Source organism: Falco punctatus (assembly GCF_963210335.1).
Source record: "Falco punctatus genome assembly, chromosome: 6".
Classification (NCBI taxonomy): Eukaryota; Metazoa; Chordata; class Aves; order Falconiformes; family Falconidae; genus Falco; species Falco punctatus.
The window spans coordinates 78,395,020-78,467,108 of record NC_137585.1 but is presented as its reverse complement, the minus strand read 5'-3'; the positions used below and the strand labels follow the sequence as shown (position 1 = coordinate 78,467,108).

General features: G+C 39.0%; 1 long non-coding RNA gene across 1 annotated transcript; it reads right to left on the bottom strand.

The window, feature by feature from the left end:
* Positions 1–30,206: 30,206 nt before the first annotated feature.
* On the bottom strand, positions 30,207–60,406 carry LOC308065280. The gene is made up of 2 exons (XR_013928729.1): positions 44,915–60,406; positions 30,207–39,467 (listed from the first exon to the last, which is right to left on the bottom strand). It is a non-coding gene; the product is annotated as an uncharacterized lncRNA (long non-coding RNA).
* Positions 60,407–72,089: the final 11,683 nt, after the last annotated feature.

Sequence of the window (72,089 nt, the reverse complement as noted above, 5' to 3'; positions counted from 1 at the left end):
CTACCCCCAAAAGAAGAAAACAGTAAACGGTGTGTCTTTAGCGACACTGGCTTTTCCTCTCCCTTGAAGAAAATATGGCACCTGGCTGTCACAACAGTTACAGATCTGTCAGGATGTGTAAACTGGAAACAACCAGAGAAAGAAAACAGTGATGAAAGGGATGCCTACAGTTTCTGACCATTGAGCTGCTTCTCTGTCTTCCTGGGCTTTTGAACTCTTGGTGCGCATTAAGGACTTGGGAAGCTCAGAGCTCCAGTTGTAGAGATGGCACATGAGGCTCCTTGGACAGGCAGGAATAATACCATTGCTGTCTACGCAGCCCTTGCAACACTTGGTCTCCTTAGGCAAAAGGCTCACTAGCTACCTCTAGTCCTCAGTGACCTCCAAAATAAACTTCTAGGAAACCAAGTAGATTTTAGATGGAAAACCTGCTGGTGTTTCAGAAGAGGTTTACCCAAATGTACGTGCTCCTATATAACCACTTTTGCTTAAAAGCAGTTTTCCAGGATGAAGAAAATCCTGAAAGTACTAACCAGCTCCCTTCAGACCTATGACAATGCAGTCAGCTGGACTCTGCTGAAACAGTGACTGAGCAGTCAGGGATAAAAATAAAACCCTGGTTCACGTTTCATTCAAGTTCACTGAGAAAGATTCAGGATATGCTGAGTAAGCAGTGTTTGACCACTCAAAAGTGGCTCTTTTATGTGACTTTTTTACAAACTACTCTGCTGATAATTAATATGACTATTAAATGAGAGTCAGAGGCTGCAGTTGTTTAGGTCTAGGCTAATAGTCCTGTTATCAGTGTTTTGTGCCTATCAAGGTTTTTTTTCCTTTAATATCTTGGGAACAGGAAGAACTGTTCCTGTTCCAGTAATATGTGATTTTATCTGATTCCCAGGATCATTTTTAACGAGCTGTTCTACCATACCTAGTGGAGGGACTAAATGCATTTATTTTGTTGATATACTTTGCTGCTGTACTGCGATCAGGTGCTCATGCCAGTTTCATTACTTTTTGTAAGTCATTTATGCAGACAACTATACGCTGCAGCTAATTCGTTTGCAGAATCTAGCAGCAGTGGCAGGAATTGATTTTTAGGGTCTTATTTTACTCCTGATGGTGGGACAGAGTACACAGTTGTACACCATTGCTCACACAGTTCAGGGATGTCCTAACAGGCCCTTTAGGGTTATGTCTTGCTCTTGTCTCCTTCTCAGCATATTTGGCCTGCAGGAAACATTCAGGAATATTGTGAATTGGCAATCACTATGTATAAACATATTATCAGACTAGCATGTGAGTGTCCATGTTAGCAATGATGAAGAGGTACGTTTCTCTCTAGGCAAAGGCTGTTGGCATTTCCAGCTCTGATTAAGCCAGTGATGCAGGGGTTAATGCCCAGAGCTGTGGACGGTGGGTTTGAGGTGCTCCCACCACGATGTGTGCTAGAAAACACAAAGCCTCTCGGTTTGATTACTCCCATTCTCTCTTTTCAGACTCTAGACTCTTCTAGACTGTATTTTCTGACAGACACCTTCCGAGCAGAGAAAGCTCAGGTTTTGCATCCATAACACCTAGTAAGAGCACGGACTAAAGGGTTGGATGATTTGACACTACTAAGTGTGTATTTTAAATACATTCAAGAGCAGTCAGCATTTTTTTCCTGGGTAATACCCAGAGGACATGTAGCTAGGTGGGATTCACATGCTACCAGCCTAAGCATTAGCATGCTTACCATCCCAATGCAGATGACTTTCTGACCCAGAAGGTCAGACTGCCTCCTGGTCAGTTGGTCACCAGTCAGACAAAAGATGTTGGAATAGGCTGTTCTTTGATCTTTCTGAGGTCTCCAGGATTTCTGCTAATTTCTAGCTCTGGTCATGCCTTAAATCATGATGGTATTTTTCTCTGGAGTCCTTGAGTTACTAACTGCTAGTATGTCATCAATTTCATTTCTACCTGTGTTTTTCTTATCTTCCACATATTTCAACAGTTTTGGCTTACATACTATCTCATGGCTCAAAAATGTTTTAGAACAGGTAAACTAATGTCACATAGCTGTGCAGCACAAAAACGGGTGGTGATTCATAGGCAACTGCACCACAGGGTCTTTCACCTCTGTTACTCAGCACACATTTTCACTCCTTTTCAGGCAGCTTCCAGGTGGACCTTTTCTTCATGAAGAAGAACAGTGTTGCTGATGTTCTCCAGGCCCATCCCATTCAGTCCTGAATGCCCATCTGGTGACTTTAAGCAAGAAAAGCTAAACAACGGTTGAAGTGGCCATCTTCAGAGACATAAGATAAGGCAGAGTGGACACTGGTGGCATGGTGGAATGTACTGGAGAGATCCTGTATGTACTGTCCTCAGATGACCATACCATGCTCATGTGTTTCATGCTGTGTTCCTAGGGCAGAACAAGTAACTTTGCCTTCATATCACAAAGGTGGGCAATTGCAACAGTCTGTTCTCTAGATGAATTCTAGAGACCACTGAAAAGATCCAACTTATCTAAAGCAGTTCTTGCCTTTTATGTGGGAATGGCTAGCATGATCACACAGTCTCTGTGCCACACATCTTTGTTTCTGCATAGTATTTGAAATCAAATATCTTATTGACCACTTCTGCCAGCTCTTTTCTTTTGGAGAAGAAATAACCGCATTTCTCATGGAAAGTCCTTGCCATGGGAATTGTCACCTCCTCTGTAGCTCAGATTTGTAGCTCAGATAAAAGTCACATTTACTTACTCTAGGTTTTCCCCAGCCTGGGCAAACAGCCAAACAAGAAAGAAAGATAGCACTAGGATGGTTTGGTTTGTGCCAGTTTCTGATAGTGGTTATTCTAGAGTCTTGATAACTGCAAAAGTCATAAACAGAGCAATGGTCACGGTGATAATAAAAACAAAACAAAACAAAACAAAAAAAACCCAAACAAAATTGCAAGCGAATTTTTAGAGACTACTTGGAGTTCACTTCAGGACAAAAAAGAGCAACAAATGTTACGTGATTGCATGGGTTGCATAAAAGCTTTTAAGTGTAAATCTCTTTAAAGACTTTCCATATGGGGAAAATGTCAGTTGGGAGGACCTAGGTAAGTGTCATGGACTCTGTGGAATGTAGTCATCGACTTCACTTGGTGAGTTGGATGGCTTCCCAGCTATCAGTAATTCCACTGTGGCCTGAGACAAGAAATGAAAGAGAGAAGCTGCTATATTTGGCATAAGCCAAACACAACCTGAGCCATCAGAGCAACAAGGGGGTCTTTATGGGGACAATTTCTGTTGCTTCCAGACAAATAACGGGCTTGAAGTTCACTCGGAAGTTTTACCTCTGAGGTTCCCACCCTCCAGGTTAGCCAAGCTTTTTAAAATTGATCCTACAGATAGGCTTGAATAACTGCCTCTTCCAACAGCAGATGGGCAGTCAAAGGCTCTTGGGCAACCAGTCCTGGCAGCAAAGGATATACAAATTCTGGCTCTGAAATTCTTAGATAAAGTATAGGCTTCAGCAATTATCACTGAAGAAGGTGGAGGAATTAAGAGTAAGAACCGTAATTCAGGCCAATTTTAAAAAGATATCAGATCTCCAAAGAATTAATGATGTGTTTCAATTTTATTCCTTTTCACTGAAATCGTCTGCATATTTTTATCCATTGCACTGTTCCTGTACACTTCTTGACCAGCATTTTGTTATGGTAACCAAGTATAATCCTATCTGATGCTCAAATCTTCTTACCAATGATGTCTAAAGACCTATGGAGAATGAGGTATTAGGATATAATATATGGGACAATTTTCATATTAAACACAGAAATTCTCCACTTCCGAGATGGGAAATAACACAGCCTAAAAAATAATTTTATATGCTGTACACAAAGTTTTGGTTATTATAGATCGGCATACACCCTCGAAGCCAATGGAGCGACTCCAATTAGCAATAGTTAAGGAATGTATTGTTCTTCAATTGAGTATTTATTTTTTGGGGCATTATACGCACTTTATGTCATACTCCAGCAACCTGTGTATCTTCTGCCACTCATATGGCCCCATGTGCCATCTAGTGGAAAAGGTCAACCTTAAAAGACACTGTCAACCTGGGCTAGGAGGGTTTACAGTGGAAAATGAAAATAAAAAAACCAACCCAATCCTTACGAAAAAAAGTCTTTTTATCTGAAGAGCAACACATATGATAAGTAGAGGAGAAGGATAATATTTGACAATTTGGAACTGATAGGAAGATTATTTCCAGTATAAATAAACACCTTGCGGTGTTTAACTGCATAGACAGCAATACGGTCTGAGGGACAGAAGAACTTGTTATTCTAATTCTAGTGATTAGTCTTGATTCCATAATGGTATCTGGAGGACAAGGATGCAAAGATAAAACATAAAAATAGAAAAGTACAGGTGGAATGCAGAATCTGAGTGATCTTGAAGGAAGTAGTAAAAGCAGTTCCGAGAAACGATGACAACTTTACTATTCTCTGAAATGCAAATGTAAAAAAACCCAGTGAAAAATAAATGCAGCAAATTACACTAACAATTATTTCATGCTTTAAAAAAAAATGGGTTTCAGGTTTTTGTTCTTTTTCTTCCATTTCATTTTCTATCTCCAACTAGCCAGCTGCAGAGATCTATTTTCTTTCATTTTTTTTCTCATTGTAGAATACATCTCCTGCATCTTCCTTCTCTCTTCAGAGTCTTTCCTCTGTTTTGGAATGGCTTATGGCTGTTCTTCCTGATCTGCTCTCGCTATCTTAGTCTCACTTTCTTATACTTTAGAGTAAGACTGTGACTGCAGACCTAGTTCACCTGTATCAACTACCAATGATTCCTACGGAATTCTTCTTCACAGACACTTTTCTGAACAAACTTTCTCTTGACATTTAAGTTGTGGCAGCAGCTCCTACTGTACTAGAAACACATGGGATACTAGTAAGTTCAGGCAAGTCAGACAGGTCCTTTCCATGGAGCCAGGACATGGAAGCAGTGCCCTTAGCATCACATGCTGGGAGGAAAGTTTTACCTCCAGCTAAAGCTTTTGTTCTGAGACCAGGCAGGCAAAAATTTGTTGCTGCTTAAAGCAGAGTGAACTGAGATCCCCTGTCAATGAAATTTTGGGCAAGTTCAGTACATTCTCTATGGTTTTGCATGCTTGAGTCTTAGATACAAGCTATTGGCATGGATATTTGTGGAGGTAGTGGAATTAGCGCTATAAACAATAAATATTTTTCCCCTCCTATTTAACAATCTCAAGCCATTTGAATGACTAAAAAAAAAAAAAAAAGGGGAATAAAAAAAAAAAGAGCAACAAGGATCAAGAAACCAAATGTGGGCCCTGACTGTTCCCACTTCTAACACCCGTGTGTATTCACTATATGTGTTGCTGCTGCAATTTCAGTTGCAAGGTCTGTTTCATTACATGCTACAAAAGCTGACCTGGAAAATATAGACAGAGACAGGAAAAAGTGATTGTTAGCAACTTCTGTCTCAGCAAACATATAAAGAATATTGAGATAAAGAGTGTATCCTGCCCAGTCTAACAGCATAGCCCTGTCAAGTAAGTCTCAGCATCACTGACAGCCTCAGAGCTATGGGAACTTCTCAAAGAAAACATTCCCCAAAATCTTCCACAGTGGAAAGTGTCAGTCAGCTGAAATACAGGACTTACTGATTCCCGTCCTCTTGTTTCTCTCTTAATGGATGTCTTCTCTGGCTTATCTATATGACTTCATACACTAGCATCAAAAAGACATTTGCAGAACAACCTAGCATTACATTTCTTAGCCTTCTGATCCAAGACAGGCCTTTCATCAACAAAGAATATCATAACATGAATGGATTTTTCTGGAAGAAAAAACACTCCTGCAAAGTGTAGAATTTAAATTATTCTAATTGTATTGCTAAAGCAGTTCTGTATATTCTCTGGCCCTGCCACTCACTGCTTTAAATAAGGGTACTTCAAGTCTGTGAAATGTGTATAGATACTGCAAAAAAACCCCTGAGCCGTGCAGGTTCAGTGAATACTTGCGTGCTAGTATCCAGTGGAAGAGCTGAATGATGAGGGAGGGGGGCTATGCAGTCAATTTCTTCAAGTGCATGCAGCACATTAGCTGATGCTAATCAGGGATCTAGATCTTCCTTCTTGCTCTCAACAAATTGTTCATGTTTTCTAGCTCTCTGTGTGTGTATATCCATATATCTATATATAGCTCAGTCGCACCTGTAGAGCTTTTCCAGGTTATTCCAAAAGTGTGTTCCCCAAAAGACATGCCCATATAATACAGTGTATTCCTTTCTCCTTATACATCATTGGTACATCATGCTAATTTCTAATCCTAAAATCAGGGAGAACATAATACTACAACTGCCCATGCTCATGAGGATGGGAAAGATGCTAGCCCACCTTGGGACCAAGAAAAAGCATGAAATAAATCAGAAATATAACTAGATTAATTTAGGATAGAGTAATTAAAAGATAAAGTGCATGAATATTAGGTTATAAAATTATTGGCATGAATTTATTAAAACACACTTCAGCAGTCAGAGCAGAATAAAAGCTAATTTGCAACTGGGTGTAATGGGCTTGGAATCAGCTTTAGTATTAGAAGAAAGTTCAAATACAGTAGGAAGGAAATGTAATACAATAAAGCAGTGACTCAAGGGGCTGATTGGGATAATGAAATGCATTTCAATGAATTCTGATGGGCAAAGTATTATTACAGCTGAGCTTATAAACAAGAGAGGAATAGATGAAATTTGCAACAATGGTACTATATTGTCACAGTGACTTTTATTACTATAGAAATTATTTCAAAGTGTGAAAGGTACTGTACTTCGTGTTCCAATAACTAAAGTGACTGTCTGTTGTGCTGAGCTTTGATGTTTACCAGCATCCAAAGTACAGACTTTGTGTTTACTCCTCCACAGAACTGCTAATGCTCTATTCACCTCATCAGCTGTGAGTCTCCTCTGCGTGCTAAGACCACAGAGCAGACGTTCTGCCCATCTTTTAATAAGAAATACAGGAAGGCTGTGGAAGTTTGCTTTTTTGCCTGCTCTGTGGGGGCCTCCTGTGGCCTGAATTAGATGGCTCCTTCTCTTACAGCAAAGCAAAAATAACTCTTGACTTACAGTTTGTGGAAACACCATGGCTACTGCCAAGATCACAGAGCAGTCATTTGCTCCTTGTGCATTTGGAAACATTACGAGTTGCATTTTATTAAATTTTAATTTATGTCTTATTTTCTTTATGCAAATGGATCTTTCTTGTTGAAATGTTCATCATTTTATAAACCAAAAAGTTGACTTGCCTCAAAATAGGAATTAAAACCCCGAGATTTTAAACTTGTACAGCTTTCTTGATAGATTTCTTCTCCTCTCAACCCTGTAATCAAAACTTATTAGGAAGTGAGGAACACGTAGGAGTTATGTAATTTCTTTGTTTTCCCAACTCTGTGTTGATAATGTTACAATATTCCCTTAAACGTAGATGCTTTTAGTTTGAAAGGAAAACTGTGAATCTTTTCATTTTTTGTATATTGTATACATATATTATATATATAGTATATTCATGCTTTTTGTAATATTGGTTAGAATTTCTGTGAATGGGGCTGAAGAAAAGAGGGTAGGTGAGAAGATGTCATGCAATACCTCCTTTAAATATATTTAAGATAGCATTAAAATAATTTTGCACCTAATAAGGCATAAGATTTCATCAATGGCTTGATTAATTGCAAACAGTCTGTTTGTCTACCATCTTCTGTTCTCCTTAGACTGCATGTGCTGGACAGGGTTATGCATGTCTTTTAGAGGTTATGCTTTGGTAGCATACAGTATGTTTCAGGTATTACCAAGTATAAGAATATGTTTCTGTATTACTGTTCTGGTTGCAGCACGTCTGATTTAAGATGTGGCTTTGCCAATTTCCCACTCACTGACAATTATTTCTGGTTCTCCTCCAAGAGGTTACCTTATACACACCTTATTTGTGCCAATTACACTGCTGGTGTTAACTGAACTGAGAAATTGTTTTTCAACAAAATACAGCCTCTTTTTTTTTAAGAAGATGCATAGACAGATCTGACGGATGGTGCAGTCACACCACTGAAGGGGCACAATCAAAGACCAGTGATCTCTTGCAGGAGATGAGGAATGAGGACATCAATGGTGAGGTGGAGACTCTTGAATCATATCTGTTGCTGAAAGTGGACTCTCATGCATTAGTCCTTGTCTGTTTGCAGTTCATAAATGCTTGTCTTTCATAAGTTATTAAATATCTTGGCCCAACAAGATGATTAGTAACACCTAATGACAGCTCATATTTTGCCTGGGCAGACTGTGAAACATGCTGAGTTCATGCCCTCAGTAAGATATTTGCATCATATGTCTCCTTATGCTTTCTCACATCTGTTGAAGGCATATAATAGAAAAATGGAATGTGAGCGCTGGAGAAAGAGCACATGAGCTTCACAGCAGGGACCACTCCAACTGCCAACAAAATAAATCATATTACTGGAGGTAAATGCGAAGCCAATGGAAGTACCGCTTGGGATGCTGCTATCAGTAAGGAATGGTTTGCATGCATCCTGTTTGCAGGCGTGCCCATGTCAGGCAACCACATCAAGGGAAAAACAAGCAGCATAATGACAGAAGTGACAGACCACAACATGCTACACACTATACCAGATTAGACCAGAATCCATAACTGGGGTTAGACAGTAACGGGCGGCACCTTCACCATGTGGAGTGAAGAAGAAGGGGAAAAAAAGCCCCACCTTGTTCCAGCCCAAGAAATATTATTTGTATTGTGTGTGGATGTGTGAGAGCAAGGGTCATCCATTTCTCAGCTACAATCAGCCTTTGGAAAGTAGCAGACTTACACAGCAGGTAGCAGGTTTCAGCAATCACCATGCATCATGTGGGACTGGCTGTCAGTGGAGCACAGGAAAGCAGAAGAAACAAGCATGCAGGAATGTCAGCTTGCTGTATCACTGTCTTTGGTTTCTCCCTCCCACCCCCAAAGCCTTCTCTTCTGCCCGTTCAAACACTACACAGTGAATGTGCCAGAGCAAACCAGGTCAAATGCATTCAAACCACACAACTGGCCTAACAAATGGTAGGTGTTGAGCAATCTAATGCTCCTCTAAGGCAAAGCTTCACAACCAAAATAGGCTTTTGTCTTGATACATGTTCTGAGCAGGTAGGAACTTGCTGTCTATTGAAAGGCAGGGTCTCTAGCACTCAGAAGAGTAGAATTGTCTGAATTCAGTGTTTCATTTGTGATAGAGAAGTCTGCATTAGGTAATGTGCTCTGGGTTAATATGGTTCTTTATTCTAACTGCAGAGGAGTGAGAGTTGTGAACGCAAACTATCAGTAACTCAAATAAAGCAGTTCTTCAAATGTACAGGTGGAGAAGTCACAGCAAGAAGCTTCACTGACATTACCTTAGTGACTACTGGCTCCAACCGCTGGCCGAGGATCCCCTCTGTCAGAAGTCAATCCAACTATAGCATCAGGTAATACCAGTGATGTGACACTGCTGTGCAATTGTTCCTATGCACTCTCCAGAAATGTCACCCCTTTGAACAGGGGTCAAAGGGATTTTGAAGGGGCTAATGTGGGGATCTTCGTAACTCCTCCACAGTGTAGGCTGTCAGGACCTCTCCCTAGCAATCTCCATGGGAGATCTGCTTCTTCACACCTCCCTGCCTATTTTTTTTTTCCTGTGATACTCCATGGTGCCCCTTTACCCCACATCTGATCCAGCATTTACTAAAGAAAGTTTCACCAAGATGGAACCTAATCTTTCTTCCTTCCCACTCTTCTCCCAGTATTAGAGATGTCCTCTAAATCTCACTGCCACACTCTAAGACAAAGCAATAGGGAGCAGGCAGTGTGGTAGCACAAGGGGTTGGGTGAAGAGGGCCAGAGCAATCCTCAGAATGTTGCAGACATGGTGGTGCTATCGGCACCTTTAATTTCTGTACTGTTGGTGTCACTATCACTTAGAGCTGCAGCAATGTATTGCCTGTCATTGGTACAAACAGGGCAAAAAATCAGATTTGCAATAGAGTCACAGGCTAAGTAATGCTCCACAGCCACAGGGACATGAGATATGGCATCTGCTCCTTATAAACGGAGTTGTACTTCATGTAAGATTCACACTTGATTCTTTCCAAAAAAGCACAGACAGAACCTTTCCAATAACAAGGAAAAGTATTCTGTCCAGAGGAAAAGGTGTAAAAGTAGGGGAAGTTTTTTAAATAGTTGAATTACTAAAAACATTTAGCACCAGCTGTTCTGTGGGTGCTTAGGAAAACACTTCCACAACTTTTAAAGCATCCTGTAAGTTCATCTTTCCTTCAATCCGTGAAAAAACCAAACCAAACCAAAACTAAACAGCCACTTGTCCGACCACCGCTAAGTCTTTGCACGCTTACATTGCAGCCCGGGGTTCGTCACTCGGAGAGAGCGCGGAGTTACTGCGAGTTACCAGACCCCGAGGTCCCCCCCTCTCGCGCCCGCGGAGGGGCCCGGCTGCCGCGCCGTGGCTGCGCCTGCGCGCCGCCGCCTGCAGAGGGCGCCGGAAGACAGGAGCAGGGGCCGCCGCCGCCGCCACCACCGGCCGCTCCCCGGCGCTCTCCGCACGGCTCCCCGCACCGCTACCACCGCCGCTCCCCCCACAGCTCCCCAGCCGCTTCCCTCCGCTCCCCGCACTGCTACCACCGCCGCTCCCCGCACCGCTCCCCCCACAGCTCCCCAGCCACTTCCCTCCGCTCCCCGCGCCGCTCCCCCGGCCGCTCCCCCCACCGCTCCCCCCACCGCTTCCCCCACCGCTCCCCCCGTAGCTCCCCCCGTAGCTCCCCAGCCGCTTCCCTCCGCTCCCGGCACCGCTCCCCGCACAGCTCCCCAGTCGCTTCCCTCCGCTCCCCGCACCGCTCCCCCCACCTCTCCCCCCGCAGCCCCCCAGCCGCTCCCCCCCGCCCTCCGCCGCTCCCCCCCGCTGCCCGCCCCCGCTCACGCCGCGGCGCGGCACTGGCAGGCCGGCGCGCCCCGTCGGGCTGTGGCAGCGGCGGCTGCGAACGCCCCGGGTGAAACTCGCCGACGGTCGGACGCGGCCTCCCGGGGCCCTTCCGACTCTTCCAAACGGCGTAAGAACGCGTGAAATGCGCGGTGCGACCCCGCACGCGGGTGAGCTTCCTCCAGCTAAACAGGCGGCGGGCAGCGGTCATGGTGCCGGCCGCGGGGAGTGCTTTTCTTGCAAGCTGAAAGCTGCACGTGAAAGCAAACAAAAGAGTGATGCTCTCGTAGTGATGTGAGAGAATAATGTGGTGTTTTGTTTTGGGATTTTTTTGGTGGTTTGCTTTTTTTTGTTTTGTTTTTTTCTTTAACTTCTGGAAAGGTTCAAAACCAATTACTTTCTGCAAAGGCACAGGGGAACAGTAACTGCATGCACTCAGCAAAGACTTCTTCATATACTTCCATGTCAGAACTATTACAAAAAATAAATAAATACCCAACCCCAAAGAAAAAGGCCACCATGGTGAGCATACATCCCCTTCAACCTCAAATCCTTTTTTTTTTTTTTTTTTTTCCCCTAGTGACATGGACTGTTCTTTCCCAGCTCCTGGTCAAAGAAACCAGGGAGAGGGGGGTTCAGTTCAACATCTCTGCCAAAAGCTGGCACCTGCCCAGCCCTCTGAGTCAGCAAAGCCTTACGGTGAACGCTCCTGCACTTCCCACAAACAGGAGGGGCATAAGCAAATGCTTGAGGTTAAATAACGTCTGTGAGGGATTTGCTGCAAGTGAGACCAGGGATGCACAGAAATGTCAGCTCTGGGCTTGCACCTCCGTTTTGACAGGAGGGGTTTGGTCCTGAGCGGGGTGTTACCAGCTGAGTTTGGTGCTTTACGGACCAGATCTGGCAGGAACGCTGCGCCCCCACATAAATGCACATCCTGTAGGTTTCTTGTCAGGGGTATGACAGTAACACCACAAGAGAAAGAAAAACTTCTTTCCTGATTATTCAAAATGTTAGTGGGACAGCTTTGAATACAAGAAAGGACACCAGGAGAACCTGAGATTCCCTACTTCACCGGAGAGAGTCAAAATGTGTCTTGAGCATGTTTTGGTCGTGCTCTTGATCATGATACAGTTATATAGGTTGGTTATTATAGAGGCAGAGTGAAAAACTGGCAGCTTTCTGAAAGGAATTGGCTATGAAAAATTGTTGTTAGATGCAATTCTGACAGGTTTTCCAGCAGCACCCTGTTTTTTTCTGAAACAAGAAAAAGAATCCTGTTTGTAAAGATGTGCATCAGAACCAGGGGAGGAGAACTAGAGAATGAACCAGACATTCCTTTGGTGCAGGTCAACAGATACGAACTACACAGATAAAAACATTCAGAGGAGTTGCACAAGCTAATGATGGAGCTTGGCATCTTCAGGAAAATGGACCAGAACTGTTAGGTGTACCACAGTCACTATCCTAACCCATCATTCTTCCTCTAAAATTCAAATAACCAACTGCTTTGTGTATGCGAGAGGGATTTGCTGGGGGAGGAAACATTTCTTTCGCTCTAGTAGCAAATGACACCCTTGAAAAACTAGGTAATTAATCAAGCCTGTATAGCTCTGATACTGTGTCATAATAAGATTGATCGATCGCAGGGCGTACTCTGATGGAGACTGGTAGAAGAAATTAATTACTGACCCAGACATATTAGCAAGTTTTGGTGTACTGTGTTTGGCGGTGTATTAGAGAAGCCTGTCACATAACACCTAGTGAAAAATTTAAAAAAATAGTCCCATAGAACAAAAAAATTACATCTATAGACAAAAAAAAATTAATTATAGAGAGGATCAGGTTCTAAAATAAGACTTTTTATTCTTGGCTCTAGAGAGTGATGTAGGATATAGCAATTTGTTTAAATAAGGTGTGACACTTTTTCAGACATAGCTCTTAATGACTGAGAGGCATAAATGATCAATATTTCCTAATCTTCCGGTAACTAATAGCATTCTAGAAAGCAAGTATTGAAGAAACATTTCCTGGAAAAATATAGTGATTTTTTTAAATTAAAAATTTTGTGGGATGAGGAGAGAGATTTGAAAAATTGCTGTGAAGAATGAAAGTGAACAGCAGCAACGTGATGAAAATTTTTAGCACCGTAATTGTCCTAAAATTAATAGAGGCAAGATATAAAGAAAAACAGAAACAATACTGCAGATACAAGATGAATTTCAAGAGGTTCACCATGAAGGAAAAGGAGCTTTTCAGGTAAGAAGCATCAAAAATATACACAGGTTTAGCAATCAGCGTCAACAGTGTGAATTGTACTGTGAGAACATACAGTAAAAATAACACTAGCATAAGGTATTCTCCTACTGCCAGATCTGCTAAGCGAATAGGAACTTCATTTTGCACCAGCTGCAGCTTCCAAGTGGTCTACAAATGTGACATATGGTCTACAATACGTAGATTGGTGCTCTAATACTATGGCTGCCCCCCACTGTATCTAAGTATGTAGGACATATGTTAGATTACATTACTTAATTGTGCATTACCTTGCATCTGTAGGTATTAATTTACAAGCTTCTGATACATTTTTTTAATGTAAAGGATGACATTTTCTGAATTTTCTGTTCAGTTGCATTTGGATTTCAACTTAACATCACAACAAATCAAATTTTAATTGCAGGCATTATGTTGCTTTTAATGCATTGAGCGTGCATATCCATATGCAGGTTTCTTTGCTTTGGCTATTGTATTGTTCTGGGATCTGTTCTGGGATGGGGTGGAATTATTTCACTAGAATAACAGAGGATTTCTAGGGGACTGTACGTACACAAAATGAACTAAGGTCTAGACCTTAGAAAGAGAGAAAGAGAAAGAAAGAAACAATAAAACAGCGAAGAAGCCGTGACAACACGCACCACCATTAGGCAATACTAAGGTTAGGGTGGCTTGTATGTCAGGCTAATCTTTAGTAGGTTGTATAGGTAGTTACACAATAAAGATTCAGTGGAAAGTTCTTAATTCAACAAAATTAGAAAGGAAGAATTGTCTTCTGACTAAACAATTCCACAATTCTGTATATTCCTTATAGTGTTGCTGTTTGGTGAACTCTTGATACTGAGATTTTTTAGGGTAGTAGAATAATTGCAGTCATGCCTGTATTTATTGATTGTATCTTTAAAATGTTAATGGATTATTCATCATTATGTAATTGTTCCTTCTTCTAAAACATGTACCGGCGAAATATTTGATTGTTTTTTCAGTGTGCTTTTGTTCAGAGATTTAGAATTTCATGGGCTATTGGACATGAATTTGTCCCACATACTGAAAAGTTGATTACTGACTTTTTGTAAAGGAATTCTTATTTTACTCCGCAGAGATAGTTTTCAAGGCTACATACTCCTTAATTTTTTATGTTTTGGATACAGGAAAAGTTAGCCTGTGTCCCAGTGTCTTCCATAAGCTCTCACCATCACATTCAGGACAATCACATTCAGCTGAGGCCTCCTCGTATCTCAGTGACTTCATAGTTCTCACTCTGATCACATAGTCTGCTAGTAGGCAAAGGATTGGACTCAACAGAGGAAAACCTCTTGAAAAATAGCTTACCTTTTAAATTCCTTTTTTACAGCAAAGTAATGGCTATATTAGCATCCTCTAACATGTCTTTAAATATGAAATTATCAGTATAATAATGTAAAAACCCTCAGAATAGCTCCATCTGGTTTGGCTATAGCTGCTGCAGAAAATTCTGCCTATGCTGGATGAGCCCTGGAAGAAAAGTCCATCTGTCCTTTCTCTCATGCACTTGTTTACGGGATTCATGAACTTCTCTTCCACTTTTATGCTGAAGCTCATCCGTTATTTGAAGAGAAAAAGGGTAACAGCAAATCCCAAACCACTAAAACAAGAAAGTATATTTCCATTTATTTGGGTTATGTGGTGTTTAGATTAACATAAGGTATTTGGAGAGCCAGGTTATCTGTTCTAAAAAACAAATCAAATCATTGTTATTAAGATTTTAATTGCCATAATAAGATCATTATGTTTTAATAAAGCTTTATATCCATTTTGCATTATAACATGCTGTTGTGCAACATGACAACATTGGAATAATCTAGCACGTAAGAGCTAAAAATGGACAACAGTGTGTATGACTTTGCATCTAAAACTTCTGCCACTTCACATATTAATCTTAATTAATGCAGTCTGATAGGGTATTTTTATCTTCACAGCTAGTTGCCTTTTGTATTGATAGGAAGTAATATCTTAACTCATAGATTTGCAGGAGTCTAGGCGTACTCTGAAGGCAATTTCACTGCCTTCTTTTTATAGTCTGTCCTAAACTGAAGCTGTTGTTTCAGAATGTGCGTGGGGAGGGAGGGCGAACTGCTTCCAGAGACAGAGCATTGGCCTGTGCTTTAATTTGATCCTGTAAACGTGTGCTTAAAAACCTATGAAATTACACTGGGTAATCTAATAGCATGATATGAACAGAAGTAAAGAAAAGGCAAGTTTCCATTTCCGAGTCACACATTATTTTGGCCTACAATAAAGTAATTTGTCTGAGGCTATCTAGACAATGAGGAGCAGAAGGTAGGAGTTCTAGTTTGTTCTTCCGTTATTCACTACTTTTAACCTTGTATAGTTTCCCAAGGTATTCAACAGGACTCTCATTTTCTGGTTGGTTGTTGAAGAAAACGGGGAGCAGCTAAACAGTAATTTAGCAGCATTTTATAATGCATGGAGCCATATGGAGACCACATAATTCACACCTGAGAAAGTATGTACTTTCTGGTCATCAATAAGGGAACTTCAGTTATGACTACTTGCAGGTCATGAGGCTGGACAGTTGGACAATACACTGTCAAAACCCATTTTTATCTTTAATCTCTTCATGTGATTTTTGTCTCTTTCTTAATTAGAGCTTTTGTATTTGTGCATTCATCTGCCTATCTGTCTCAGGCCACAGCTGAGTAAGTGGAAATACAGCTCTTGGACTGGTGTTTTCAGTGGGAAGTTTTACAGGAACAGTGACAAAAAGCTTAGTTCTTGTTAGGAACTACAGTGGCTCAGCAGCACAGGTCATTTGAGGACGCTGATCCAGAAACACGGGATTAAATCAAATTGATATTTCCCTTTAATATCCTATCAGAATAATCTTCTTATCCCATATCATTAAATCACATAAGAACTTAAGATGACAGCTAAACACAATTAGAATTTCCTAGAGGATACAGCAGGGCATTGGAGTATGGTTGTAAATACATGTGCAGGAATCATGTTCTCATTCAAAAGAATTCTTTTCTCCGAGTGTCCTGCAGGGATTAAGCAATTCATACTAGAAAGCCATTGGTTTAACTATCCCCTGTGTGACAAGGAGTCTCACTAGATGGTCTAGGACAAATCAAAGTCACTACAGTTGAGGCTGTGACATTGAAATATTATGGATGTAACATATAAAATTTATAACTGGGAAAGAAAGATAATTTCCTAACACAATTAAAAACTATTTACTCCCTATATAATGTGTAACTAAGGGAAGGGAGAGGAACTGCTTGGCTTTCCCAGCCTTCTCCTTTTTTAGTAAATGTGGACTACTCTTTATTCTATTTGCATTAGCCATTTTTTGAAAGAAGGGACTGAAACTTTCTCCTATCCATTAAAATAAATATGATTATTACCCTGGATAGGGTACAGAGCTCTGTTAAAAAGGAGATCCTCAAGGACATTCATAGGCCCAACACGGTAATTTCTGTGTTTAATTGTAAAGGTTGTTCAATTAGCAGTCAGGAATATGCCTAGGCCACCATCAGCAAAATAAAAGATATTTTAGCATTTTGTTTCTCATTTTTCAAACTGTGACTGTGTTTCTTTATATTAATGGGTTTAGACCAAATATAACAGTGTTGAATTGCTTTCTCAATTTGCTGGGTATATGAACATCCGTCTAATTAAATGAAAAGTATGTATTTGCTGTGTGCATGTTGACGATGATCCCTATTTTGTGTTGTAAAAATTAGGAAAGTATTGATTCTTGTTAATATAATTTAATTTTAATTCTGCTGATGGCTACCTTAATAAAAATGTTCAAAAAATTTTAAACTGTTGAAACAATCTTCAATAATGGGAAATGATTTCTAGAGAAAAGTTAAGGACAAATAGTTGAATTAAAAAGCAAAATTCCTGTATTGATTTTTTACTAGTTTAGGTTTATCACAATCTTAATCCCTTTGGTGTTCTGCTAATTTATTTCTAATCTCTCCTGCCACTTCATTCCTCTCTCAGGATCAGATCCAATAAACCCCCCTGCATCTCTAAAGAAGGATTTAGATAGGGATGAATGTATCCAAGACCAAAACTTCAATCTAAAATCCCTCTTAGCTGCATCCTAATGATGGAGGCACACCATTTCACTCAAGGTCTCAGTGCAAAAGTTTCCAGGAAAACTTTATGGAGTACTTGTGTGACATGTATTTCAGAACCCACCAGCTGATAAGGATTCATTCAGTTGCCTCCTCAATCCCACTTTGCCCAGAAGAGTGCCAAAGCATCAGGAAATATCCTCATGTGAGTGGTGGCGGAGGAGGAGAAAAATGGAGGAAACGTGGAAATGTGGAAAAAGGAGGAATGTGACTTGGTGTGGCAGGGCTCTGAGCTTTCTGCGGGGGTCCTGGGTTCTGTTCAGGGACGACAGCTGCATTTTATGCCATGTTTAAAGGAACTTCTCAGTAAATCCTCTGCTGATTTGAATTTATTCTGCTTACTTCTTTTTCCACATCCTGGGGAAGCAGGAGCTTGGCATTTGGCTAAGCAGAAATTATGGCAGCCTTGGAGCTCATAAAAACATGCACCAAAGTTTTCAAGAGTCTTTAACTGAGAACTGACATAGTTTTTATTTTTACAATCTTCATTTCTATTTTTCCCCCCAAATACATTGTAAAAAGAAAACTGGAAGAAAAGTGTGCTTATTTAGATTTCACGGCTTCTGAGGCCTGATTTGCAGACCTGCTTTTACATTTACTGCCATGGATGTTCCATACATGTGAACACAGAAGATTTAGCTAGCTAACAAGATGGGAGTTGTGTAGGTACCAGAGGGAACCTGTGGGACCACATGAAATTGTGGGGAGCTGGTTGAATAGTCTCACCACAGAAATGTCCCCATCACTGTGATTCGACAGGGACTCAGTGTCACTGTAGAGCTCTGCGGCCGCTGATCCTGGGCCACCCCAGGGTCCACACTTAGCGTCTTTTGATGACAGAGCCTGCCCTTCAACCCTGCTGTTGCAGTGGAAAACTCTCTCCGTAGTATGCAGAGATTGTGCCATTAGGAGATTACTCATCCCCCCAAAGCCAGAAACCGCTTTTCCCTCCCAGCTTCCCGCAGCCCTGAGTCAGGGGAGAGAGGATGACGTTTATTTATAATGAACCTCTCTCCCAGCAGAGCTCTGATGCTCATCTGTCAAACACTCGTGGCAACTCATTAGTGCTCTGTCCTCCCAGAAGGTAATTCATCCTCATCAGCCAGCGTTAAATGCCTGCCTTGGCCTGCTGGGTGTTGCCCAGACACTGTACCAGCCTCTGCTGCCTTTTCCTCGGGTTTATCAAGAGATGGCAGCAAAAAGCCGTTTAACCTTTGATCTCAGCCCTTGGGGCCTCCATCGGTCACAAAATCATGGCAGATTCCACCCACTCACCCACCCCACCACACCAGCACCACCATAATGCAGCCGTCTAGCTCAGTGCTTCGCCTGCTGCATCACTTTGGAGGGCGGCGGGAACGACAGCCGGGCCTGGGCGCCACGGGGCACGGCCCACGGGGCAGGGGCATGGCGAGCGGGGCATGGCGAGCGGGGCATGATGAGCGGGGCCTGGCAAGTGGGGCATGGCTAGTGGGGCCTGGTGAGCGGGGCATGGCGAGCGGGGCATGATGAGCGGGGCCTGGCAAGTGGGGCATGGCTAGTGGGGCCTGGTGAGCGGGGCATGGTGAGCGGGGCACGTCAAGCAGGGCATGGCACCCCAGCACTCCGCCTGCCAGCACCCTGCTGTGGTGAGGCTGCTTGGGCAACACCAGGCAGGCCCAGCCAGGGCCGCATCCAGGAGCAGGAGCGTCAGCTGTGACGGACGTGAAATCCAATGGCAAGAAGGAGCCAGAATTTCCTGGCACCGTGAATGAGGTATCGATGTGGCTTCATCCCCTGTGGCAGAAAAAGAGGTCCTGTAAGGGCAAGGCGTTAGGTGAAGTTGAATATTTCTGAACATGAGAAGAAACAAACCTAATGGACTACAGCACCTCAAAAAGGGTGTGTGAGGAGTAAGTTCCTTTGGGGAATGTAGCCCTTGGCTTTGGGTTCATGGCAGTGAAAAATCCCATTTTAAAAAGGACCACAACATATCCAGACTGTGCATTGTGCTACCATGGTGCTACATCCAAGGTAAGGGATGCAGGAAGGAACTTTCTGATTCACTGTGACAAGCTGACAATTCATTTGCTACAGTGACATTTGTGAGAGGGACAAAATTAGTAACACAACATGTCAATAAATACAGGTAGAAAAAAAAATAAATTTAGACATGATTAGAAATACAGAACCTAGCCCTAGATCAAATATTCTTTAGGTTTCCTGCTAAAGAAAGGAATAATTGTCAAAATAATTGGGCTTAAACTGGATTTTTAGAAAATTTACAGTGGTCATTAGCGAATAGCAAAAGATCTCACTATTATGTGTTGCAGGATGCTTCCAGAAACTAGATTCAGATAAAGAAGTTATCTGCATTTAAAGTCAAGGCAAGCCCTGGGTGGTTAAGTGTCACTACTTACTCTTAAATGTCAGTGAGGTGCTGTCAACAGGTATGAAAAGGCACCCAGCTGCTTAAGCGACCCAGCTCTTCAAGCCTGTTTCAGCTGGAGGCAGAGAAAGAATGAAATATATATGGAGGGAACCTTGGAGTTCTAGAGGATACAAATAGCTATGTTCCAGGTCAGATGTATCCACCTTCCTTTAATCTTTCTGTTGTTCTGCTCCACCGCAATTGCATTTTAACCAAAATGGGCCGAATTCCATTTACATGTTCAGGAACGTGAATGGGGATCCTTCCTGCTGGCAAAATAGACTTCCTCCATAGTGGTTAGTTGCAATTTACGCCAGGTTAGAATTTGGCCTCGGTAGAAACAGCAAGCAACAGTAAAATGAGATCTGTTGTTACTATGAAGGTTTATGTGGAAGCCTTATGTTGTGATTAACAGTTTTATCAAATGTTCATGTTAGTCATTTTCTGTTATGCTATAAAGATTATTCTAGATCAATAAAACTTGATACAATATAATCAAAGTATTTCTAAATGAGTGGATTTGTCATTTGTCAAAAGTAACAAATCATGAAAAGTGATGCAGTTTCCTTGATTGTTTTTAATTTCTTATGTTTGCTCTCACTTTTTAATTGCTTAAATCAGCTCTAATATCAATCAACAAGGGTAGACTGAGAAGATCTAAAAAGACCCAAATCAGATTAGTAACTGGAGTAGTGAATAAACATACCAAAGAAAGGATAGGCTCCATAAAAGGACTGTTTTCTGAGGTATGTCTGACATTTAGTTAAAATTACATTACCCTTTTTATTTAATAAATGACAGAACTTTCTCTTTTCCTTCCTGGCTTCTAGAAATCTAACGGACGTCTGTAGAAGATGTATATGTGAGCTCTGCTGCTTTGGGTCAGACTCTGTTTATCTCAGAACATCCACCAATGACACATTTAACTAGTTGCAGCAGTCTTAAATGCTTTATGTCATGACATCACTAATGAAATCACCTCTGGAGGAAACATAAGCTTGGCATCCTAGAAAATTATTTTCAGATCTCAAATGACTGACCTCATATGGATTTGGACATCAATGGATTTCTGAGGCTTACTGTGACAACAAATACAAGCATTAAAATAAATCATTTTGTGAAAAAGACATCACAGGAAAATTAACTTTCCTTCCTACCCTTTGTCCGTCTGGGTTTATTACAGTACTCACCATGGAAAGGCAACCAGCTGAAAGATGTTAAATCACTGCATTAAAATTCTAGCCACCGTGCCACAATCTCACTATCTGTGTGTGAAGACTGTACAAAATCACTCCCTCATCATCCAAGTGCCCCTCAATTTGAATATAGTGGACAACTATTAATAGGTGAACAACTTCACCTAGTAAAATTATGCACATCGTTGAAGGATATTGGTGCATAGCATTTGGCAGCTTATATATAATTTCATAACTTGCCAAACAAATTAAAAAAAAAATATCAGTAATGCAAGTTATATTGCAGGTAAAATATTACAGAATGAGAAAAATAAGTGTGGAAGATGATTCCTAGGTTGTAGCCCTGACAGTGCAGAACCTCTCTGCTTTTGTACCCTGGACTTCCAGTGAGTTTTCCCAAAAATCAGTTTTCTGTACTCCACATAAGACTTTCCCCACACTTAAATGTTATGGAATAACACAAACCTCTGTGTGAAATACAGGTCGACTTATCCATTGCGAGGTAGCGAAAAGATGACTTTTCGGGTGTTAGATTTTTCAGAATAACAGTTTGAAGGATCCTGTCTACAATTCAGGATGCCATGGGTCAAATACTGAGAACCTGTATTGAAGTCAGTCTGCTGAGGACATTGTTCGGGGTAGAGCACTCCATTCTTCCCTCAAACAGCTATCATCTTCCTCTGCTGCTGTTGAGCTCTAACTGTAAAGCAGATTTAGTGACTGCACTTACATGTGCAAACTGCCATATCAAGCACCATTTGGAATTCAAACCATTCAGCAACTGCCACTATGTTTGCAAATAGATCTGTCTTTAAAAATGTGATCTCATGGGGATTCATAGGAAAGTTAGGTGTTAATTCTTGTGATAAAAATTCAGGTACAGAAAATGTTTGTTTTCAGTTAGATGGGAAGCCCTAAAGTTTAATGAAAATACTGTTAATTTAATTTTTATATTTTTAGGTTTCTATCTGTTCTATGTGACTTCAGAAATTGTAAAATATATGGGTAACAGAACTTGGAGGAAATTTCCACATGTGCACATAGTCATATATTTCATACTATATTCTTGATACTAAATCAAGACCAAATACTTGAATAACTAATCATATGGGAACATATACTATGCTTGCCTGTATGGTAAACACAGAATGTCACCAGTGCAGACATGATTTTAAGATCAAAAGTCAGTATATTGTTACAACTTTTCAAAATCATCTCAGATTTCTTTGAATTCATCTGATAAATTTACTTACCTTACTTTATCTAACAAAGTATTTTTGTAGACTAGTAACTTTTTTTCATTTCAAGTAGCAATGCTGTGTGGTACCATCTTATGATTTCAGTGCTACTGCCTTGTGATTCTGTGGATGCCACTGCAGCTCCTGGTTTCTTTCTCATCTTCCACTTAACACAGGACAGGACTAATAAGGGGCTTCAACTTAGTTTCCGTAGCACAGAGCAATAGAGTGCCAGGTTTGCCCCTCTCTCAGAAGTTAGGGGTTTTTCTGTGTCCCTGTGGACGTGCTGTGCAATTCCTACTGGATCTTTACCAACTTGGGAATTACAGCAGCAGCAGATTTTTTATCACATGGCTGCATAAGGAGGAGCCCTTTCTTTTCCCATGAAAACAGCTGCTCCCATCAGCTGTGTCTTGTGCAGTTTCCTCCCCTGCTGGAGGGATTTGATTCCCAGTGCTCTGGAGTGTCCAACAGCTGCCAGCTTTTTGTTGAGGGACAAGATAATGATCACGGGACAGTTTGCACAGCACCAGGCCTGCTGGCAACAGGCAGTTCACCCACTTCAAAGAGGGAAAAGGATCCTAGGTCAGGAGTTAGCAGGGCTCGCTGAGAGAGCTTTAAACTAGATTCAAGGGGGGAAGGGAATAAAATCAGACTCGCTAGAGATGAGCAGCACAACTGAAGTGTGTCTGTGCCAATGCACGCAGCACGGGCAACAAACAGCAGGAGCTGGAAGCCATCATGCAGCAGGAAGGCTCTGACATAGCTGCCATCGTGGAAACATGGTGGGATAGCTTGTATGACTGGAGTGCTGCAATGGTGGCGATAAACTCGTCTGCAGATATAGGCAAGAAAGGAGAGGCGACGGGGTAGCCCTGTATGTTAGGGAGTGTTTTGACCGCCTAGAGCTTAATGATGCCAACAACAAGGTCAGATGTTTATGGGTAGGGATCAGGGGGAAGGCCGACATGGCGGATATCCTGGTGGGAGTCTATTATGGACCACCCAGCCAGGATGAAGGGGGAGATGAAATATTCTACAAGCAGCTGGAAGAAGTCTCACAATTGCTAGCCCTTGTTCTCGTGGGGGACTTCAACTTACCAGATGTCTGCTGGAAAGACAACACAGTGGAGAAGGAACAGTCCAGGAGGTTCTTGGAGTGTGTGGAAGATAATTTCCTGACACAGCTGGTAAGGGAGCCAGCCAGGTGAGATGCCCCACTAGACCTGTTGTTTATGAACAGAGGAGGACTGATGGCTGATGTGGTGGTGGTCAGAGGCTGTCTTGGACATAGCAATCATGAGATGATAGAGTTTTCAGTTCTCAAAGAAGTAAGGAGGGGAGTCAGCAGACCTGCCACCTTGGCCTTCAGGAGGGCAGACTTTGGCGGGTTCAGGAGACTGGCTGACAGAGTCCCTCGGGAGGCAGTCCTGAAGGGCGGAGGAGTCCAGGAAGGCTGGGCATTGTTCAAGAAGAAAGCCTTCAGATGCAGGAGCAGGCTGTCCCCGTGTGACAAAAGACAAGCCGACAGGGAAGAAGACCAGCCTGGCTGAACAGAGAGCTTTTGTTGGAACTTGGGGAAAAAAGGGGAGTTTACCACCTTTGGAAGAAGGGGCAAGTGGGGGTAGGTTTCTTCTCCCAGATAACTAGCAACAGGACAAAAGGAAACAGGCTCAAGATGTGCCAGGAAGGTTTATTATTAGGAAAAAATCCTATTAGGAAAAAAATCTTCACTGAAATGTTGGTGAAGCATTGGAACAAGCTTCCCAGGGAGGTGGCGGAATCAGCATCCCTGGAGGTGTTTAAAAACTGTGTAGATGTTTGGCAGCTTTGAAACCGCCTAGCTTTCCAATGTTCCTCAGTTAGAAAGGGCCTTTTGCTACAAAAATCTGTAATTCTGTTTTATCTGATCTACTTTTCCCTTCATGACTTCAGCTTAGAGAGATACACATAATGTAATTATAGGCTAGCTAGCTAGGATACCACTAGCCACGTAGACGTAATAGCAGCGTATCTCAAAGAACTGGGTAAATTAGTGAGTGGCTGACTCAGGGTGAGCTGTTTTCCACTTAACACTGTCAGCTCTCTTGTTACCAGTCATCAGCCTGCACATGTCCGTGGGATCTGCTGTTCGTTTTAAGTTAACCAACCTTATGATGTTTTTCAGATCCTGCATTTTGTAAAACACCTGTTCTCTTCTTCAACCTTCAGCTCATTATGGGGTGAAAATAGGCTTTATGTTGGAGGTAGGATGCTTACCTTACAGTCAGCTGTTAATAGTTTTTAATATCAGCCTGTGATAGCACTGTCTTGCCTTCTTAGTGCAAGATGAATGAGGCAGAAAACAGGAAAAGAGAGTTATATGACTTAAGGGAGCAGTGCTTGAGCTCAAACTGGCACTCACAAACCACATGGTGATGGATTCTGAATTATGATAACACCTCTTTAAGATTAAACATAATCTGATTTGTCTCTTATTGGAAGGTATATGTTCAGGAACAATATTTCAAGAGAATAACTCAAATGATTCCCGCTTCATAATGAAGAAGCTATCTTAGCAAAAGTAATTGGAAAAATAGGTTGTGCTAAAGATCTTATTTCTTTAATTAGATAGGCAAAATTTATTAGAAAATACATATTTTAAACCTTGACGCTGCCACCAATTTTTTTCATTTTTACCATTCATAGGTATATAATGAAAAACGCACTTTAAGAACTCAAGGAAAATTACACATTAATTGAAAACAGAAGATTACTTCTTTACAAGTGTAAGTGGCTGCACGTCCTTCAAAATAAAAGGCTCTATATGAGATTTTGGGAAGGGAATTTTTATTTCTTTGAAATGATCAATGATAAAACTGCACTAGTGGTAAAAGGGAGTTTTCAATATTGGTTTTTCTTAGTGAATAAAGGGTGTACTAGGTACCAGAGAGACCTTATAAAATACTTCATGCTCTTCCTTTATGTCATCAAAAACTTGTCACCTGGAAAATAAAGCTGAGATTATACCAAAAGTGAAACACAAACACCCCTACAGTGTATGAAAGAAAGTGAATTAATGAGATAAAATTGACAAAAGATATAAGAGCTCTTAGTTTCTGTTTCTATTTACAACTATCTGTCACTGAGGATTTAAATGGGAATTTGAATGATGAATTTTCTCAAAGTAGTTATGGAGTAAGTATAACCCTAAGTGAAATACTTTAAGGAAGATTAACTTTTTGTTGATCTGACAGAGCTGACCTAGTTCTCAGAGGGAGTCATTTATAAAATTGTTGTTGTACTGCACGGTTGAGTGAGAGAGCGATGGAATATGAAAGATGACCTTCTCCTTTTACTTTATCCCCTTACTTTTGCTCTGGACCACTTTTTGTTCAAGATGCTTTCTCATTTCTCTGAATGTCTGGGTTACTCTGACAGGGGCTGGCTGCCCCAGGTTACTCCTGAAAGGGCTTGTGAACAGTGTGAGGGAGGAAGAACCCCCCTTCAATCAGGCAAAACTAAAAACCTTACCACTTTGGGTAGAAGCAGCTCTCCTCATGTTGAATTAGGAGAGCTAAAAGTTGTCCAGGTCCCTCCACCGAGTGATTTTTCTTCCTGGCCTACTTCAGAATATGCTGAAGCCAGTCATTTGCAGGGAATCAGATTCATTACCTGGGCTCTGGAATGCAAACTTCACCACCTGTGTGCAAAAAAAAAGAGAAACCTCGCCAGCTGTGACCTTTCAAAGGCATTTTCTTCCTCCTCCCCTTCCTCACCCTCAGCAAATTTTGCCTTTGAGTCAACAGGTTTTGAATATAGGATGAGAAGCAACATCTGCTAGCCCACTAGGAACACTAACTAATTAAAATGTAGGGGTAACTTGGAAAAAGTAGGATAATTTGATAGGGGAAGGATTCAGTTGACTGTGTTGCAAGGCCTAGGTGGAGAAGCAGAATTATGAAACTTTGGCTTGGTTTTACTGAAAAAAAATATCTTGAAGTTCTGAGTTAAAACTGTGCAAGATAAGAAAAGAATCACGTAGAAGCAAAGTTTTTGATACTGCACTAGTTAGCCAGAAGGAAATCAATGGAGAAAACACTGTCTTGAAGTCATAAAATCCCAGGAACAAACCAAATATTTTGGCAAAATCCCAGCAACCCTGCTTATCAGCCTGTTCAAAGGAGCAACAGAGACCGACCCTATCTGACATGACTGATGACTGCCAGGCCAGCAAAGACACATTAAATGTCTCATTAAGTTGGTAAGAAAATTAATACCTAGTTCAGTAAGTCATTAATCCTAGATATATATCATGTGTGTTAGCCAGTGTATAATTGCACTGTACTCTTAACTCAGCTATATTCTGCTTGAGAAGTCTCCTTGCAGAGTAAAAAGTGGCTGATAGAAGCACCCAGTGAAGGAGGGACAAGCTGGTTTTCCCTGAGTTTGGTGCTGCTCGCCAGCTGAAGCCCATCCCTGCTCCTGGCACCCCGTTAGAGCCTCCTCTCATCTCCACTGAAGACTCCGCTCCACCCACGCAGCATGGCCATGCAGAAGGCAGCAGTGGAGCCCCAGTGGATTCCACTTTCATCCCTGTGCTACCATACTGAGGTCATTCATTCTTGGGTCCGTGGCTTAACACACTGTGCAAAAGTTATTTTCAACATAAGCATCTACTTTCATTAGCTAACTGTATGAGCTGATGTTAATTTGTAAATAAATGGCTCCTCCACAGCTTGTAGGGCTTCAGCTCAACATTACCTTCCAGTTCACTGTTTCTCACGTCCCGTTAATTCTCTAAACTACAGCAAGATCAATTGCTGGTAATTTATCTGACCCAAGTGGGGTGAGTTTGATCAGCTCCCTGAAGATGGAGGTCATACATCACTACAGAGGTACAACAGGGACTGTAAAATCTCCCATCAGAGATGCTCTGCCTCTTGCTGCAATTGTCCTCTCCTGTCATTGCCTGCAGAGGGGGTTTTTGCCTATTATTTCCCCAAAGACTTACTCTGGGTGGGGAAATGCTATTCTCCACTGAAATCTTAGGGCTCTGCAGATAAGAGATTCTTAAAAAGTTGTGAGATCGTGACATGTCTGAAAGCCAAAGCTGGTAGGAAAAGAGCTGGATTTCAATGGAAGAAACATGAAGAGGGTTCTAACCTCTAAAAAAAAAAGTTACATTCATTTCTAAATATGTTTATTTAGTGCAGCTAGGCACAAATTGCACACAGTAACCATTTGTGGCCAACTAATTGTCCCTCAGCAATAACTACACAGCAGTACTTACTTTTAAATACAAGGTATTTTTCTAAATGTATTTAATATGTATGCTTTAAGTTTCTCTAATTTCTGTTAATTAAATAGAGCACTGTAAAAATTACTATTTTTCCATGCATCCAAGAAATTATATTATATGGTAGATACTTGATATATAAAGGCATCCCTGTCATTGACCTTATAGATAAGTCCAAGGAATAACCCATAATATGGGAGAAAACTTAGCCCAAGAAAAGAAAACAATGAAATGGGCAAAGCTATAATAGTTAATTCCTCACATTTCAGTTCAGTCTGCAGTTCTCTGCTTTTTTGCAGATACTTCAGGTGAAGCTTTCTTAGATGTGATGACCCATGTTTTGCTCTTAATTACACCACCACTAAACTTCAGTACCTCCATCAGTTTCAATTACATGTTGTTTACTCTAGGTCTTGAAACCAAAAGGAGCAATTTATCACAATTCACATTTTCTCAAATTTCTGTTTACCCCTCACTACTCTGAAAAAACAGACAAATTGTGGCATGAAAGAGGGTAAACATTTTTAAAAAATAGAAAACCATTCAGGTTTTTGAGTGCACAATTTAATTCCATAGAGACCAAAGACTTTTCCCTCCAAGTGTACATACTGCCCTCCCGTAAAGTAACTTCAAGTCCAAGCTCCCCACAAAACACAAGTTGCAAATTAGGTGCTTAACAAGGAGTTCCATAAAGCTGTGCTGAGCATCGAGCCTGCTCCAGTAGCCAATAGGGAGAGTCAGGTAAAGGATAGAGGAATTCAATACTTAATAAATCTCTTAATGGAAAAAAAAACAACCCACAAACAGTAGCCTATGTGGGTGGTCAGCTGGACCAGAGGAAAAAAGGAACACAGTTGGGTTTGGAGCAGTGTTGTGAATGTATAGTTCCTACATGCTTATTGTTGCGCTAATATATATAATAGTTGCTGTTGTGGGCAGCAGATTTGAAGGCTTTGTCTTTCTACTGTATTCACATTTTGAATACTTAGAAAACAACTCATGTAGTGAGCCCTATGGGTAAATCTGGTGGGAAATACGCGTCTGTGAATCTCACCACAAAGTATGTGTGAGCTAGGGCTCTGAACAAGTGAACAGCATCAGGATTTGCTGCATTCTTTACACAAAATAATTATCTCTGCAGCCCTTTAGGTCCTGGAAGCTCCATGGGCTCGGGTCTTCTGTTAGATCCAACTCATATTAAGCTGTTGTTCTGTAGGAAGAAACACTCAACACTGTTTCTCTCTCAAAGAAAGATTAGCTTGGAGAGTAAACATCTTAATTTTACTTGGAAATAAATTGTGTGGAATTGCTACCTTAATTACCTCTATCATTATTTCCAAAATTGAGAACTACATAAAATGCTTTCTCTTAATGGAATTAAATTTCCTGAAGGATTATTCTTTTCCATTTAAAAAAAAAAAAAAAAACGACCGCTTGGTATAAGTACTTTCTATAAAGTACACTATGTAAATACTTTTCTCAATTATTTTCTTTTTTTCTCCAAAAGAGCTGCCAGAAGGATTGTCAATCCTCGAGCATAGCAAGTTCTTCTTTTCTTTTCCATGATGGAAAAATGACTGTGTAATTTGTATTAGTCCATATTTCTGGAGTTTTTATGGACCAGACATATTGAGAATAATGCTCTTAAATTAGAGTTTTGCTTACTATGATTATCTGATCAGATCTTAGCAATATTGGTAAGGAAAAGTTTAGAAAAATCTCACCGGACAATGGAAAAGTTACGAATATCTGTTCTTTCAGCAGAACTTCCCTGGTGAATACATGATGAGCTTTCAGCCATGAGCTCACTAGAGCCAGGAATAATAATAACAATACTGGAAAAAGAAACAACTCTTTTATTGGAAAGAGAAAGGAGAGGATTACAGCTCAGCTACAGAAATCTGCATGCCCTTACATCACATAGGCAAATAAAACTCTTAGTAGGGGCAGTGCAAATGAGTTGCTGTACTGTCAGTCTGAAGTAAAGAGTTGTGAAGACAGGCACAGACGGAGCAGAGAGACAGCTGAGCAGCCTGCTGGAGAGCTGCACCATCAGAAGCATGGACCTTCTGTGTCCTGCACCATGAGAAGCCTCAGGCTGAGCTACGTATTCCCACAGCTAAGGAAAGTTCTGTCGCTTCTGCACTCAGATCTGTGTCCAAATCACTTAGTATGATACTGCATATTTCAGGAATTCAGCATATTACATCCCCTTTTTTGTTGTGGGTTTTGTTTCATTGGTTGTGGGGGGTTTTTTGTTTGTTTTTTTTTGTTTGTTTGTTTGTTTTTTTCATTTGAAACTGGTAGCAGTTGCTTAGATTTATCTTATGGAGAGAGTTTACATGATAGGTCAGCAACTTCCTACAAAGAGCTGGTAGGTCTATTGTTTTACACACTTACCTTGCATGGAAATAACTTACTTTTTCTACCAAAACATGAGCGGTGTCCCGACATGTTGCAGGGAACTACAAAAAAGGAATATTATATTTAAAGAAAACAAATTAAAGCCTGAAAAAGAAGAGAATATATTAATTCTGGTTATTAGATGTAGAAATTGTTAATTATTAGGTACTAGGATGAAAAGTTTTTTAATGACATATTCTTAATGTTGGTTGGGTTTTTTTTTCAGAATTAGGGTTTTCTTTTCTTTTCTTTTCTTTTCTTTTCTTTTCTTTTCTTTTCTTTTCTTTTCTTTTCTTTTCTTTTTTCTTTTCTTTTCTTTTCTTTTCTTTTCTTTTTTCCCATTTTTTTCCTCCCCAGTTTTTAACTTTGCCAGTGTATTTTTAGGTCAAATAAAAACTAGTTGCCATCATGGAATAAATCTTTGACCCATGGTGAAGATTTTGTAACCTTCTCTATCATGAAATTGAAGACCTTTTTTTTATGCAACTATTACACAACAGTTTGATGGTTAAAGCAAAATTAACAAATACCTATTAAAAGTATGAACCAAATTAAAATTTTAACTTAAGGTACTGTTACAAAGTAATTTAAAATCCAAGAAAATAATTTGTGGGGATTCAGAACAACCTATATGTATTTCATGCCTTAAGACTTACCACGCCTAAGTTTAAATATACAAAGTTATCTAAATGCATTACTTAAATGATTAGCATATAACTAGCAAAGTCAAGTATGCTATTCTGTATTCATGTATCACTCTCATCTCCAAAACCATAAATGTGTGATAACATTTCTCTGCTGTTTCAATAGCTGAGCTAGCCCTCTGGAACCACGGGGAAAGCCCTCGGTACATCTCTGCAACGCCACAGAGAAAGGGCAGAAAATGCACCGATGTCATTACTTTGTTGTAGCCTGACCAGGATTCACTTTTTAGCACCTTGGTCTGCAGGCAGGTCACACAGTCTATGCCTTTTTAAGCTCCAGAATAGTAAATCAAGCTATACCTTTTCATTGCTCACATCATTACGGAGAGATTGTGTGACAGCAGTCAGTGTGTGGTTTGGGAATCAGCAAACGAGGGAAGGGATAAGACTGATTTTCAAAAGGCTGTTTGAGACCTCAGAGACAGACACATTGGTTTCCTCAAAGTCTGACCTCTGTGAAATATTAAAATAACAGTGTTGGGAAGTACAGGAGTATAAATGCTTTTCTGATCTTAGCCTGTATAGTCAGGATCCAGGCCATCTGCTGGGGGCCTTACATCTATCACTTTCATTGTTTTATATTAAAAAAAAAAAAAAAGATTTCAAAGAGGTCTGAATTTTTCAGGTATCACTGTAAAGATGGATATTAAAAATGTGCTTTATTTTCCATAGTTGAACAGTTAGTTGATAATAAGTAGCGGCCAACTGGTGAGGCACTGGATACTAATGAGACATAGGGAGTGCCCAGTACTTGAGATAGTGAGCTACACTTCAATTGTTGACTGGCCAAAATCAGTTCTGGACAAATTTGTACCCTGTCTCTTCAATGTGGTGCATTGCTTTAGGATATCACTAAGTGACTGTAATTTTAAAATTTTTAGTTTCAAAACCACCAATATTTGAAACTAGTTGCTAGCACACACTTTGACCTGCCTGATATTAATTCAGAACAACAACAAAGCATTCATGCATGGTAACTTCGCATTTAAATGTTACTATAAATTAGGCTATTGCTGATAATTTTTTATAACAGTTCTCAAGATGATGCTAGGTTCAAAAGGCCAATGCATACATCACATCGGCTTACTTGCTTTAATTGTAATAGGTTTATGGTAATATCCAAATAATTATACATTAATGCTTAGCTACCTATAGCTTAATCCAGTAAAAGACTTTGAAGCAAACACATTAGAAGCTTCAGTGTCTACTGTTTAAATTGTAATACCTGGAGCAGAAATCTGATTTATGTTTTTTCCTGTGGGAATATACACAGGAAAAAGCTTTGTTACCCAATCCAAAAGGCTACATATGCCTAGGATCTCTGTAGTAGGAGATGCAAAGCACTGGAGGAATGACTACAACTGTCCTTTTCCTGGCATCTGATGACCTCTGTCCACATACAGATCTTGAGCATTTTTTTTTTTTCTGAAATAAATGTCACTAGCCCACAGTTTGAAAGGAATTTCTGGTTCTAGTTCTTTTGGATTAGGAGACATTACCATCATGCTTAGAAGAGCCTAGAGGTAAAAAAGAATGTAACTAAATGTTTGTTTTATAAGAAGCACAATCTTATCAGTGTGTAATGAGCATGTTTCAATAATACTGATGAGAATTCTGGACTTGGGGATTGAAGAGGGGGACTTGGGGCAAGCAAAGTAGAATGAAGTTTAATAACAGCGATTGCATTATAGATCACAATTTGGGACTTGGGTCTTTTGATTCCATCTGACCTCTCACCTGAAGGACAGAGTTCCTTACTGAATCTTTAGCCTGTAATCTGTAAAATGAACTTCTCAACATCTTTTACTCAAGTAGTCTTTCTAGTTCAAAAGTAATTTTGTGAATAACAAGAATTCTGATTCCATTTAATCAAAAATTAAATATTTTTAAATACCTTTGTTAAATTTGAGATTCCTTTGAAGAATAATTTTTAAGATGTTCCTGTGTCTTTTACCCCAGTTTCCTTTGATTTTTGCTTCCCAAATTAGCGTTTCAAATTACTTAAAATAAATGAGGTCAAAAATTTGCTAAGCTGTCATTATAGTCCAGCATTGATTGCTGAGGATAATCTCACTGGTCTTAGACTGACTTCTAATGCATGCACTATCTAAGTCTATTTTGATTAGGTGCTTTAGGACAATTGAGGATCAAGGAGAAAACTAAATATGGAATGACAGCTTAAAAAACACGGTCCTGTTAAATGCAGGTCCACCAAAATGAGCATCACTTTTTCCTGTTGCAATTACTTTTTCCTGTGCATTGGAGTCTCCATTGAGTAAAACCTCGTTGAAGAATTGTGAAAGGTTTGACAGATGAGTTGCTGAGGTAATTACTTAATTCCTTTCCATCTTGCTAGCTTTTTGTCTGATAAATGAGGGCTTAAATTCTGATTTCAACAATTCTAATCTCAGTAGCATTATCAATTACAGTATAATGTTATATTTTTTTCCCAGTGTGGCCAATTTCAGACTCCTCCCTTCCAGTTGTTTAGGTTAAGGGATAGCATATGTATGATAAATTTACCTAGTCACAGATGGAAAGGAAATGTAACCTTAGCTGACAGGTTCATTTTTAGCTGATGCTGTTACCATCTACCAAAAAATACCTTAATTCTTTTTTTTAAGTAAGTATAAAATGAAAGCTAAGAGGGCAAATGATTGCTTTGTATAAATAGCTCACAAACAACAATAAGGAGAGAGCAGAGCCTTTGGTGTGAGAGAAACCTAATGGACAGTGTGGCCACAAGACCATGTGTTTTTAAAAATAAAAAATGCAAAAGAAACCCCAAGATGTTAAAATAGTAAGATAATTTTAAATTTTTCAATCAAAGTAGGAACTCAAAAAGATCCGGAATTAAAACTGATGTATTTGTAAAAGGTTCTATGTGAAGTTGTCACTTGGGCTGGTGAAAGACTTGATTGTGCTTGTTCTCTTGACTTTTATATTATTTCTGTAGAAACATGAAATAAAGGATCTGAGGCCAAATGGGTGATTTTTGGGGCTATATGCTATAGCTGAGTGTGAATGTTCAGACGATTTATGCTGATGATCTGACTTTTACATTAAGTATTGGATCTCAGTTTTACTTCTTACTGATTTATACCTGAACATAAACAAGCCAAGGGAAAACAATTTCAGATCTGAAGTTCAACACATACACTGTTTTAAATTTAAGAGTTTTCACTAGCTAGCAAAACTGAAAATTGTTGGTCTCGTAAGATTAAACCATTAATACCAAATGCCATGAAATAACACTAAAAGTTTCTTAATATTTTATTCAGAACTAATCACACTACTCTGGACTGCCAGGTATTAATGGTATTAGTCAAAAGTTGAGTCTCCTGTATATTACACTGATGGATAGAGCTGTGGTTCATATATGCCTGCAACTAAATAACTGATAGATGTCTTTGCAGGTAAAGCAGAAATATCGATCAGGTGTAATACTGCAGAAAAAGACAACAGGCTGAGAAGAGAAAGTTAGAGTATGTCACCTTTTTAAAAATGTTGTGTTGTCTTACTTTCTGCAGTTTATGGTGTTTTATGGGAGACTTGAAGGCACTACTTCTGGAAGGGAATCAATTTGTATCCTGTAAGCAACTCTGGAAAGTGATTTTTGTTGTTAAGAAATGCTTTCTGGAGAAAGCAAGAGGATTCACGGAGAAACTATGGGTCAGTGGCTCCTTCAAAGGGATGTACCATGGAGAAACCTTTCTGTCAAGGTGACAAAAAGACCAGTGGATTTCTTTCAAGCAGGCATCTGTCTCAGGATACCTGTTGCAACTCGTAACAAGTTTCTGTAGCTTTTTCATTATTATTTGTTAATATTTAAATGTGTAGAAGAGTCCTCATGAATCTGCCTGCGGGGAACCGGGGCTAAGCACAAAGGAGGGAGCACTGGAGAATGTCACAAGGTTTATTTTACTTTAGTAAATAAATACTTTTTTAATTTATTTATTTATTTATAAATAAGTAAATAAATAAATAAATATTACTTTACGAGTAATAAACATTTTTGGTTTCCAGCATATAACAAATAAATGGTCATGTCTTCTTAATATTATTTTGATAATGAATGTCCTGCGATTTTTATATTTTACACATTGTCCTCTGAAACACCATTGTATTATATGCCTGTGTGTCTGTGTGTGCACACAGACTTGTCCTACAGAATTTTCTTTTCAGGTCCCAACCTGCCAAAAAGTTTTAGAACTGGCACTGGTTTCAAGAGACTAATCTACCATCAGTGCCGTAACAGCTGGACATACACACTCACTTGAGTGAATCCTCTATTTTCTTCATTTCTCAGCCAGCTGATGCCTTGCTTTTATCCATTTCTAAGTCCCACCACATAGAGAGCTTTTACACTAATCAGGGAAACAACTTCAGCTCCGTGGGTAATATTTGGGTAACAAAACTACCTGAAGGAACCCAGTGTTGAAGGGATCAGTTGGGTTTGACTAACTAGTTTTATTTCTGATAGTCTTTCAAAAAGCATACCTGTGAGACTCAAACACAAACATGATAAGAAGTTCTTGAAGTGTTAATGAGTTTACTATTGAGCATCTATAACCTATGAATATTTATTCCTCATTATTTTGGGGTTCTTACCAAACAATTGTTTTCTGCTTCTGCAACAAGGAGAATGCCCCACGTTCATATATCTTCTTTTTGTTGACATTTTAATTATTTCACTATCTTTTTATTTTTACAGGGGATTTTCTAGGGTTAAAATTGTGCAATAGGTGTATTCTAGATTAACATACATAGTAAGTAATTTGAAATATTAAAATGAACCATTACAACTCACTTAAGAACTCCTGCTGAGTATATATGATTATTTTTTTTTAAATGATTGATTTTTTCTTCTCTTTCAAATCCCTTACTGATTAAAGGAAAGGCTTAAAAGAAAGGTGACAGCCAAAATAAGCAGTGTTGCTCAGAATTAATATAATAATATAATTTCTTAAACGGTACACATTTGAACTAATAATACTTTGGTTTTAGCTTACTCCTTGATATTACTGAACAATTTTCTTTAGCAGAAGCGGCTTGTACTGGAGTCTGAAATAAACAAAAGGGAAGTGTAGGTGTGTTCCACCACATACTGTGGGCCACAGAGGGTCAAATTCATTGCTTGTTCTTAAATGTTTTTTACTGAAGGATGAAGTGAGTTTGATTTATATGTATTAAAATGTTATTCTTTTCTTCATTTAAGTAAGCACTGTTAAAACTGGCTTTTGATTTTCCATACAGGCTGCCAATCAATGGAGAGATTTTGCTCAGAAGAATTAGATTTTGTTGTTGTTGTTGAAGGATGAATTGGAAAAGGGCACTTGCTCCTGTCCTTCCCTGCCTGTTCCTGCACCCATCTGGGCAAATTCAGGCTGCTGTCAGATGGGGAACACAGAAGGGTTGCACCAACCCTTGTTCAGCTAGGGGCTCAAACACCAACGCCAAACACACTGGGAATGTGCTTTCCAAGCCAGGGTTGGGTAGTTTCATACCTTTAAGGAAGTGGAGAGGGAATTCCTGACCCAAGCTAACGCACCAAGATAGTAATTACATTGCCAATATTACTGGCATCCAACACAGTGTTGTCATCCAGTACTTCTGAAGGAGCCAACTTTGGTTGCTTGTAAGATAAACTGAAGCTAAAATAAATCAAGAGGTCTCCTTCTAAAGGCCTCCAGACAGTGCATCTGAATGAGGTGTCTATCTGTCCTGAGTCTAAGTTTCTGAAATGTGTAGAAAAAAATCAGTATTAATGGATGGTACAGCAGATTCCTTGGCAATGAGTGTAAGGGAGGTGGACTGGTAGAAGGCAGTGAGAATCTCTACTAAAACAAGAGAGGAGAGAGACCTGATGTATGCAGTTCTTGCTGTCTATACAGCAATAAAAATAAAGATGGTCCATGTGACACACTGTAACCATATTTTAAACAGTCAGAATACAGAAAACCTTCAGAAGTTTGTATATGCATTGATAATGCTTTAGACTAACATATGTTTTCTGTCTCTAGCTGCTGAAAATGGATTTAAATATAACTAGATTTAGGGAAAACATGTATGTGGATACTTGCCTAATTCTAGTTTTATTCACCACAGTGAGCCCATTTGAAACAAATTCTGCAATTTTTGTTCGTTAAAGGGTATCTCTTTCTTTCAAATCTCCATCTATGAGTGATGCTAACCAGAAAATAATTTCAAATGGCAACAAAATAAATTGTCTGGATTTACAGTGTCGAAAACTTGACACTAGTTATTTCTCTTCGAGAGTCATCCTTTAACCCCCTCAGTCCCTCATCACTCTTGCTGCTGGGAACAGTGCCTGCCATGGCTGTGGGGGCCAGCACCCCATGTGAGCATGCTGAGCTCTGGTGGTATCACTGGCAGCTTTGAATAGCCATCGGGCAAACCTCAGGGGTTATTAGAGCTAGACAATAGCCCGACTGGACCCACCTCTAGCTATGATCAGCTATTTTTTTATATCAGAATAAAAATTCCTCTGCATTTGATACTAATGGAATTGGATATAGAACCGTTTGTCACCAAAAAGTGTTGGGTTAGCCTGCAAGTGGATGAAATGCATGCACAGGGAGTTGGCAGAAGTCCTCACCCCCCGTATCTACTTCCACAATTTCATGACAATCTAAATTATATCCATGGCATGTATGGCAGCCCATGTGACGCTGTTGGGTGACAAGCCATTGCTCTGCTGTAAGCCACTGTGCTTCACTGCTTCCTGAGATTTCCCGTGGAGTTTAACTTCCATCTCCCGAGCATGTCTTCATGTGCTGAATATATTGCTGTCCTGTAGACTGCAGCAATACCAAGACAAGCTTCTAAGAATATAATTACACTGCATATCTTATTTGGGTTTTATTATTATTATTATCATTATTATTATTATTATATATCTATATCAATATATAATACAATAATATATTTCTATTTTATAATTTTATTTATAAAATTTATTAATTTATATTTTTAATATTTAAAATATATTTATAAATATAATTTCATAATATTATGTTTCTATATAGTAGTAATAATAATAATGATAAAATTATTAGATATTTAAAGTACCTGAACTGAAAGCTTAGCCTCCCAGAGCCTTCATCTCTTCAGCATAGAGGGAAAGGCTTTTATGGATATCAGCTCAGGGCAGAATCCCAGTTTAGGAGGAACCTGTATCTTGCTCTGACTGTAACCTCAGCATAGTCTGGGTGGTGCTAGTAATGCTTTTTTCTTCCCTTTGTTGCATAGAAAACTAAGAGTTTTGTCAGCAATTTAGAGATAATTAAAAATTGCATATGTCAGCAGTATTAATGGTACATGTAATAGCATACAAGTCTCTATTTCTGCAGAACTGCAAGGGGTCTGAATATGCCTCAATAACAATAGTATATGTGCCAATTTACTGTTTTCCAAATATATTATATCAATTTTTTGCCAGGGTAGTTTTCATAATTGCAATAGCTACAGTCCCCAAGTTTCTAACATCACAATTTTTGACATTAACATGGTATGATCTTCTTTTCCCAGCGAACACAGTACAATCACTATTCATTCTGTATGAATTAATGGTACATTACACTCTCATATAGTATGAATTTTACTGTCAGATACTGATGAATGCTGATTGTCAAACATTTCATTAAATTCAATACATATCTCATGTAACTTGAATACAGTTGCCATATCTAAATCTAAACTTTTCAGAACTGCTTTATAACTTCCATTATCAGATGGGATAAATGCTCTTAATATCAGATATCACAATACTCAATATATAAAGGAATTAACAAATACATACTTTTCCTGCACATTTTGTTTCAGTGAAAGGTTTTATTTTCTTCAGTTAGTTGTTTTGGAAATTAAAGCTCAGTGAAGGCCCAGTCAAGTATGTTAGTTCCCTGAAGTTTCATTACTAATCAGTTTCCATCTTTACAGGGAGGGCATTCTTTATGTCAAGCGTTATGAAGTATACATTTCAGTGTCAAGCTTGACATTCTTCTTTTAGCCCTTTGACATGTTAAATAACATAGAAGTCAGATTGCAGTGCGTAGTGTCTTTTGAATTTCCTAACAAAACTGCTTTGTATCTTAAAGTTAAAACTATCCTGTCAAATCCATGTGCCTTTCTAAAGCTCAGCTGTGATTGTCACAAAAAAAATAATAAAAAATACAAAACTAATACAGAATCATAAAGCCATGCCTGGTGAGATCACTGTTGATGTTTGCTTTTCACTTCATTTGTAACCTTAAATGTGAAACAAGAAGTCAGCACACATATGTCAAGACACATTTATCACACAATCAGTTAGAAAAAAGGTATTTCTGGACATATTCACTCCTCAATCCACCATATTTATTACAAGGAAGAAAAGATTCCTGTCCCACTACAGTTAAAATAACGGGCATGCCATGCATCTTTGCAGTCATACATGGGAATAGTCTGTGTTAGGATTTGTGAACAGAAAGGTAAAGGAAAAAAGTGAGACATCTCACACACTCTGTCACAGCTTTAATATAAGCTGAGTGTTCAAATGTTAGACATTAATTGATTGCTCCTTTCCTAAGGGCTTTTATGCCCTTTCTATTACCTAATCGTCTCTGTCTAATTTATTTGAGGCTAACACACTAATGTAGGGGAAAAAAAACTTCTAAACTCTTCCGGATTCTGAGAATGACAGTTTTGAGGAATGTTGCTGATCGTTGCGTTGCCTTTTGCAGGTAGATGTTGTTCTGTACAGGAGGCATTTCTGTATTCTTGTAGAAATTGTCTGTAGACAAAGAATGAAAATTAAAAAGTAATTTTTTATTAGCAGTCCCAATGAGATCGAGGGGTACCCACAGGGAAATTACTGTCATTACATTAAAGTTTTACCATCAGTTAAGACAACCATGTTCTCTGTTGTTTCCTTAGAGAAGGTCATTATTTGTCATTGTTTACCATTGTGTTTCTTAACTTTCCGAATTGCCACTGTGTGACACAAGAAATTGCACTTCTCACTATAGTTTTAGCATCGGTACACGTTAAGTGTTGGCATACACAGTTAAATGTATGTCATACTTTTTCAATTGGATATGTGAGGTCTTAACTCATGTTAAGCATTATGTTAGACTAGGCTATTGTAGAACATGTCTTTTCTTATAGCTTGAAGGAATATATATACAAAAGGAAGTTCTTTAGAGTGGAGTCTTCTGCTGTTAATGGAAAAGAACTATATTGTCATGAAGGTCACCTGAAGTGTCTCCTAACCTTACAACATATCCAACAACTTTTCTGTAGGTTCAGATAAATATTTTGTTCAGTTGGATGGAGGTTGAGGGTGTGTATTTGAAAGTACAAAGCATTCCACTTTTCAGTGAATGAAATGTTGCTAACTTGGGAAGCCTTGAGACTGCTCATATACCTAGCTACGTTACTGTAAGAAATGCATCAAGATCAAAGCATGAAAGACACTCTTAGTTTTATCTACCACTGGGATATTACAACTAAAGTCCTAACTTTTGAATTTTCAGAATAGATAGATGAAATGATTTTTTTAAGGAAGTATGCTTATTCTTATAAAAAATAGTTTGAAATCAGTAGCATGAATTTTTTCGGGTAATCTAGATTTATGATGGACATATACACGAAGCAACGGCCGGAAAAGATAAACGAAGAAGATACACTATTTTAATGGCGTTTTAGTTAGAGTAACAAATAATTTCTGTGAGTTTGCTAATACTTCTTTAAAATACTTTAAAATACAAGCAAACATTTAAATGAATGTACAAACTTGCATGGGGATTTGTTCTGAAAAATATCAGTTATGGGAGCAAGTTTTCTTCTCCTTTGTAAAACTGTTGTTTTCTTTTATTCTATTTTCATATTTCAGTTGTTTGAAAGGATTGGCTTTTATTTCAAGTGGAATCTTCACTTTGTTCTCTGAAATCTATTTTTGTTAGTGATGAAGCTACTTTATTTTAAAAACATTTGCAAGAGAAATGTGGAAAGAATTGGATTCCAAAAAATCCCATTATTAATCTCTTTATTTTATAAATTATAAAAGCATCTGAGCTTTGTACTTGTCATGTTTTAAGTCCACAAGGGAAAAGAGAAAGGCTTAATACTTAAAATTGTGAGATAGTTTTATGCGGTGGAGGTAGCCATGAGATGCCTAAAGAAATTTAAATCTGGGAGAACTTCAGTTTTCAGTTACAGCTACAGAACTTTGCCATCATTTTGCACAGATGTGTGGACAGTGTGAAAGATGTCCCAAAGTTTTCTCCTAAATGAGACTAGTGAAAAAGCCACCCCAGATGTTCTGACTCTATGTAAGCAGAAAGTTACTTTCCTCTCATGGCTGCTTGCATTTGAACTCAGGACTGAGTACCAGAACAGACAGAGAACTGAGAGCAGGGAAATGTATCTTGCAGATGTGGAATAATTCTGGAAAGGTTTCAAGCGGCTGCATTTCAGGGTTTTAGCTTTGAAGTCATTACACAAGTATGTAAATACATCCATACTTTGTTCCACTGGCTTATGTCAGGTTTCACAGGAATATTTTACCTCTTGCTAGAGCCATAGCATTCAGTTATAAAATTCTGACACTCTCAAACTTGAATTCTGTGTAACTGTTTTGGTGAAAATCATTAAGCCTGCTCAGTAGCTTTCACAGTCTGTAGGACTTAATGACAGATTTCTGATCCTTGACTGTGCTTGACATTTTGTCTGAGAACAAATTTCAGACCAAGACCTATATTTTCAGTGTCCAGAACTCTTTTTACTCGTTGAAACCTGATTTTGAAAGCTGTAAGAAGAAATATTGCTGGTCCATTTCAAGCTAGTCAAAAGGTAAGAATTAGGGCTCTGAATGTTATTTCAGTGTTCGTAAATTTGGAAAAGAAAAAAAAGAAAAAGAAAAATAATCATTCAGGTACTTCTGATACAATTCTATGGATTTATGAGTGGAAAAAGATCTCTCTTTTTATGTTCTTGAGCTTCAGGGTAATCAAACAAAGACAGTTTCTATGTTCACAACACAAATATTTTCAATGAGCACTCAAGCCGAGAGCCCTCCATCTAGGTTATTTCCCTGTGAGTCATTTGTTAATGCTTGGTCAGACTGTATTGAGGTTTCCTGGTCTCTTACAGCAGATAAATCATGGCATAATTCTGTCTTCAATAACTAAGTACAGTTAACTAAAGAGGACATTGAGATACTCAGAGCAGTTTGGCATGGGTACTTTTCGGGAGCTGAAAGCAGCAGGACCTCCTGGTGGCATTGCATTTTGCTCTGTGCTGTCCCCGTACACCCCTTTCTGTCCCCTCCGACTGCACTGTGCACGTCACTTCTCAGTGCCTGCCCAGAGCCACTTTTCCAAGAGCACTGCAGAGCTTTGTATTGCGTAAAAATATGCCAACCTACCAGTTTCAGAAAGGTTTGATCCCACCTCAGACTTTATCTTCTAAATTGTCCATTTTCACCAAAGCACCAAAAATACAGGGGGAAATTAATGCTGCATTTCAACTGATGTTGTTTACAACAACTTTAAAATGTCACCAGCATGACTTACTACTTACTAATGAACTAGTCTGAGTAGTGAGCAGTTTAGTTATAGCACCATAAAAACTTTGTGAGGCTAAATGTGAACTGTTAAAATGGCTGATAACATCATCTTTGCCACCTGAAGGATCTTGTTACACAAAAAAAATCTTATATTTGGGTCACAGGTGGCCACATCAGCAATATTTGGATCCTCACGGTTTTCTACTTTTTTGAAAGTGAGATATGAAAATGCACTCAAGCCTAAAAAGAGATTCAGCAAAAATGTAAAGCAATAAATCCAGATATATCAGGTTGGCATTACTTTATATTTAACTTTGAGAATCCCTTTAACTGCTAAAGAGCAGAAATGTTGATTAAGTAAGAGATTTCAGAACATTACTGAAAGGCTATAAGATCTGATCCCTCTACAGTGCCCATGAATGCTTTCAGGATAATAAATCCTTAAATACAGTGAAAGTGATGCATTAGAGAGTGTCAAAATTATCATTTGTCCCAGACAAGCTGGTGGTGAGTATGCATATGTTATTAGTATGTGGTCTGATATAATCTGTGAAAAATGACTTTGTGAGCACGGAGTCACTCCAGTAAAATATCTTAAAATGTTTTTTTTCTGTGCTGTGGATGACAAGGGCAAATTTTGGATCATTAAAAAAATTCAAGAAAGAAAACAGTTGAGCAAAAGGGAGCAATACTGTTTTCTTACTAGACATAATCTTAAGAGAAAATTATCTTTTTTTCTTAAGAAAGTTTTGCAACGTCCAACAGTTAATATGAAAATATTAAGCATCTAGCCAAATTAATCCCCAAATTTAATGCTAATCGTAATAACAATACAAAAATTACAATATACAGAGCTAGATGAGAAAGTACAGTTTGTACAGTTTGTTTGACAGTAGGTTAAATCATAATTTGGTGGTTTTGTTTTTTTAATTTTACAGAAATAAAAAATTAACGCAACCCTTTTGTTATATTTTCTTTTTCCCTTTCTTATACAGACATAGAGAAAAGACATTTCATATGCAAACTTCAAGCAGTATCTCAGTTTAGCAGGACATTCAGCTGGAACAAAATAAGGTTTGTTTCTAAGACAATCTATTTTACAAGTCCACTAAGGGAAAAGGAGGGAGGAGAAATCATTAACGACAGACTGGGGCAAAGTTGTTATCATGAATGGTTTATTTTCTGACAACTGTTCTTTAGTGAGTACCAAGTGATCAGAATATGAACAGCTCTGATAGGTCCAAAAAAGAAAGATCAAAACTTTTTGAAAATATAAAAATAGAACCATTTAAATAAATTTTGTTTTTAACATAGCCAAATAAATTTAAAAGGATTACACAGCCAAAAGAAATTATAACTTTGCTTTGGACTGAATTAAGCACTTAATTAATTTTTTTTTCCCCTTTTATTTTCATTCTGGTGAGATAAAGCTAACATTTTCTGTTTCAGATCAATCAGAAATTCACTTTCTGAAATTATTTTTTTAGTGTGCATAGATACACACACACACACACATATACATACATATATATATATATATATATGTACACAAAAATGTATTTTTTCCCCCCATTCTTTTCAGGAGGGAAATCACTTTGCCTGAGCTGATAGCACCCAGCTCTACCGTGCCCACTGTTGAAGCAGCAGGTTTAAGGCTGCTGATCCGAGAAGGAGGGTTACAGCAGAGACAAGCCGCAGCGCAAAACAGGATTGACCCCAGCCTCATAAGCACTGCTGGGCTTGTTGGCACCGATCTCTCTGTTAACATCACGGCATTAAATACCAGAGGAGAGGGAGGGAGGAAAGCCAGCTGTGGGGAGAGCAGAACACCAACAGATGTTTGGAGCATCGCAAGGCAGGGCTGCAGCAGGGTTTCAGCATCCCGGGAGAAGCAAGGATGCTGCAGGGATGAAGGCAGCAGCATCCAGCACCGCAGAGCCGGTGGGGAAGCAGTGCTGGGTCAGAGGGGCAAGGCAAGGCAGACAGCAGTGAGGCTGGCTCAGAAAATATCGAGAGCTGCTGATCTGCAAGAAGCAGCTGGAGATGAAATAACAGCTGCTCTGTGGCAGAGGGCAGATATCCATCAAAACTAACAAGTTACAGAACTAATTAAATTCCCAGCTGCTTTTAGGCAAACGAGTAACAACATTAATTAGAATGGCTTTTTCCCATCTTCACTGGTCAGAGGGCACTGGCCTTTTGTTTTGTATTCAGACTATACTATTTGAAACCGTCTCTGCTATCTCAGGGGGAAATGACTGAAAACAAACACTTTCAGAAAAGGAGTCTGAAAATGTCTGATGTTATGACATAACATTACTTATGTTTGGAAAGGGTCCAGAATTTCCTGTTCCCAGAGGATCCTGGTCTCAGCAATCCCACACAAATATCTCTGTGCCTTGGCAAATTTTTTTCTCCCCCCCCCCCCCAAAAAAAAAACCAAACCCAACCACAACCAAAAAATCAAGTTGGACGGGATATAATGGAAGGGTTACTTTCTAATTCTGAGTTGCTATGTACCACATAGGCAATGACAGAAACAAGGTACTGATCGGACACAGCAAAGCATCATAACTAATACAGAGTCCTAGTGCTATTCGGTTGCTTGAATTTGGCTCAAGGATATTTGCATTTTTAGCTGCATAGCAGCAAAACAAGAGAAGAGCACTCACCGTGTGCTTTAGCCAACAGCCTGGTTGTTCAAGCAGTGATCTGTGAACAGCTTTGGAAAGTGCCGCCTTCTAACTTCTTCTGCAGGCTTGATTGGAAACAAAATCCAGCTCTTTGACTTGTAGCTCTGGCAAGATTTGTCACAAGAAGAGCTGAAACTTGATCCTCAGCTGGGATTTTGGTGAAAGAGGCTGTGACTCCTGCACGCTGCTGGGTTTTGCTGTTCCTGGGGGGGGTGTTAGCTGTGAGCACGTCTGGACAAGGCTGTCCCAGGGTGGCAGATGTCATGGCAGCCTGCAGCTGGTGGAGGCTTTCCAGAACAGCAGTTCGTACTCTGTTCCTAGCAAAAACCTTCATGTTGTGCCAGGAGGTACCTGAGGAGTTTTGACAGATACTTTACTGGTTGGACTGTGCTGGAGAAACGTCTTGTGATTGTTCTTACAGATGTAGAGACTTAAATTCCTCCCAGTTTTGCTTGGGTTTACACAATTTATGTCTTCATCTGAATGCTCGCTCTAACCAATGCATTGGGGTAGGATTTCATCAAGACTGATAAACACTTCTCTAACTTTAAGATACTGTACAGTTTAGGTTTGCTCCTTTTTGAACTGTGGGCTCTCAAGAATTGAACTCCAACCTTTGGTATTAATTTTCTAGTGTATTTTGTTTTTGGACAAAGCTAGGCACTATTGGCTATCAACTACTCAGGGTATACATTCTGTAACGCTGTATAGCAAACCACATTTAAATATTTAATGCTGTACAATGGCACAACTGTGTTAATGTCTTTCCCTCAGGGGTTTATTCCATCAAAATTAACAAATGCAATTAATCTATGCAGGATACTTCATTTTTCTGTTCCAGAAATGTCCAACATTTTTTGCTTGAAACGTTTTTACATTTCAGACTAGAGTTCTATAGTTGGTTTCTATTCCAGATTTACAGCTCATGGCAACAAATTACATATTTTTCATAGATAACACTAATAGTACTAGTAGTTTATGCAGAGTATAATGCATATAACAGGCATAAGCTATGCTGAAGGTTATCCGTTATTCACTTTGGAGCTGATGAGTCCACATTAACCATGAATTCAGCCTGTGTCTTAATTAATCTTAGTTTCTTGAGCTCCATCACACCTTCATTTTACAAGTCACATATGGACTGTCAGCTCTTGAATGGGTCTTCTGCTCATGATCAGTCACAGCCTGCTGATATAGCAGAATCAGAGGTTGAAAACAGAGGCAGCATACTTCAGGAATTACCTGACTCTTGAATTTTATTTCTTTTTTCTTGATATAAAATAGTTTGAATTTAGTGCATGAAAAGCATGCCACAAAGCCCGTGTTTTGTGGTGGATCTAAAATATAGGACTTTGAGAATCGTGTAACATATTTTTTATTATGTTATTCCTTGCTTAGCTACTTTATTAAAGAAAAGCTAAACAATCTTTGTTTGCATGTATTGCAGTTTGAAAAGTTGGCACAATATCTAAGCAGTACATGGATATTAGAAGCATGAAGAAACTAAAGATACCAAAGGAATTCATCTTAGAGCAGCTTTAATTCCATAATAATAATCAGATGGATTCAATTTAGGTGAAAGTGTAATACCAAGCTCAGTTTCTGTCAAAAATAGAATGGAATTTAATTAATTATTCTGTTCTACCAGTTTATCTTCATGATGCGTAGACATTAAAGATGTCATGAAATTACAGTATATTAATGTCAGTGTGAAGCTATTTACATCTACCCTGTGCTTTGGTTGCAGTATAGGATACACAAATATAGCATGCTGAAGATTTGATGAGTAACACCTTTATTATGCCCATTGACTATCACTAAATTAGAACATAACACCCCTGGCAGTACACATGACAGCTGCACGAATGTAAAATGAATTCCTTTCAGATGTATATTACAATTAATGGCATGTGAATTCATAATGATCAAACACTTCTTATGTCCAAGATATTTATCAGCTGTTCAGAATACAAAAAGTTACCAGCTCATTTATGTACCCTTGGAATGAGTGGCAGTTTTGGATAGGCTGGTAAGTGGCAGTTCAAAGAGGTGGAAAAATCATTCTCTTATATATATGCCATCTTATTTGACACCTCCATAATGGCAAAGGTTTTACAATTGCATTTAAAGTTGATGATTAAGACATTCAGGGGTCCCAGGAACCTCCAGTGCCTGTTGTTCACTGCTGACCCTCTTCTCTCATGACCCATTCAGTCAGACCAAAGGACCAAGCTCAACTTTTCTCTAGAGAAAGCTTTATAAGTAGGGCTGGGGGCCTGACTCTATTTTTGTCTCACATTGCCATGCTTCAAGATACACAGTTCTGAGCATCTGTATAGCATCTATTCCAGTGACAGCTGGATAGCATCATAGATATTAAGAGCAGTTATCCAAAAGGCACTTCTCTGAAGAAGAGAACTTTTTCCCTTTCAGCTCAGATATGTCTTTTAGGTCCTCATTTAGGAGGGAGGAGCCACATCACTAAGCACTTAACAAGCATCCTGTTATCCTTGTCTGAAACGTTGTAGGCCATGTACAACATCTAGGATTACCTCTGAGGAGCTAAGTCCAAGAGTGCTCTCCATTTGTCCTCATAAGCCAGCCTCCTCTATCATCTTCATTTAGATGGAGAAAAGAACTCCAGACACAAGTGCAGACAGGAGCCTAACAGTCTAACATCAGTGAAGTAGCATGAGCTGAAGAAATAACAGAAACAGGAAGATAACCCAGGCCTGGCAGGGCCTACTGAACTGTATTCCCCAATGGATTGCACAGTCTGGGAATAACTCTCACGCTCCACTGTCATTTTGGACATTTATTTTCTGACAGCTTTATTTTGTCAACTAGAATTACGGAGTACTTACAAATGGGAGCGTACACTATTTCAGATACATAAACTTGGTTTCACCTGGATTGCAAGACGGTTTATCAAGTTCTACTAATTGCACAGTGTACACATGCGTTGACTAAAGCAAATCACTGGCTTCTAATGTGTTTGGCATTAGGCAAACACAGCAAGAAATAGCTTTACTTCCAAAGAAGGTACAGGCTAGCCCTCTGTGTAAGCTGAAATTGTGTGTCTTGCGCAGGGAACCGACAGGCTTGGAATACACCTTTGTCCTAGAGTGTGCTGGAGAGCTTCTGTGAGCAGAGCATTCCAAGCCTGAGGAGCAAAGACTGAAGATCTGTCTGGAAAGCAGGTTGACTTCAGCAAAGAAAATCGTTCTTGCTTTTCTCTTCCACTAAAAGAGGAATGTCAAATAGAGGATTTAGCAAGAAAGATGGTGAAACTCAATGATAACCCAACCACAAGGCAATAATGGGTGAACTCGGTTCTGCAGTACCTTTCTGTTTCCTTACTGGCTGCCTCTAGCCTAATATTTAATAAAATGTCCTAATGTTTTTATTTAGCACTCTATTTAAAACCTGTTTTAGTGTAATCAGTGTTTTTCAGTTTGTAACGTTGTATCGCTTTAACTCAGCTATAATAAGATAAACGACAAATACAAACCCACACACGTAAAATTTTAAAAAACAAAAAACAATGAATGCTCCTGATATTTGCTCATCTTGCACAGAATTTTTACTCCTGAATAATATGAAATTATCCAAATCTAATCAACTGAATCTTGTTTAAAAATTCAGCACCTATTTTTATTTGTATTTGATTAGCTGTGACTTACCAAAGTTCTTTGAATTGCATCTAACTGGTTCCATTTCATCCTTCAATGGATTCACATATTGTGTTTGTGTTATGTAAGGTCTTGCCGAGAATTTGTTCATATTAAATACTCTGAATACTTCTTTATGCACCATGAGAGATGTTAGACTTTCAAAGCCTCAAAGACATGTTTAGAGATCTGCTTCGAGATCACCTTTTTCACAAATAGCCAAAAGTATGAAATCTTACTATGACTATGTTAAAATCTTTCAGGCTATTACTTAGTATGCCACTACAGTGAACATCTTGGTTCTAAAGACCATAAATAACCTTTTATTTCTTCTTAAAGAGAAGTAATTTCCTTGTTTAGAATTGAAAGAAGTGGCAGAAAATCAGCTGGCAATCTGTAACTAAGGAGCACTCATTTTAATGTTATCAGGCATAGAAAACAAAGATTTTCTTTTTGGTTATGAAATATATACACTTGAACCACCATTGCAAGTGACTATACAAGCAATCCCATTTAAGATATAAAAATGGTAAAATAAATCAAGCTTTAGGCACCCTTTAAAATATTGCAGTTGCAGCCATAATTGGTCTGATAGCTCTAAAACAGATTGATTTCTTTCTGAATCTCTGATCTTCATAATCCAATGAATCACACAGCTTAACCAGACTAAATCATTTATTGCTATGTACAGCTAAATTTCTTGACAAGTTCAAGATTAATAAAGTTAGCACCCCGAACCCTCATTACTTGACTCTGGAGCTTATTTTCTAAGCTTTCATTCATGTATTACTCTTCAGCCTTCTACGTAATGCTGGGGTCTGCATAAGCCTGCGAAAGCTGTAGAAACTGAATTTCAATCACGCACGCAGAATCAGCAAATAATAAGCTGACTTCTGAAAATGTTGGAGAACGGAGCGGACTGGAAGGTGACAGGTTCATATTCTTCTGCCTCAGCTCAGCAGCACATGATGAAGTACTCCACACTTTAAATGCTGTTTCTCTGGAAACTGGAAAGCATAGAAGACAGGTAGATGTTAATCTTGCTTCTGGTTAAGAAGACCACTGTTACTGGCAGGGGTTCCTTCAAAAACAAATGAGAACTTTCATTTTTATGAAATTAGTAAAGGACAACTGAAAAAGAAACACCTATAGCAGGTGAGTTACATGACAGGATGATGATGATGAGGATTTAAACATCCTTTTTGTTTCAAAATTTGAGCTCAAGATACTCCAGAAGTAGCAGAGGAGGGAGACTCATGTCACCTCGGACTCTATAATATTATATATTATAGGGTATTATATGGTATTAGATTATATTACATTATATTTAAAATTAAATAATATATTATTATTTAATGGATACTATACTACATAAAACCATGTAATAGAGTAGAAAATCATGTATTTTGTATTTTATAAACTGCAGACTAAAACCTAATAATTAATAATTAGGATCTGAAGAGATTATTAAGGGCTAGTTCATAAGCAATTTGTTATATTTCAAGGTGGATGCAGGCAAAGTGCTGATATTCAGGACTATTGTTTTCTCACTGAAACCATTATAAGCTACTGGTGTCAAGTCCCTCTAACCAGCAAGTGAAAACTGTTAATTAGATGTTAATAAATGTTGGGTTTCCAAACGTTCCTCCCAGGTGTGAGGATGTTAACCTGGAAACTTCTGTACAGGCTAAGGAATTCTGTGACTTATTTGCTGCAAGTGTTCTTTCAGAGATCAATACGCAGGATCTACTATATTTCACAAGCTCAGTACAATGCTTCAAAAGACCCTTTAGCAGAGCTCTGTCCAGTCAGAAGCTGTGACTCATGTTCCCTGACCACTGATAAGAAATGGCCTCGGTGCTGCAGCACTGGTATTTCAAAGAATGACCTGTGGAGCTGTGCTTCCAGGAGAGGAACAAAACTCAATACAAGAGAAAGAGAGGGCAAGAGCATGCGAAGACTGTATCAGGGAAATGTTTCACAGTGGACATTGTCTGGATGATAAACCTGTGTCAAAGGTGAGATAAAAGGCGCAAAGAGAATACAATCATCTCTTTTCAGTTTGCATGAGTATGTCACCCTTTCTATAAATACAGTAGTACGAGTATAGTAGATGACACCCAGTGAAGGAAGTATTCATCAGGACCTGTTTATTCAAACATCAGCCTTTTTGTTTGAGCGACTGTCTGTGAACAGATCTGAATCTGATAGGACAAACACAATTACACATCACCTGGGCAAATGGGAAGCTAATTGATCAAAACAGGGTGAGGATATAGCTACTTCCAGCTCTTAAGAAGGTTTTTTTTTCCCTTCTTGCCAGTAATTTTGCAGCGTTGTGTAATTTTTTACTCTAACTTCAGTCTCATCATTGCAATATTGACACTTTGTTCACATCTGGTAGTAGCTTTGGCTCCATGCACAAGCCAAAAAAATTTCTTTTGATGTTTGTAGCTGAAAGAAGCATTTTCCCCCACAAGAATCAGAATCAGAAATCCTCTTTACTCTGGAATACAAAAATAGATCTCCCCAGCATCTCTGCCACAAGAAAGAGAGTGTCTTTGCAGATATATCTAAGTTGCTGCTTTATGTCCTGGGGTCTTCATAATAGATAAAATTTCATATTTATTGAGGTAGCAATATTGATGCAAGAGACTTAAGTCTTTGAAATATAAGCACATTTCACAAGAACTAGACTGGAAAATTAAGCAGTCAAATTCTAATATTGGGAAATATTCCTTTTCTTGCTTTGTCTAGAACATCACTGAGAGATTCAGTTAAAAAAATGGTTCTTTCTATTTTTTATTTCCAACATGATTCTTTCAAAATGAAAAAAAAAAGGGTGAGAGAAATTTCTAGATAATCTTAATTTCATAATATATTATTCTTTACTCTTTTCTGGAGTAAATTGCCACTGTTCCATTGATTTAAACTGTCTACATGAAAAATTAGTCCTATACAATGGCTAATATGAAAGTTTTCCTTTTTTCATGCGGTGAAAAATGACCTTCAACAGCGTAGGCAGGGAATGGCATACCCGCCCACATATCCAGCCACACATGCACTCTCTCAGCTGCTAAAAGATGACCTAGCTCCAGCCTAGTTCCAGCACCGCACCAGGGAACCTGGATTTTCTGCTGGCACAGGACTGACTAGCTCTGTGTAAAGCCTCTCTAAAGGAAGTATTTTTGCAGCGTGGGATTATCAAGGGTAATGTCAGAACGCAAGACTGTAGCAGACTATGTAACAAACTACAAAAACAAGCAAAGAAAAAGGTAGTTCAGGATGACACTGAAAAAAATATCAATATTGGCATTATCATTCTGAAGTCAACAGATTTATGATAAGTGCAATCACAAGGGTTATGTTTTAACTGGCCATTTGAATTACTGATGCAATTGGGCAATTAGAAATTAATTAAAACATTATTATTTTTACCTTAATTAATTGAAAAGATAAGTAGTGATGGGTTCAAAATTATCACTACAAGAGAAATGCATTTTTAATGTGTAACATGAAACATGAACTTCATGTATCAGTGATTCCTATTTAATTAAACAATTAATTATCAATGTGCTCATGCTTGATGTAAGAACTACATGTATTGATCACGTACAGACATGTATTCAAAGGTAAGCATAGATTGTTATGCTACTGCTACTCCAAATTTTTGTATAGCCGTTATACCATAGTCTCTTCCTCTATTACTCAGACGAAAAATGGAGAAGCCACAAATAGAGATCATGTCTTGGTCAGCCCACAAATTCTTCTTACAGGAACATTTTCTTTCTATATGTGGGCTATGCTAAACTAAACTGGATTGTCTTCATATGAAATACCACCTTTAGTTAGATTTCTACAAACAGTTATCAGCTAGCAGCATCAGCAGAACCTCTTCAGATTCTGGGAGGTGTAAAAATATTCAGGCTGGAGGGAGTTTCTCTTAGCAAAATGGCTTGAAGAGCGCAGCACTCAAATTCAGCCATTCTGTTTGGCTTGTCATTTAAGTCTTTGATTCTCTATGTGGAGACAATAGAAGTGCATACAGGCCATAGGGGCAAGCCGACACTGTCCCTTAAAACCACAAAAGTGCTCTGAAGGCAAGAATATGAAGGATATGAAAAGGTCTTGAGTCCCAGAGGAAGTCCCAGGGAACGTTCTGGCTAGTTGAATTCTACAATTGTGTTAATCATCATAAGTATAAGCCATATTACAGCATGTTGTACATGATATGAAGGCGGACAAGTCCCAGAGCTGCCTCTTCCCTTTGTTCACCTGCCTAAACCCAGCTACAGTCTGTCCTCTGCTTTGATTCAAATCCATCTCTGAACTATGCCATACATTAAAGGCATGGCTGAAAAGCACATTCTGCTTCAGAAGTTGTGGTTGAAAAAAATACCAGATTCTTAGTTTTAGCAATTTTAATGAAAAAGTTTCCAATTTGGAAGAGTGAAATGCTTACTCTCTTCACTTGGCAGACAGCTCAGAAAAAGCCTTCACCTACCTGGCCACTAATGATCCTCACAGAGACTTCATTGTCCAGCCCAGCAGGCTAATCAAAGATGCTTTTCTTCAGCCAGTTCTGATGACAGAAGGGAATGTATTCATCATCATTCTGAAACTTGCATAAAGGTTCATTATTCCAGAAAAGAGAAGACAAGAAGCCAGCAGATCCTGTAATCTATGAAAGTTTCCATCATTGGACCAACTGTAAAACATTATACAAAGCAGTGTGAGGGCTGCTCTAACTTTAGCCCACTCTCTGGCCCCTCGTGCTCTTCTGAAAATTTCCTGATCTATCATATTTTCTTCTGACTGCTCTCTCCTCCATCAGCCTCAAGGATGTGGATATTACAGGAGAGGCTCTTCTGACTCTGTGCAGGCTGAGGATTCCTTTACATATCTACCTATACATGTAAATAGATACGCTGCCACAAAATGTGATTTAAATGATGAAGCACCTGAAGAGGGATAATTTAGGTTAAAATAGGAGTGTCTTAGCATGAATTTTCAAGTGAGTATTCTCAGAAGATGGTTAAGAATATTGTAGTTATCTATAGGGCTTTAGAAAAAAATCTTTATTTATAATTAAGGACATTGGGTCCTTTTCTGCACATCTGTATTGATATTCAATAACGCAGATTAGTTTATAACAAAAAGTATTGATTTGAATAGTTGAGGTTTTGCAATTTCTTATGGACTACCAAGCACAATTCTGTTTTTCATTTTTTAATTTTCTTAAGTCTGTACTTCCAGATGTTTGGACAGATGCTGTTGGCAAGGAACACACAGTCACATACCTCGAACTCTATACTGTTAATTTATAGTAATACAGAGAAGATTAATGCAATGTCCTGCATAGATGTAGATTGTTTATAGTACTGATTTGGGTGTGAAAAAGTTATTCACTACTGTTTGCTCATTACTTTTAGCTAGGTTATCAATTAAATCTCAGATCTTCACAGAACATGTTCCTTTGATCCTGGCAGCTATTGTGATTAAAATTTAATTAATGTGACATATGTGATGTCCTGTGAGGACTCAAGAGGACCCCAGGATGCCCTCCAGGTCTGTTGATTCAGTGAGACGCCCTGCTTTGGGCACTCTAACTGGGGTGATTTTTAAGGGCCAAGTAGCCAAGATCTGGCCAGCATCTCTTTTGGTTTTTGGCTATTCAGACTTTTCCTTCTGTGGCTTTATATCTTTCTTGTACTCTTTGTAGACCACTTTGCAGTCTGGACTCCTAGGCATCAGAGTGTTGCCATTAAACAAGACCCAGTATGCAGATATCATGGGTTTGATGGATTAAATTATCATTAAAAAAAAAAAAAAAAAAAAAAAAGATTGTGTGTATTAAAGCTCTACCTCTATTCAGGCAGAAGGGAAAAATTAAATTCAGGGAACTACATCTTAACTGCTCTTTCTGAATACACATTCACTTCAAAACAGTCCTGAAACATGGAGACTTATGACCCATATTTTCTAGCACAGTATTGCCTCTTATAAATTCCAGTTTTAAAGTCTAATCCTACTTTGATTCCTTCTAACCATGTGGATTCTAATAATGCCTCCTGGAACTGAGATCTTTCAGCTATTGCTGCATATTTTTTTGATAAAATCCACATCCTTCTGTTTCCAGCTGAAACAAACTTGAAAAAAAAATTAGTAAGTATCAGTACCAGTTTATTAAACCTTTCAGACTTGTAACTTCCTGCTGTCAGCCAAAAATAGGATTCAGTACTGATCTAGGGCCATCATTTGCCCTTTTGCTTTCTCGTGATGATGATTATTAATCATTTGTCTTATGACACCAGCAGCATGCTAGCTGCTTCACAGTTAAAAACTAAAGAAGAGATCTCTGCTTACAAAGCCTATCATCAAAACAGAAAAAGAGTAGGAGGAGGTACAGCAAAATTATCATTGAGCAGGAAGGTTTTGCTCAGCCTTTTCTGCCCCATGACTTTTTTCATGTGGATTGTTGAAAGGGTAAAATTCTGTTTGTGTGTGTGTGTGCTTTTTTGGGGTTTTTTTTTTGGTGCAAAATTTACTTCCTAATGTAAAAGCCACAGGAAAAAATTAAGATTGATCACTATCTTCAAGCAGACGAGCTCAGGTCATCTGATACTGGGTGAGGGCAGACACAGTGATGTCCTCACACTCCCAAGAGGTGCTTCTAACTATAGCAATGCATGTGGGGGCCATTTATGCATTAATCTTTCTAATGCCAGAATTGCATGCCTCTGGCTTTGAATATCTGAAAACCCCTGGTGGCTAAGGCAGTCTTTCAGAAGAAAGGAGGAAGAAATCAAACTCTGCTTTCCTAGGTCCAGCCACAAGGTTATAAATGGTGGATGCTGCCCCTTTCAACAAAAGAGGCAGCCTGCTCAGGCTTTTTGAAAGAATAATGCTGCGAATGTGCTATTGAGAAATAACATATTTTTGTCTTCTAAATCCCAAATCCAGTTTCCTTCAGCATTGGTTTTCTCCAGAGGACTTAGGGTCTGGATAGAAATGGGTTTGCAAGCACACTGATACAAATACTGTGCAATGCTCTGGGGGCTCCCTGCTGTTTATATCCATTTCTGAGGTGCCTGATTCCCTTTCTGTAAAGAAAGCCAAGTGCCTCAGCACACCAGTGAGTATTTCACTCTGAGGGTCTAAAAATTGCACTGCCAGATTTACCTATCAGAGGCATAACTCGTCATTCTCAGAGGAAGCATATACCTACTCTCCGAGCAAGCACCATTAGAAGAAAACACAGTAGTAACCAAATGAAAATCTATCTGGCTCCCACACTGGAACTGTTGCAGCATTGCCTTTTATACCGCCTAGGTTATCTAGCAGTCTTTTACTAAGTAAGGATAATTAATATTCAGTCAATAGTCGGTAGGTCTTCAGCTGTGCCCCTTGCATATCCTTAGCAATGCAGCCTTCTCTGATGGGGGTGCTCTGGAACAGCTGCTGGCGTGCGTGTTTGGGGACGTCAGCTGGGCCACTGTGTTTCACAGATAACGAAAGTAAGTTATTTTAACAGAAGAGTGCATTTTGGGTAAGATGAAGTTTTCCTGTTCACGTGCGTGTATGCAGCCTGGTTGTTGACAGTGGGTCTTGGAGTGGGGTAAGTACCACTGATGAGACACTGCTTCCCACAGCCAGTTTGCCATCTGTTCCCAGTCAGGCTCTTTGGTTTTCTTTCCCTGTATTTGAGCTGTAGAGTATTTCATTTTAAGACATCCCCATCCAACAGCCAGGATTTATCCTGTCATAGGATGTTTTGGGAACTGTTAAGCCCTCCAGTGTGCAAGCCCTGTTGCTACAAGCATTATAACTTGGCTTTTAACTTCAATTCGGTGTTAGCATTCCTGATGCAGGAACAGCTGGGCTTTTTTTCTATTTCTAAAAGATATGGGCAAATCACGTGACACAGCCACCTGCAGAAACTAGTCTTGCCTGAAATGGCATGTTGCAAAACCAGCAAGGAATGGAAGTCTTGCATTAAAAAGGTGTCTCAACAGCATTATTTTTTCCTAATAGTTCCTAAATAGTTCCTGAAAGACTGGGGAGAAGTAATTCCTGCAAGAAATCAAGCAAACAAGGAAGAAAAGAGTAATATGAGAAGAACAGGGAACAGTATCTTTATTTTTACCGAGAGGCATATACTTCTGAAATGGTCAAAAAATGACTGATATCAAGAGACAAGCATTTACACTAGGATATTTGTCCAATTTGTTATTCCCTCTCTATATCCAAAATGCATAGCATTGGAAAACAAGGTGTTGATGATTAATGCTACCAGAAAGTTATTCCTGAAACAAAAGAGGGAGACTGTTGTTACAAATTCACTTTTTCTGATTTAAGCAATGTGGGCTGAAACTCAAGCAAATGCAAATATACTGAGACATGTTCATTTACTGATCATTCTAATTTTAAAAAGTCAAAATATCCTTGCTCTTTAATTTAACCACACTGTGTATGTATAAACATCAGATATTTTTATAGCAATTACTATGAATTAAATACCTCGCAACGTGGAGTCACAACAGCCACTAAAATGTTACTTTCCTCTGACAAAACTGAGGTAGTAGAAATCCTGAAATCAACACATCCAAAACCTAGACCATTTTTGTAAATAATGACTTTTATAATATTTCACTTTAATTAAAGTTACAGTTCTGCAGAGATTGAAAGGACAGAAGTAAACCACAGAAAGTATGCAGCAAGCCTAGGTTTGTGCATCCGAGTGGTAAAAACTAATTTAAAATAGGGAGTAAACGTTGGTGAGAATCAGAAAACAGTAAAGTAAGTACATGGTAGAGAAATTGCAAAGAGCACCACAGTATTAGAATGTTTTGCAGGCACTGGGGAAAAAACAGAATTTATATAATCTTGTTTTTTATCAGAAAGGAGACATACTTATGAATACAAATACAAAACTCCACCAAGCAGAAGATAATTCTTAAGAGAAATATTTATGTGACATACTGAATGATGCTGATAACTTCATTTCTCAATATATGTGCATATATAATATATGTTTTTTTGACCTGCCCATAGTGTGAGACTGTACTATAATGAACAGAATATCTATGCAAGTGACAATGAAATATTCACTAAAGCAGTCAATACTGCTGAGATACAATCCAAGGTTAAGAAACGTGTAACCTTGAGACTGAAAATAGCAAACTTAACACAGAAAATATTTTTGTCACCTAGTGAAATAAATTGAAAAATCTATAAATCTAAGGTTGTTGCTTGCAATTGTTGTTGAATAAATTATTGTATTTTTCTGTGACTTTCAAATAGAAGAAGTTTAACAGTAGCCTAGTCTTCTATATTTTAACTAGGGATATGGGGAAAAAAAACCCACATTTCATTAACATCCACCACTGTGTCATGTCAAAATATATTACAAAACACCATACTAACATTTTGAAAACAATTGTAAAAGCTATTGAGAGAAGATGGTTATGACCTGTCAAAATGCAGCAGACACATCTTCAATGAAATAAAAAAGCTACATTATTGATCATAATATTTTCTTCTAGTAGGGCACATAAAAAAAAAACAGTGCAGCATTTTTTTATGCTCATTTGACTTCATTGTTTCATACCAAAGCTTCATGAAGTTGAGATTCTTCTGCTCTCATTTAGACGACTGAAAGTTGGGCATCTAGCTTGAAACAGATTACTATAGATTTACTTTATAATCAATGGAGAGAAATCGGACTCTTTATCAGGCAATTCATCCCATTGTCCACAAAAAGCAAGAATCAGTTTCCCCAAAATAGTTATCTTGGGCCTCTAGAGATCCAAATATCTACATGCACTTGGCAGATGTGATGCAGGATAGGTAGGACACCTACATCCCTGTGATATGCAGCCTGGTAACCTGAAGTGCCAAAAGTGACAATAGATACCTGTATTGTGACAAAGGAACCTTCCCTTGAGCATCCAATGTAGGAGTCACTCTCTGGAAGGCTCTACTCTGTTTCCCTAGCTATAAAGGGAGCCTAGGATGATGACTTAAATGCATATTTACAGCTTTAATGTACAGATATTTAATTTGGGTCCCACCTTTTATGCTAACATGCTTCCTATAATAATCCACATAATACTTTACACACACAAAGAAATAGATCCTGTCTGCTTTATATTTGCTGTCATATTGTTGGCTTCAAGATAATTCATATCAAGAGAATCTATGCAAAAGTAATTTTCTCAGGTGGCTTTTCAAAATGAGATGTACCACAGCAAAGATTAATTTGAGGGGAGGAGGGGATAAATATAGTCGTTCATGAGACTGTTGCAGTATCTATTTTTAGATTTTGAAACAAAGGTGAGAAGAGACAATAGGTGTTAAGGGTAAAACTATTCTCCTTAAACATTACCTTGGTTTTGCTGTGTTGCCCTGCTACAGGTTGTCATACTGCCTAATACTGCCCAGCTAAGGGCAGTATTAATTTATGTCCTTAATTTAGGTTTATACAGCAAGCGGAGAAACGGTGAGTTAGAGCAGGTGCCTCTGTAAGTACTCTGAACTGCCTTCTAGCATAGCCAAGTCCGTGCTTTGACTCTGGTCAGCCAAGAGGAGCAGGCGTCTCCTCTAAGCCATTTCAGTCCCGCTTCATGCTGAACACAGACAGAAGGTTTTACCTGCTCTTGTTTTGCCTTTTTTGTCTGCTTCTCTGTATGTTCATATAAGGAGGCAGAAACGTATGTTCACATCCTCATTTGCCTGCTTCGGGCAACAGGTTAGAATTTACCTCTTCAGAAAATCTCCTGAACAATGGAGTACATATAAAGTAAATGTCTGTTACTTGTTCCTATAGAAGTGGTTTCCTTTTGTATAACTAATTATCACTGGAGCAAAGGCTCAGATCTAAGATGCCTACACCTGACATGGGCACTCCATTATGCCAAGTTTTCTATTTGTCTCCCTGGCCTAATGAATGCTTCTTTATTTCAGGTATGAACTGGAGAAAGCAATAGACACGTTTCTCAGACTCATTCCTTTGAAAGTGCAAAACTGGAATTCAAGTGGGTTTTCTGACATCTTCTCCAGGGAAGAAAGTGAAATGGGGTCTCCACAGGCTGTTTTGTTTTATGCCTTATCTAAGTACACTTTTTGTGACTTGCTAGTAGGAACCAGGCTGGTACAATGATGATATGATTGGTGCATATGCAGCTCCAGAGTCAGAAATTTACTCATTAGAGAAGTTAACTGGTGGAAAATTGGGTGCTTTACATAAGGCAGCAAATATTTAACAAGGCCCACAATGTGGGCTCAAAATGTGGAAGTCAATTTAATGGTGGGTAGACACCTGCATACACTACGGATCCAAATATGTACGACAGTACTTTGTAATAGACGGCAGATGGCTTCTTTGTTGTGCAGCATACATGCAAGAGATGAGTACAAGGTACTTATTTATAAAGTCTGCAATGAGTATAAGTACTGGTTTTGTTATATAGTTTCATCATGTAGTTTACATAAAATTATATAAGATTGTAACATTTCATTACAGGAATGGTTATGCTAAGCTGGTTCTTTGATAGCATTTGCATTCTTTTAAGTGTCTCCATAATGACAGCAACAGTAATGAAAATAGTGGGCTTGGGGTTTTTTTTGTAAATAGGCTAGAACCAGCTGTCGTTTTTGGTAGTATAGATGAACAGTGCTTTATAGAGCCAGGGGTAGATAATTTCTAGGCAGATTGTTTCTTAGTTATTCTTAGAAGAAGCATATGTGCTGCATATCAATGCCAGGAAATCACTTGCAGCAAGTGTGCTGGTAGCAAAAAGATGCTAAATTTGGACTACACATCCATTTTAGCCAATGATATTACAATCACAGACTAATGTAAGTAAGAATGGGAATGTAGTGTGTGTGTGTGTGTTGTGTGTGTGTGTGTGTGTGTGTGTCCCGTAGGTTTAGGTGTTAAAACAGAATTTCTGAAAAATGCTTTTACAAAGAAATTCTGTGGCATCAGCAAAAATTATACAAAGTTAGTTACACTAATAGTTTTAGGGATATTTCACTGAAGTTGTTCAAGGGATGCTTTTGCATGATTTGGAATTCAGAATAACTTAATTGCTTAAATTTCATCAAATGGTACAGTGTAACTGATCCAACTCCAAATTTTCAAACTGGGTCACTATTTTTCTCAGGGAATCATGGGAGGACAGAAGGTATGTCTTCAGAATTAGTAAGTATACACGAGGTAGGTGTTGTAAGCTAGCCAGCAGAAAACCTAATGGCAAGGTGAGTATACTGAGAGTCTGCCATTTCCCCCCTCGTTATTTCTACAAACTAAGAAGCAACTCAGCAAACAAGACTGAGTGAATGCTAGAGCTGCTTTCCTCAAACTGTGAATGATGCACCAGAATTATCCTTGCCTCTAAAATGTAATTCAGCTTCCTCTTATATTCATAGTAGTAGCAGTACTCATAGGAGTATTTCCTTATTTTTCTCTAAACAGTTGGAGAACTTTCTTTGGTAAAACACACAAAGCGACCTTGCAGGTTGCATACCAGGCTATTAAAATATGCTGAATCAAAGAAAATAACCTATTTTAAAAAATAATAAAAGTATGTATCTATTTATATATATGCAAACAAAAATAATTAGAATGGCAAGATATGTTCTCTGAAAATTGTTCTTTGGTGCAATTAAAAAGCCTAAGGAAAAGTAAATATAGTTTTTCAATCTTGGAGAAACTCAGAGGCTGTAGAATTCTGTATTTAAATGGCATGACATGGGAAACCATGGTTCTGACTTTGTCCTATTGATCTTTACTAAACTTAAAAAAAAAAAAAGCAAAGAAAAGAACAAAAGACAAGGTTTTGGAAAGTTTATTCTTATTAAAAGGTATTTTGCTTTCCCCGTTAAAAAATACACAGCGTAAAAAGTACTCCACAATTTTCTTCTAGCCATCATTTATCTGTTTGAACAGTGCAAAATCAGTGGAAGAGAAGGAAGATTGTACTGTATAAATTGTGCTTCTGCTTTAAATCCAGACTGCTTTGGATGAAAAGTTCAGAGATTTCTACAGTGGCATGTAGAAATCCTAGTGGATTAGATAGCTTTGTGTAGGCTGTGAAAAATGGGAAGCTAATTTCAACTTGGTTAGGACAGCACACTAATATTATGCATATGGCCTATAATTGAAAAGTTCTTTATTCTCTGAACCATTTGCAGTATCCTGCAGTGGAGATGGGCTTATTTGCTGCTGCTGCTGCTGGTAGATATTATTTTATTACGTTTTAATTTGGTAATCTTCAGTCTTCTGATTAAGTGTATGCAGCACAGAGTTTGTATGGATCATGTTCAGTATTGCTTAAGCTATACATTAGAACAGAAAGAAAAAACAATTTGGTTTCAAAAACTTCAATCTTTGAGTTTTTAACATTTCAATGATTCTTTCATAATTTTGTACATAATATACTTCGTGGTTTGGTCATCTTTGGTCTGCAAACAGTCAATTTGCTTTGAATGCTATTGAATATGGATTTGGATAAAATAGATAATAAGTATCATGATAAAAGAACAGTAAGCTCTTTGTGCCAGAATCTTGTTTTGCTTTCTTCTTTTTATTGTCACAGTATATATATCTACATTTATTCTATTTTGTTCAGAACATTCGATTCCTATTGTTATGTGACAAACAATAATAATACACAGATCAGTAACTAGAGTTCAGATTTTTGGAAGCTAGCTAGCAGGAAACACTTCCATCTGCTTGGAAAGCTTTGGATCAAATATATAGAAAAGAAATCCAAGCTACCTTCACCTACTGTAAGAAATACTGAAAATAATCAACTATGAAATATCTGTATTTTCTAAAAATTGAATGACCATTCTCAATAATGCTATAAGAATTCTTTTATTTGAAAGAAAATCTATGATTCACTTGCTTTAGGTGTCTCCATTTGTCTTGTAGACCAAGAAAAGTAACTTAAAAAAGCCCATTTAAATGGGCTTTCCTCAAACTGTGACATGAAGAAAAGCACTGGAAGATGCTCATTTGGTGCTGTTACATTTCTTCTGCCATAATCATCTGTTTAGTACCAAAATATCTTAATAAATATAAAATTTTACATAAATTAAATACAGTAGGTAGTTATTAAGGACAGAAGCAAACCCTTAAAGACACCAAAAAGTTGAATATTAATTAAATAATAAACCTTAGACCATGAACATGTGACCTGTGTTTTTCCTGTACTTCTTCCTAATGAATAGAAGAATCTTCAGTTAGGCATAGAATTTTTCCTTTTATGCATCTTATTTATTCTATTTCTTACATTTCCATGGAGACATGATATGAAAGTAATGTCTATCTTATTCTCTTTTGAAACTACTGGAATTTGCTTATTTTCCATGTTATTGCTGGAAGGTTCCTGAAGAGACTCTAAAGCACATTCATCTTTATGGGAAGTTCTTCGGATACATTGTTAAAGGCCTTTCATAGTGGAAACTCCCCAGCCTTCCCAGGCAGTCAGCCCCCATTCTTCTTATTTGACCATCAGAAAGTTTTTCTAAACCACCCATGCCTCAGTTGAAGCCTCCAGTTTGTCCCAGTCGCCATGGACTTGGAGAGCTGTTTGGTTGTACTCTCCTTGCAGCAGGCAGCGCAATGTAGCTGCCAGGAATAATGACACACATCCCCTCCACCTTCTCTTCTCCAGACTAACCAACTGCACTTCTTCTGACTCCTTTCATGGAGGAATATTTACTAGTCCTCTGAAAATTCTCATTCTTTTCCTCCAGACTGAGCAGCTGGCCCCTATTTTTCTTGATGGTGATGTTCCAAATTGAATATGATACTTCAGCTGAGATCTTTTCAATATCCGATGCACAGCTAAACAGGGAGATTATTTCACATATTTTAGAGGCTATACTCCCATTTCTGCATCTCTTTGTTGTTCACCATTTCACAGTAGCACGACATAGCTCTCTTGTTCAATTTTGTGGTCCCTAGCCATTTCTTCTCCATATGTTATTTATACATTTGAATATTCCTGCCCAGCTGTAATACTTCCTATGGGATTGCTCTGAATTTCATCATTTTTTCCATTCCAGCCCTCAAATTTAACAAGTCTATTTGGCATGTTACGATTCTCCAGCATACCATGGTGCCCTTATGGTAACTTCAGCAAACTTAATGAGTAAAGTCATTGATCTATCATCCAATTCTTTAATGAAAATATTTAATAGAACAATAGAATGGACTCCTGCAAAATTTCTTCTACGCATCCTTCTACCTTAACAGTGAACAGTAATAATTATAGTCTGTGTACAGTTTTCTATTCCATAGTATTATCATCTGGACTGACATTTCTTTACTATCTTTTGAGAATTTAGTGAGAGAGAGTATCTTTCTAAAGGAAAGATATATGACATCTTTTGTGTCTCCTCTGTCCACAAAACCTGCCATCCTGCTGTGGAAGGAAATTAGATTAGCTAGATGTGATTTGTTGTTGGCAAATCCATGTTGGCTGATGTTCATTTCCATGTTGCCTTGCAGGTGCTCATGAAGAGTCAGTATGATGATTTGTTTAAGTGTAGTTAACTCAGTTGTAGTACTTGGCTCCTCCTTTTTATCTTCTGTTAATGGGAGATTTTTCTTTCCCTGGTCTTCTGATATGACATTTCTTTCCCACAGTATCTTTAATATGACTCTTAATGGCTCTAAAATATGATCAGCCAGTCTTGAAGTACCTAATGGTTCTGTTTGTCAGGATCATCTGGCCTGAAAATACATAACTTACATAGTCAGCTATTGAACCTAGCTCCCGGACACACACAGGCATAAATATCTAGACACCTACTTTGAGGTGTCTTGGTGTATGTTCCAACTGAAACATAGGCCTCTGCTGGCATAGACACTGTGGGCACCTGTCCTGGCCTCCATCTTCCACTCCAGAAGGGTATGCATCTCCTGAAGGATCTCAAATATATAACTAATTTACAATAGGGTAGAATTATATTAACACCAATATTTAGGCAACGGAACTGGGCCTGTGTAGCCAAAGAAGTCCAGGAAATTATTTGGTCACTAGATGTCCATTGCAGGGTGATCAGCATTGCTCTCCAGGCTCCCCTGACTATGTTGACTTAATCACAAATGACTGTTGTGGAGATACCTATCTTCACAGAAAGACACTCAGAGCTTGGTTCAGTTGCCTAGACATAAGCATCTGTGCCAACTTAGATGGGAAATGGCATCTTGCCTGGCTTCCAGCTGATAGTCCAGGAAGGCACGTGTAACCTTTAGCTGCTGTATCATATCTGCTGGTTCAAATGGAGCCAGATGCCTGTGTTTAGTAAATTAATCGAGGCCTTAAATTTAAGTCTTAATCTGGAACTTCAGCCTGTTCTTGGAGCTGAACTGCTGTGTTTACCCTCATCTTCTATGTCACCTAGGGTAAGGGTAAGTTTGCTCCCACTGCAGTGACTGGGCATTTTGTTATTGTAAGATACACTTGCCACTTAGAGCCCTGTTTCAGTCCTTTAGTCGTGACCCATTTTTCTTATTCATAAAACAGAGAAAAATACTTAGGGGTTATAGGAGTTATAAAAGAACTGCTGTTAAGTGGTGTGAATATCCCTAGATAGGAGTTATCCAAATCCCAGTTTTTATTATGGTTAACCAAAGAAATTTCAGGAGTTGACATGAATTCTGAAATGAAAGTATATATTTTTAAGAATGAACAAAATGCCTGCAGTTTCCCCTGCTGAAATTCAGGCCCCTTCTAAATGAGACATTTCTAAAAAGATTGATTGAAAGCTGGCAATGGAAAATCTGTAATTGTCATTAATCTAATTACAGTCCATCATGACAGACCAATCATCAGAACAAAGTTACAGTGAAATGTATGTATGAATGCTATCTGAAACACTTGGTAAGCAGGAGGCCAGCAATTTCTAAAGCTTCTTGTGGAAATACCTGCTTCATTAAGCTTATTGCTCTTGTTTTCAGGTCTGTTTGGGATAGATTCTGTAATTTTGCTAAATGTCACAACCAGGCAAATAATGGCCTATGGCACAGTTCTGTGCACTGCAGACGCAGGGGCTTGATGTGCAGGTTCAGTTCAAGAAGGTCATGACTATGACCTTGAAAGGTCCTCTCCAGCCTAAACAATTAGGTGAATCGGGGGACGCTCTTGCTCATACTGTCCAAAGAAAAAAAAAAAAAAAAAAAAAAAAAAAGAAGATTGTAGTACAGAGCAGCCATTGGATCTACTCATTTCATTCTCTGGCTTCAAAATAGCTGCTTCTGGTTGTTATGTCTCCTATTTCTGGAGAGTGAGTCAGAAGTGATGGAAGACAATATTACCTCTTCTTCTACCCATTTTTCCTTTTTCTTCTACGCAAAATTCTTTGTTTCTACCCAAAATAATGACAGTTGCCTGTGTACTTGAAGTGGTTTTAAGCTCTGCAGGGGCTTGTGTTTCAGAGCTACACAGGCAGCAGGCGTAAGAGTCAGGGGCTTTAGACACACACCTCTTCAACCTGGCATAGAAACGTTCTGTGCTCAACCTCTTGACACATTTAGGTGTCTGAGTGGAAGTCAGTAATTTGTGTGTGAGTACAGCATATTTTGTGCTGGATGGCCTGCCCAATATATGCATGTGTCTGGAAGTGTTGCATTATTCTGTAGAGGCTGCTTAAAACAAAAAGAACACAGCTGGCATTCCTTGATCACAAACTTAGGAAACTGAAGTGGTAGAGTCCTTTCAGTGTGGTTGCTTTCTGGGTGGAGTGCTTGTTGCAGAAAGAATATCATTCTAAGGAAAGTCTCGACATAAGTTTTTAACCTGAACAAAGATTTAAAGGTTTCATCTGCTGTTGCTAGAAGTAAGGACAAAAGGTAATTGGTGACATGCCAGACCACTTTAATGTAGTCCACAACATCAGGAAATTGTAAGTAGCTCTCAGATGTGTTCCATTCCAGCTCTCCCAGATTCTGAGTGCAGTTTCAAATTAAATTAAAAGACAATTTTTTGGAAGTGCCAGGTCTGAGCCATCTTGGTTCTGTGTTTCTTACCTTTCCCTGGAGCTTGGGTGGTTGAAATAGTTTTCAGTTTGCTGCATCAGGGGAATACTGGCACTGAGTAAATCTTCTCTAATCCAAGTGAAAGTACTGAAAAGGCGGCCTTGATTTTTAAAGCAGCAGTAACTAAGTTCTAAATGCTTTAAAATTCAGACAACTTAAAGATAAACTACCAAATCTTCTAGACTCTCGTCCTATCTTCTTCTTCCCTTTCACCTATTTCCCATTCGTCATCACTCCTGAACTAGATACAAGTTTAAACAGCCTGTCAAAATGTTTCTGTCTATTTTTCTGTGTTAGTTTCTAAATCATGTCATTTTTCCTCAGAATGAGCACTTTGATTCATGCCATCTGAACTTCAGAATCTTTTGCCTCAATTAAAACAAAAAATTGCCAACATCTGTTGAAAACCTGGTCTTATTCCTCTGCTTTCAATCAGAACTTTTACTCATGTCATGCAAGCTTTAAAAAACATACCTTTACTGAGCTTATACTAAGTTTGGCATTTTGGAAAAAGGTGTAACTGGAGTTATACTGGAGAAAGAAAGCTGATCCACAGCATTCATTATTCGAGAAATGAGAACAGAAGCAAATTTTGAGTGACATTATATGATGCTTCAAGAAAGTGCCTTTTACTGAATGCAACCTACATTGACATTGTTGTCTGCTGTTGTGTCTACAATTTTTAAACAGGAGTCTTGTGTATTTTCGATTCTTTTTCCTTTTTTTTATAAGAAAAGCATTGTGGAAACGTTTTGTATAAGCCTTTTCAGCCTGAAGTTCTATCATACAAGTAATGACTCACAGGTTTGTATTTCAGGGCCTGCTTACAGGTTTTGACTTTGGCTAAAATCCAGAACAACCAACAAAGAAAGCACAATCATAACTCCTTGAGAATTAGTTACAAATAAATAACAATAATAGAGGTAAACAATATACAAAATGAGAAGGTTTTCTTACTAAATTTATTAATAGTTCTCAGTAAGTAGATATCTATGCCTAGTATCTTCTAATACTATCTTGGCACTTTTCTATCACCATGTTGGTCCCTTAGGGCTACAGAGTAAAACACCAGTTGACTTCAGTAAAATGTGGATCATGACTTCGTAGTAGCACCTGGGAGGGGTTTTTGTTCCTTATTATGAGTAATAAATACATCACGTGGAGACATGGCATACAAACCGTGTTCACAGATTCCTTTCTGAGATAGATCCACCAGTTTTCAGCAGATCCAAAGACACTATGCCTTTCTCCTATTTGAAGTAGGAGTACATGTATCTCTGATCAAATGCCTCATGACTGCAGAGACAAGAGTAGGATTTGTGATGTCGAGTGCAATTAAATCTGGCAGCATCTGCTACCAAATTCTTTGTACAAATGCTTGCAGTGGAAGCGTGCAGCTTCAGTTCTTCCTTCTCTCTGTGTGTTTATGCTTGTTCTATTAGGTGTTTGTTACGACCAGCTTTTGTTTCCCGGCTGCTTTACTTCGTGGCTAAAAGCTTACAAGAAAGTGGGGGTGAGAGGTTGAAAGGAGGAGCCAAACATAGTCCATAGGCCACCCTAAAAGCATTTATTCCTATTGGTTACCTAACGAAAACATTTATTTTGAAGTAACCCCATCCATGCATTTACCAGCCCGGGAAATGCATTTACCAGCCCGGGAAATGCATTTACTGGTTTTCTGAGATAATCAGCTGATATTTTACAAAGTTTGTACAATCTCATTTTGGTCTATATCTGTCTACTGCTGCAATCAGATATTACTTGCATTTACAGACTGAAGAGGCAATAAAGGTACTCTCACCACACGAAGAAATGCAGTTCCAAAGTAGGGAAAAAGGGTTGACATTGATAAAACGTGGTATCTTGCAGCAAAGCAAACTCCTACACATAGGATAGAGGAAACCCATTCAGCAGTACAAACTGGGAGTTGACTGGCCTGAAAGCAGATTTTAAAATAGAAGAAAAAAAAACCAAACCACCAACAGCCAACTGATCAAACAAAAAAATCAACCTGGGGGGACTCAGTCAACAGCAAATTGAACATAAGCCAGTGGTGTGTCTCCACAGCGGCTGTGCTGTGGCTAACGTAAATGTAGCCACCAGGTCAGGTGAGGTGATTTTTCTCCTCTCTCTCTCTCTCTGGCACTTGTGACACCACATCTGGAGTTCATGTCATTTGTCGCCACATGACAACAATGACATGGACACATAGGAGCATGGCCAGGGGAGACCTCCAGGACGGTAAGGGACTGAAACATATGGTGTATAAGAAGAGGGTGAGGGAACTGTATTTGTTCAGACTGGAAAAGACAAGATTTGAGAGGATCTTATCTAAACATGCTTAGTGTGACAGCGCAGAGAAGGAGAAGCTAAAATCTCTTCAAGAGGCACACAGTGAAAGGATGAGAGGCAACGGTCCAAGCTGCAATGTGGGAAACTCTTACTTGAATTTGATATAAGGAGCACATTTTTTTACTATGAAAATGTTCCAACACTGGAACAGGTCATACACAGAGCTGTAAGATCTTCATACTTGGAGCCCTATGGTTACATCTCAGATACTTTTCAGTATTACAGATGTCACTAGGTTATTTAGGCAACTGACCTCTGCCATGTGTCTACCTTTATAATACAGCAGCTGTGGGGCCTAGAGCAGCAGCATGTGCACTCACTGACCACAGCCCCACTGTGTTAGGCTCTTTGCAAAAGCAATTCCAAAAAGGCGAAGGAGGAATGGTCATATCCCTGCTGAACAAACATCTAGTTTACTGAAGGTGTATTGGCAAACAAATTCTGGGAGAGTTTCTGAGGGAATTAATGGAACTGCCTCGAGATATTTATTTGGAGTGACCCAAGGAGCAGAGGAACAAAAATATTTCTTGGTTTAAAAGTTTAAGCTGTATTTTGTCATAATCACCAGTTTGAGAGTGAATTTACAGGAAGAGTTAGTGGGGGAGATAAGCTGAGATGAATCTTAAAAGTGAAGACAGGATGCTGTGTTCGATTCACCGAAGATAGGAGAGCCAATGGAGAAATAGAAAGGGAGGTGATGTGTAACTTCCTTCTCTCTGAGGTCTCAAAGGTCTGGTACTATTTGTAGTGCTCTTCAAAATCTTCGTGAACCCATTGAAAGAGAAAGTGACATATGTTTCACTCAGCTGCCAACCATATGCTCCTGAGAGTCAGATACTTTTCCTGTTCTCAACAACTGTAACCACTATCCTTCCTCAATGTAAGAAAAGCTTCAGGAAATAAGTTGAGGAAAGACTCTAGACAAGGTGCTGGTGAAAAAATGGGAAACACTAGGAGTTAGCCAAGAAGCTGGATAATTAGATGGAAGTTTTGGCTAACTTAATGGGTAATTAGAAGTTAGGAGGTGTCTGACTGGATGGAGGTTTTTTTTCTCCATGAAAGGCATAGGGCTCCTTTTCATTAAACAGGTGGCAAGAAGAATCAAAGTGGGTCTTTGTTATGTTTGGATGACCAGCGAGTGTCAGTTGCCCAAGTGTTTTTAATTTCAGCCTGCTTAGAAGTTTCATTCTTTCTTCCTTGACAAGACCCTTAACTACAGTGGTATGCACACGGGTATGCATTAATACAGGGTAAGCACATAAGATTTCTCTCTTAAAAGACCATGTCTCTTCACTACATTTAACGTTAATCAAAGGGGAAGGAAAAGTTTGTGCTGCCTAGACTCAGTTACTTCATTCAGTCATGTAAAGATAGAAGCAACCTGGAAATGAGTGATCTAGCGATTCTGTTAGGTACTAATACAGAGATGTTCACCAGTTTCTTAAAGCTACATGTGAGATCCTTTGGCCATGCACGAAGGATAGATTCTTTGACAATCATCTGAAAGTATTGCATGAAAATGTGTCAAAGCTATGGTTGAAGCAATATCTTTCGTGTACATGGGGTATTTGACAACATTTTTCCAGTTTTTCCATATACCACCTACTCGTCAAAGCTTGTCTTGTTTGTAAAATGGCTGCATTAGCAAAAACGCTGTGCAACACCATCTCCCCAGCCAGCACAGAAGCAAAAAACTTGGTCGTTTTTTCTAATAAAAAGTGAAAGAGGGAGAAGTTACTATGAAAGATCTTCTAAGGTCTATATTGTGTCTATCAACCATGTTACTATAATAATTTCTGGAAGTCAAGGATCCACTACAATCTGAATAACATATTGTACCCTGCTGGAAATATTTTAAGCAACCTGGAATTAATCATATACGGAGTCTATTATCAATAAAGTAAATACAAAAAAATCATATAATTCAACCCAAACAAAGAAATATAACACAGCTTCCTGAAGGAAAATACTTCAGTGCATACGTACTGGTACTCAGGCCTTCCAAAATTCAAGAAAAGGTTGGATTGACCCTGTCTTTTCCTTCTGTTCCACAGTAAAATAAGTGGAAACAGCTTTGAGGAAAGAAATCACAAGACTCCAGTCTTGGCAATTCTTTATTTGATCTCTCAGAGTAGGAAACAGACGGCAAGTGGAAAACGTGCTGATAGAGGTTGTGAAAACAGGAATATGAGAATGATGATTGAATACCAGGCAGTGTGTTGAGATTTGTGTTCTTTTCAGCACCTCTTCTGTCTAAGGAAAGGTGCTTCGTGAGCCAGGGAGCAGGTTCAGGACAGCTGTGACTCAATTACTTAGAGCTCAGACAATGTACGGTGACAATAATCTAAATGTGTAGGTATAAATACAGATCCAGATCCTCATACATGTGCAGGACTAGAAATTATCCCAGTGTGAAAGGGTAAGAGGAGGTTAAATCCCTTCCCACATTGTGGCACACCCTCCCTCTGGTTCTTCTCAGAAGGACAGGACCTACCAGGAATCCCGGTCCTACCCACCCAGCAGGATTTCAGTGACAGACACCTCTTTCCTGAAAGTGGCTTTTCCATCAAAACGCTGATATGCTGAGATGGAAATGTTTTGTGAGGAGAGTTCTAGTTCAGCAAGCTTTACCCAACACACAGGCAGTTGTTTCAAGGAACTTGGCCTATCAGGCAGGTTTCTATCTATAACGTGTGGAAATTCCCACCAGCTCTCGGGGAGTCCTGCTCAGCAGGTGCCGAGTTTGAAGACCTCCACCTGTGAGCAGAGACAGGGCTCACCCAGGACGGATGCTTGTTAGACACATCTGGGAGCTCCACCTCTTGCCAAACGTAGCTCCTGGTTGCCCACCCAGCAGCCAGGCACCGCTGCCTGTGTGGTGGGGCTGTGCCACGTGCCTGCACTCCGCAGTCGGCAGCCTGCCAGCCAGGCTGGGAAGGTGGGGAGTGGGGCTGGGATCTAAGGAGCTTAAGCTGAACACTTCTTTTCATAGCTTTCCTTTCAGCAGAGAGGTTGCCAAAGACTTTTCAACCAGCAATCCAGAGAAGAAGGAACCTGTGTGGTTTTTTATAGCTTG